Source organism: Bufo bufo, chromosome 1 (genome assembly GCF_905171765.1).
Source record: "Bufo bufo chromosome 1, aBufBuf1.1, whole genome shotgun sequence".
In the NCBI taxonomy this organism is placed as follows: domain Eukaryota; kingdom Metazoa; phylum Chordata; class Amphibia; order Anura; family Bufonidae; genus Bufo; species Bufo bufo.
This window is the reverse complement of record NC_053389.1, coordinates 583,706,605-583,778,693: the sequence shown is the minus strand read 5'-3', so window position 1 is coordinate 583,778,693 and position 72,089 is coordinate 583,706,605. Positions and strand designations below refer to the sequence as shown.

Sequence of the window (72,089 nt, the reverse complement as noted above, 5' to 3'; positions counted from 1 at the left end):
GGGTGAACAGCCTGTCAGATCCGTCCTGCCCCTAGTGTGAAAGTACCCTAAGGAGGAATCAGATGAGAGAAATTCGTCAGCGCGGTCTTATACAAGATTTACAGTGAATTACATGGCGACTTTGACCCACGTCACTTCCTAGGATCAGCAGCGACAAGAATCCAGGCAACGTATCAGACTTTTGCTTTGGGAGCCCCTATATAACTTTAGCGATCCACCACCCGCTATAGGGTTTATTAAGACCAGCATCTAAAACGCCAGTCCATAACTGTGCCCTAAGGTTTGTATATATGCAAACATATACCAGTGTGCCATAACATGAAACCACTGACAGGTGGCCTGAATAACAGTGAGTATCTCATGACAATGTTACCTGTCAAAGGGTAGGATATATTAGGCAGCAAGTGAACAGTCAACTCTTGATGTGTTAGTGGCAGAAAAAGATGGGCAAGAGCAAAGGGCCAAGTTGTGATGGCTTGACGACTGGGTCAGAGGATCTCCAAAACAGCAGGTCTTGTAGGGTGTTACCAATATGTGCAGCTCTGAGTGCATTCCATAAATTCAGTGCTATTGTGAAAGACTTGACCTGCTTTCTAGTGTTGCACCCATGTATTTACGTTGGGTGGGCTTATATAGTTTTATTTCTCCAGTTTTCATTGTTCTCAGTATGCAGTGGCTAGAATTTACAGCAGGGTAATGAGGGCCTAAGGGTAATTGATGCGTGAGTGGAGGCTAGCCATCTGGTCCTAACCAATAAAACTACTGTAGCACATATTGCTGATAAAGTCAATGATGAAAAAGTGTGAAAGAGCACCTTGCTGGATATGGGGCTATGTTGACCCCTTTTCACCAGCCTACAATGGGCACGTAAGCATCACAACTAGACCATGGAGCAATAGAAGGTGGTGGCTTACTTGGGAAACCTTGAGTTCTTGCCTACATGTAGATTTTTACTTTGAACTGTATCACCTACATAAACATTGTACAGACCAAGTACACACATGCCAGGCATGGTATTCCCTAATGGCAGTGGCCCCTTTGAACAGGATAATGCCACCAACCGCACTGAAAAAAAATACTTTAAGAATGTCTCTCAATCCAATCAGGCATTTATGGGATGTGCTGGAAAATAAGTCCCACCTTAAAGGAGCAGGACTTAAAGGAGTACAGCACTCAGCTATTTCAATAGAGAGCAATTTAGGGGCAGAGCACATGCTCAACCTTCCGCTCTGTTCATTTTGGGTGGTCCTGCAGGGTGTGGGGCCCTAGTTAGGGATGAGCGAATAGACTTTGGATGAAACATCCAAAGTCGATTCTCATAAAACTTAATTAGCATACTGTATGGAGCGAGCGCTCCGCACAGTATTAGAATGTATTGGCTCCTATGAACCGAAGTTATTACCAGAGTTCAGTAAAAGTTTTTTTACAGTAGAAATTAATTTCTGAAGTTATTACCCGAAGTCCTGTGAGACTTCGCGAAGTAATAACTTTGGCTCATAGGAGCCAATACATTCTAATACTATAAGAGTGCTCGCTCCGTACAGTATTCAAAGTATTATGCGAATAGACTTTGGGTGTTTTATCCGAAGTCGATTCGCTCATCCCTAGCACTAGTTCTTATGATTGGTGGGGGTCCCAGCAGTAGGACCCCCACCAATCTAATTGTTATCCCAGATAACCTTAAATTACAGGAAAGCCCCTTTAAAATGATGTACTTCTAACGTATTAGTGTCAGACAGTATAATATGAAGCACTTCAGTCACCTGTAGCAAATACAAGTCCACACCGGGAGCCCTGCTTAACCCAGCACTAACAGTCTTTCAAACGTGTAGACTTGTATGTTCTTTTTACCTCATTTTGCCAATATTGTATGTGAGAGAGCAATAGAAGTCATACTCACAAGTCGCTGGTACAAAACCTTTTGTTTCTTTCATTTCTTTACTTCATTCCAATATAAAATGGTACATCATGAGGGACGCTGAGACAGACATCGTTCACACCTCCTCCCCTCCACACGATGTTTCGGGAACACGCCCCCTTACTCATGCGTGCAGGTAGAGGGGGAGGTGGGGAATTTATAGCACCAACAGCTGATACATATATACAAACCATATCCTTTATACAAAATACATAGCCATAAATAACCCTAAAACATGAAAGTGATCAATCATAAATGCACTAAAGCTACAAATTTCATTTAACCCTTTAGGTATTAAAAACTGCAGTTTCACTATCCAAAAAGTCTCCCTTTGTAACCATCTCCTACTTTTCTCCTCCTCATTGTCTCCACTTTTTACTACCTCCAGAACATGCCACCTGAAATCTGACACCTGATGCCCGCTCATAAAAATGTCAGGCAACCGTAGTTTCACCTTGTTTTTTCACCTCCCCTGTATCCATCTTACTCTCCCTTCGGAGTTCCTTCCTAATGCTGGACTTATGCTCATTGATTCTGATCCTTATAGCCCGAGATGTCTGCTCAACATATATCATACCACATGGGCATTTCAAGCAGTATATGACGTTGTGTCTCGCACGTTGAAAAATCTATAATTTGTCCTGTCTCCCTGTGTGGGGTGCAGTACAGTGTCACCTTTAATTATAGCACTACAATTCCCACAGCTCAGGCAGGGGAAGTACCACTCTTCTGGGTTGCAAGGAAACTCAGTTTTTCCATTTTTTAGTTTGTATGTCACATCTAATCAGCATGTTATTCAGAGAAGCACCTTTTTTTTTTTATACGCAAAAAGGGGGTTATCAACAAACATTCTCCCAAATTTTTGATCATGTCTAAGCACCTCTCAATATTTGAGAATTACCTGTTTTAGGGTTATTTATGGCTATGTATTTTGTATAAAAGGATATGTTTGTATATATCAGCTGTTGGTGCTATAAATACCCCACCTCCCCCTCTACCTGCACGCATGAGTAAGGGGTCATGTTCTCTCAAAACGTAGCATGGAGGGGAGGAGGTGTGAACGATGTCTCTCAGCGTCCCTCATGATGTATCATTTTATATTGGAAGTAAAGAAATAAAAAGAAAATGATAATTACATTTTGGATTTTCCAGAACCCATGACAGCACCATAGGACAGGAAGCCTCAGAGCAATCAAAAAGGCAACACCCACTTCCTCCCTCAGTGTTGATTCCAGAGTAGATTAATAGGAGCCGTACAAATAGAATTCCTATTACCAGGCCCCGAAGCCATGAGGCAGCCAACCGGGCCCCGAAGCCATGAGGCAGCCAACCAGATTCATACCAACCACATAACACAAATATTTGCTGTATAACCTAAGTTCAATCAATCATAAGGCGTTCCTTGTTTCACAGCCCTGGAGGCTGCATGCTCCAGGCTTCGCTGTCCAGAGGACAGGAAACCGCAATGAGGGAGGAAGTGGGTATTCCCTTTTTGATTTCTCTGAGGCTTCCTGTCCAATTGTGGGAGTGGATCCATCTCTCTATGGTGCTGTCATGGGTGAAGGGAAAACAAAAGGTTTTGTACCAGCAGCTTGTGAGTAGGACCTCTGTTGCTCACTCATATACAATATTGGCACAAGGAGGTAAAAAGCACACAAGTCTGCAAGTTTGAAAGACTGTTAGGCCTCTTTCACACCGGCGTCGCGTGTGAGGGCCGGATAGGATGCGTGTGCGTCGCGGGAAAATGCATGATTTTTCCATGAGAGTGCAAAGCGTTTTAATGCGTTTTGCACGCACGTGAGAAAAATAGGCATGTTTGGTACCCAGACCCGAACCCCGACTTCACAGAAGTTCGGGCTTGGGTTAGGTGTTCTGGAGATTATTTTCCCTTATAAGGCTACTTTCACACTGCCGTTCAGAGCAGATGTTTCCTCAGACGGATCCGCTCCTATAATGCAGACGTTTGTATCCGTTCAGAACGGATCCGTCTGCATTATAACTTAGAAAAATTTCTAAGTGTGAAAGTAGCCTGAACGGATCCGTCCAGACTTTACATTGAAAGTCAATGGGGGACGTATCCGTTTGAAGATTGAGCCATATAGTGTCATCTTCGAACGGATCCGTCCCCATTGACTTACATCAAAGAAGAAGAAAGAAGACAAGTTGGGCTGCGTGAACAAGTGGATGAGGTGAATTTATTTTTTTTTTTTTTTTTAACCCCTCCATCCCCAATTTCCTTAGCATTCTGATAAGGGAAAATAATAATGATCGGGTCCCCATCCCGATCGTCACCTAGAAACCATGCATGAAAATCGCACGCATCCGCACTTGCTTGCAGATGCTTGCGATTTTCACGCAGCTCCATTCACTTCTATGGGACCTGCATTACGTGAAAAACGCACAATATAGAGCATGCTACGATTTTCACGCAATGCACAAGTGATCCGTGAAAATCACCGCTCATGTGCACAGCCCCATAGAAATGAACGGGTGCGGATTCAGTGCGGGTGCAATGCGTTCACCTCACTCATTGCACCCGCGCAGAAAACTCGCCCGTGTGAAAGAGGCCTTAGTGTCAGACAGGACACCTTCAGAGTTCTTATGGACGCAATGACTCATGGAACACCCATAGCTTTAAACCCACCTCTCTAAAATTGCGTAGGTTTCCCTTGTACACTTGTTACATGCATACTTTTCCGTGTCCCACTGCATACAATTCTGCAAATACACTAAAATCTGTCAACAGCATGCTATGGATTGTGAAAGCAAATTTTGTAGATTCATATAGTCTAAACATACATTTGCATTTTTCTCTATTCCTTTGCTTATTAGGAGACTCTGTAACACACATAAGATATATCTTTTTATATATTTAGGCCGGTGTATTTAACTGCAAAATTAACAATTATTTACTTTGATCGAGAAAATGCTAATGTTCTATTGCGTATTTTCTTCTAGATTTGTTACTGAAGATACATATAAGAAACTTAGAGGGGAATTTTCTAAATGCTTCAGAGAAAGAAAAAGTGAAGGCAGCTGCAATCCATCTAGACACATTCAACTGCCCAGTATAAATGTTAATGAACACAGTAAGTATGTATGTAAAAAAAAAAAATCTATAACACCAATATCAATTTAATTAGAAGCAACCCTGTCACAAACAGATCATATATGATACTTACTTTGGATTCCCTGAGGGTGCTGGCACATAGTGCAGTTCTGACATGCATTCAGGATGCAGTTTTAAATTTGGCCAGTTTAGCAGCCTCATTACACCCTGGTGTTCTGCATAGTGGAAATGATTTAAGCAATTTCAGCTTGCTACAATAAAAAACTGCATCCTGAATGCATGTCAGAACTGCACCCTGCGTCTTCAACTCCTTGCACACAGGATTTGCAGTAGGTCGCTTTCAGACGAACGAGTGTCACGCTCCGGACTCACAGCGCAGCACCAGTCCTGAACTTCCAGCACTGCTGAGGTTGCACAGTATGATATTGATTTATGATCCTATGTAACCCTTACAGTTCTGGAGTGTATTGGATAACACTGACAGCACTATGTCAGTGTTATACAATACATTCCAGACCTCTAAGAGTTACATAGCATTATAAATCAATATAATGCTATGTGACCCCAGCAGTGCTGGAAGTTCAGGACGGTGCTGCGCTGCGAGTCTGGAGCGTGACACTTGCGCGTCTGAAAGGGGCCTAAAACTCAGGCTGCAAAGGTCTATAGTGGGGTTGATTTAGGGCTCATGCACACAAACGTATTTTCTTTCAGTGTCCGTTTCAGTTTTTCTTTTATGGACCGTATGCGGAAACATTCATTTCAATGGGTCCGCAAAAAAAACTGAAGTTACTAAGTGTGCATTCCATTTCCGTATGTCCATTCCGCATAAAAATAGAACATGTCCCATTATTGTCCACATTAAGGACAAGGATAGGACTGTTCTATTAGGGACCAGCTGTTCCATTCTGCAAAATACAGAATTCAAACGGAGGTCATCCGTATTTATTGCGGATCAGTGCTTTGCAGACTGCAAAATACATACGTTCGTGTGCATGAGCCCTTAAACTGGGGTAGGACAGCTCAAAGAGGACATAACAGCAGGGACATAACTACCATAGTGGCAGACAATGCGACTGCTATGGGGCCCAGGGCAAGAGGGGGCCCAGTCTTAGTTGGGATCATCCCCTCTTCTACTGGAGGTGAAAACTTGGTCAGGACTCTACCCTCTAAAGGAACAACTTTTAGCAAATTAAGCAGTGTAAAAATATCCCAAAGGTCATTGAAAAGGGTTTAGGCAGAAACCCTTCTGTCCTGTATGGGGGGGGGGGGGGGGGGGCTGGCTTGATCCTTGCTATGGGGCCCTTACTTCTCTAAGTAAGCCGCTGCATAACAGACCACTCATTAGCAACATGTCCCAGTCTCACTACTTGCATAGGTTTGTACTGAAGATAGAAGTGGTAAAGCACAGCATCCTATTGCAGCAGACCGGACACCCTAGGGGTATACTGGTGAGTGAGTGTACTGTTGATGATGAGCCGAGGATAGTAGTACTCACAGTTAAGTTGTCCACTGGGCTGGAGTGCAGTGGATAGGAAGACAGCACTAAATCCTCCGGGACACTATTGCATGGAACACCAGCCAGATGTTGGTTGAGGTGCCCTTGATGGTAATTGGGTAACGCTTAGGGTGCTTTGGCAGCTGGGCCCCTGTGTTCGTGACGCCAGCACCGTGAGGTGCAATGAAGAGATTAAATGGAATGATAAGGGAGGCAGTAGTTGAACCAAACAGGAACTTTACTTAGCAGTTGAAATCAGTACTGTGTGTTAAAGAGGACCTTGCACTAGTTTAAAAACTAAAAACTTACTATATCAGTGGGCAGAGCGGCGCCCAGGGGTCCCCCTGCACTTACTAGTATGTCTGGGCGCCGCTCAGTTCGCCCGGTATAGGCTCCGGTGTCTCAGCTCCCTCTGTTGTACTGGGTGGAGTTTTTGTATTAGGGTTGTCCCTTGCTGCAGCGCTGGCCAATCGTAGCGCACAGCTCATAGCCTGGGACTCTCAGGCTATGAGCTGTGCCCTACGATTGGCCAGCGCTGCAGCAAGGGACAACCCTAATACAAAAACTCCACCCAGTACAACAGAGGGAGCTGAGACACCGGAGCCTATACCGGGCGAACTGAGCGGCGCCCAGACATACTATTAAGTGCAGGGGGACCCCTGGGCGCCGCTCTGCCCACTGATATAGTAAGTTTTTAGTTTTTAAACTAGTGAAAGGTCCTCTTTAAATTAAGTTGACAAAGATGATAAAAGGTGCAAATCCCAATCAGCAGGCTTTGTGAGGTGTAGTATGTAGGTTCCAGCTCAACTTATGCAGGAGTGGTAATAATACTCTACTTAGTTCCTGATCTTGCTCAGGCTTTTTAGTCTTGCAATAATATAGATCCTCTAGTACTAATAGTATACAACCCAAGGGCAGTCTCCCTCATAGCAGGCATCTGCTCCATTCTTTGAAAAGATTGTCTGAACTATAGTCCATAAAGAAAATGATAACTCCCAACTTGGTACTTAGTTGTCAGGCTGTGTCCAGGCGCTGGAAGCTTCTCCCGGTCACTTGGTGCTGTGGAGTCCATAAGCTAAACTGGCTATTATCTCCACAAATTCAAGTAGATTAACTCCTGGGGCAAGGCCCAGGAGGACAGATACAGAATCTGTCTCCTAGACTCCTCTCCTTTTCCCCTCACCAAATTCCTGTGGCTGGCCTATTTATATGATGTTATTGTGACCTCTAGTGTTGGTAGTGTGTAATGCATGTTAACAGCCTGTGATAGGAATTTAGCAGCATTTACAAAGGAAATGACAGTGATTTATGCATTATGACATGAAAGGGCATATAGCAATTTGGAGTGGCCTTTACACACACAAGCGGGACACTACACTATCCAGTACTGAACTGTTATTTATTTTTTGTAATGTGTAGGGGAAGTGACCAGGAATATTTTTGTAATCTACTTTATTATGTGAACGTGTATAGTTTTATTTAAAAAAATAGTATCACGTAGCAGCACTAAACAGTGAATATGCTGGACTCACTGCTGCCTCATTATATATATATATATATATATACACACATACACACACACATACATACATACATACATACACACACACACACACGGCATATTTCTGCCTTGTCTCCACGCTTGCCATTGTCAGTAAGTATAGAAGGCAGTGGGACACTGTTCTACAATATACAGGAAGAGCTATATATACTCTACTTTTATAACTGTCCCTATATATTGCAGCTTCTCCCTGTTTCTATACTTACTGACAATAGTTAGCGCTGACTGCCCACTCTGCTGCATCTCCTGCCAGCTGGTTAGTCAAAATAAGCGGACCCATTCATTTCAACACTGCATGCTGTTTGCATCCGTACTTCCGTTCCATGTCCCACAAAAAAGATAGAGCATGTCCTATTCTTGTCCACAATTGCGGACAAGAATAGGCATTTGTATCATAGGGCTGGCCGTCCCGCAAAATGCAGAACGCACACTACTAGTATCAATGTTTTTGCAGATCCGCAATTTGGACAAACAGATACGGTCATCTGAATAAGCCCTTAGTGATATATGAGGGAGCAGTGAGCCTAGTGTCTAGTCTTCACTGTTCAGTACTATGCTGAACAGTGCAGATGGGTTTTTCTTAGCAATGGTCATTTACAGAGCACTGCTACGGGACACTTCAGAACCAGCTTTTTTCATAGAAATATACAAATTCACTTAAAGGGGTTGTCCGAGTTCAGAGCTAAACCTGGGCATACCCATATGTGATAAAAAGAAAAAGAAAACAAAACGAGCGGCACTCACCGTTGATAGGCAGGTAACTTTATTCCATGGCAGGAGGGGGGTGCAAGGGTTGCAGATACAGCAGTAAGTAAGCAACAGCCGTTTCGCGCGTGTATGCGCTTCTTCTGGCTTTAAAGCCAGAAGAAGCGCATACACGCGCGAAACGGCTGTTGCTTACTTGCTGCTGTATCTGCAACCCTTGCACCCCCCTCCTGCCATGGAATAAAGTTACCTGCCTATCAACGGTGAGTGCCGCTCGTTTTGTTTTCTTTTTCTTTTTATCACATATGCTCACTGCAGCTACAAGCTGAGCACCTCCGTGAGGCACCACTCCTCGGCAGTCGCATCCTGACAATTTTAGGTTTGGTGTAGTGCCACTGGTTATCTGCTCTACATTTTACACACATATACACATACCTGGGCATACCCATAGTTTTACCCAGGCAGCCCCCCTGATGTTAGCATCGGAGCATGCTCCGATGCTCTCCCTTGCCCTGCGCTTGTTCGCGCAGGGCAAGGGATCTTATTTACAATAACACACTGCCGAGCGGAGGTGACGTCACTGGCTCTGATGGGCGGGCCTGGGTAAAAATGCGGATATGTCGGGATTCAGTTATAAAAACATTCCTTGTCACTACAAAAAAAAATAAAAAAAATTAATAAGTTACATTTTTACCCAGGCAGCCCCCCTGACTTGAGCATCGGAGTTTGCCCTACACTAAATCGCGCAAGGCTAAGGCATTTTCAGGAGTTGAAACAAACCGGGATTTCCATGGGGCTGCCAGGAAGCCCAGTGAATTCACTGGCACTGATGGGTGGGCTTTAGCACAGCCCTAGCCAGTAAAATGGCTAGGGCAGCGCTAAAGCACGCCCATCAGAGCCGGTGACTTCGCCAAACACACTGCCGGGCGGAAGCCTCCACCCGGCAGTGTGTTATTGTAAACAAAAGAGCCCTTGCCCTGAGCGATCTTGCGCAGGGCAAGGGAGCGCATTGGAGCATGAGATGCTCAATGCTAACATCAGGGGGGCTGCCTGGGCAAAAATATGGGTATGTCCGGGTTCAGCTCTGAACCCGGACAAGCCCTTTAAGGTACTTGGAAGAAATTTAACATGGTCTTCGTACCCATTTTCAGAAAGCATAATTTGAAAAGTTTGCGACTTATTTGGTTTAAAGCCACTTAATCTTTTATTAAAAATTATATGGCTGGAGCTTAAAAACAGGTTCTCCGGGAACAAATTTAAAATTGCTGCTAGAATGTGAGCAGTACTGGTAGTCTCCACTTGCAGAGCTGCCTGGGGCTGGAGGTGACTTGGCGTCCCTATACACTACACTCTGGCACTTGCATATACTACATATGGATGCGTTTTCCTGTAAGGCTGCTCAGCCATGATGGCATATCATAGGCAGGATCCCATCAGAGCAGTGCAATGTGTAGTGAAGCCCCGATCCCTCACCCACCTCGGCAGCTCTGCAAGTGGAGGCAAACCAGTCCTACTCACATTCTTGGATAGGTTGCTGGCAGCCATTTTATATAATTACAGGAGAGCCCCTTCACACATTATCACATACATGTATGTGATAATGTGTGAGGGAATGTATGGAGTGGGCTGCTGGGGTAAACACGCTCCATATTCGCCAGGAGCTGCAATGAAAGGGAACAGTGATCATGCCAAACCCTGTAATTTAACCCCTAAGATGCCACAATCAACATCGATCGCTGCATCTGTGAGGTAAGGCAGAGGAATGAGTCTCCCTCTGCCTTCTGATTGGAGCCCTCCGCAGTGAAATTGAAGGCCTGTGATCGGTTACCATGACAGCCTGGGGCCTGCTGAGGCTTCCCAGGGCTGTCATAGTACTCTGCCTGCTGAGCTACACACAAGGCATAGTGCAATAGTGCACTAAATAGAGCAGCAGAACGCTGCATGGGATAAGGGATCAAAAGATTACAGGCTCTAGCACCCAAAGGGGGTTCAATGTTTTTATGTAAAAAGTAAAAAAATAAAATAATGAAAAAAATATATATACATATGTTGAAGGCTGCTTGCAGCCTGTAATTGTGGGAGGAGCGCACTTAGCCTATTTAAACCCCCTCCTACAAGCAGGAGGGCGCCCGGTTCTTGCCTTACCAGCACCTGACGTCACTTCCGGTCGCGTCTTCGGTCGTCATCTCGGGTCCTGACCACCGCCTGGCTTCCAGAGGAAAAGGGGGGCCCGTTCTTAGGCCGGCAGCATGCACCGCTCCTCGATCCCTGCGGGTCGGCGGCGGGTTGGTCTGCCTGGTGGCAGCTGCTCCAGAGGCCCTTCAGTGTTGGCGCAACTTCTCCGGTCCGGGGCGCCGCCGGGGACGCCACTAATTGAGGCCCTGGCTTCTGCGGCCTCCTCCCGCATTGCTCCCGGCTGTTTGTATCTCCCGGCCGGCGTCCCTGTGCGGCTGGGGGCTGTAGCGCTATGTTTTTTCCAATATGTCGACGGATGCCAGCAGGGCCTGTGAAGTTCCGCCCGTCTGTGACGCCACTTCCGGTTTCGATACCTTCCGTGACGTCACTTCCGGTTTCGCGTCCTCGTGGAATCCAGACCGCGGCGCCTCCGGTAAGTGGTCCCGGCTGGGTAGCCGAGCCCTGTTGGCAGTGCGGACGCACCCCGCTTCTCTCCCTGCAGACTAGAGCAGGCCCAGTCGTGGGACCCGCGCGGCGTCTCCTGCATACGGCAGCACTGGGGCACTAGTCGACGCCGCAGTCCTCAAATGAGGGACAGGTTCTCTGTAAATATGGCCTAACTATCCAGTCAGGCGGCGGGGTCCCGGTCAATCCCTGTCTTCCTGGGCTTGCGCCGCTCCTGCTGGCCATGCCTGGTCCTCCCACAAGCACCTCGGCTGTCCTGTCACCTGGGGCGTGGGGGGGGGCAGGCTGTTCCCGGGGAGCTTGGGGTGGCTGGCAGGCGGCACGTCGAGTCACAGTCCTCTGCCAGCCGGCCCCCGGCGGGCGCCGTTCCTCTGTCCCCCACAGATCAGGGGGTGGGTTCTGCCGGCCGGCTGCGGCCTCAACCCAAGCAGGCGGTTTCAGTCCAGGGTTCTTTCAGTCTGCGAATTCCTGGAACCACTCAGGGGCCGTACGTCCCCTGAACCGCTCAGGCACTTGTGTTTTGTGGTATTTCTTGAAGCACGCCGGTGCTCTGGCTTCCCTGAATCGCTCAGGATTTTGTTCCCTGTTTCGCTCAGATGTTTCTCCATTCACAGGTGTCATGTTCCCAAAATTGTCTGTGGCAGTCGTGCCTTCCTGCTCATGTTACCCAGTGCGGGCGCCGCTTCTCCGTGTGGGTGAGTCGCCGGCTGTTGGCATGCTGCCCGCACTGCTGAGAGAAAATAAAATAAATAAATAAATTTTCCCTGAATCAATAGTGTAATGTCTTCCCTGAATCGCTCTAGTATAATGTCTTCCCTGAATCGCTCAGGTGTAATGTCATCCCTGAATCGCTCAGGTGTAATGTCATCCCTGAATCGCTCAGGTGTAATGTCATCCCTGAATCGCTCAGGTGTAATGTCATCCCTAAAAGTCACTCAGGTGTAATGTCTTCCCTAAAGTCACTCAGGTGTAATGTCTTCCCTAAAAGTCACTCAGGTGTAATGTCCTCCCTGAATCGCTCAAGTGTAAATGTCTTCCCGGAGTCACTAGTGTAATGTCTTCCCTGAATCGCTCTAGTGTGATGTCTTCCCTGAATCGCTCAGGGGTAATGTCTTCCCTGAAAAAAAAAATTAAAAAAATCACTCAGGTGTATGTCTCCCCTAAAAGTCACTCAGGGGTAATGTCGTCCCTGAATCGCTCGGGTGTGATGTCGTCCCCGAGTCGCTCGGGGGTAATGTCGTCCCTGAATCGCTCGGGTGTGATGTCGTCCCCGAGTCGCTCGGGGGTAATGTCGTCCCCGAGTCGCTCGGGTGTCATGTTTTCCTCAGATCGCTCAGGTGTCATGTTTTCCTCAGATCGCAGGGGTCATGTTCCCGGAGTCACAAGTGTCATGTCTTCCCTGAATCATTCAGGTTTTGTCTTCCCTGGTTCGCTCAGGCGTCGTGATTTTCTCCAAATTACAGGTGTCATTTTACCCAAGAACCGCATGTGTCATGTCTTCCCGGAATCACGCAGGGTTATGTTTTCTCCAATTCACAGGTGTCATGTTCCCAAAAATCGCATGTGCCATTTCTTCCCTAAGTGACTCAGGGGTCAGGTCCCTGAGTCGCTCTGGTGTTTTGCCTCCCTTAGTCACTTAGGGGTGAGGTTCCCTGAATCGCTCAGGTCTTGCGTGTTCCCTGAATCGCTCAGGTCTTGCGTGTTCCCTGAATCGCTCAGGTCTTGCGTGTTCCCTGAATCGCTCAGGTCTTGCGTGTTCCCTGAATCGCTCGGGTGTCATGTATTTCCCTGAAATCGCTCAGGTGCCATGTTTCCCTGATTCGGGTTTTGTTTTCCTTCCTCTTCCAGGTCAGTTGTTCCCAGGTTGCATATTTTCCTGAACAGTCTGGTTATGTATTCCCCTGATTCACGCAGGTCTCTGTTTTCCCTGGTCTCCCAGGGAGTAGGTAGTGGCCAGGTCCAACCAGATTCAAGGTACTGCCCGACCCTCCCGGGTGTCCGTCATCTTCATGAAGGTGCGTGTAATTGCCTGCGTTGCTTAGGATTCCATGTCGCCTGAACCGCTCAGGAGTCAGTGCATCACCCGAATGACGCAGGTTCTATGCATCAACCTGTAACGCTCAGGGATTTGTTCAGCAGCGTCCGGTTGGTTCCTGGTTACCCGATTCGTGTCCTGTGTGTCTGGATTTCTGTTTCCGCAGGTTTGTTGCATGCGGCGCGACTTCGGGCTCTGATTCTGGCCGTCCAGGGTCACCCAGCAGTTGGCCATGACGCCCAGGTTGCATCCCGATTCTCCATCGCCTCTTTCCAGTGCCACCAGATCGCACCTCTCTCCGGGTCTCGTACCGACGCAAGCTTATTATTTCCTGTAAGCAGGGCCTCAGGCCACCGGAATGTCGATCCATCCTCAGTTATATCGCAGGGCTCCTCCATGCCCGGTCACTCCACGGTGCCGGGTTTCAGGTAAGTTCCAGCCGAGTGGCAGCATGACGCTTCTCCGCAGCTCAGAGCCTTTCTTTTATTCATCACGAACCTCCATTCCTAGGTCTCCGGTATCGCCGGGGAGTTGGCATCGCTGTCCGTTGATTCGGTCGGGTTGCGATCCTTTCTATACCATGTTCATTCCTGTTTCCTTATGATTCTCAGGTTCGGGGGTTTGGACATGGCCATGTATTTCCCAGATCAGCTCAAAATTCACGTATTACCCTTTCACCCAGGTCTGATTCCCCGGAGTCGCGCGGGTTGCGTGTTTCCTGGATCGCTCGGGTCCATGTTTTACCTGGATCTCTCGGTTTCATGTTCCAGAGTCGCCCAGGTTCATGTTCTGGATCGTTCGGGTTGTGTATGTGCCCAAGTCACTCAGGTTACGTTTTCCCCGATTCACTCAGGTCAGGTGTTTTCCCTGAAATCGCTCAGGTCAGGTATTTTCCTGAATCGCTCAGGTTTAGGTTTCCCTGAATCGCTCAGGTTTTGTATTTTTCCTGTCTCTTTCATGTTGCCGGTATTTCCAGGTCGTATGATTTCCTGATTTCCCCAGGTTACGTATTCCCGGAATCACTCAGGTTCTGTATTTTCCTGTCTCTTTCAGGTTGGCGGTATTTCCAGGTCGTATGTTTTCCTGATTCACCCAGGTTACGTATTCCCTGAATCGCTCAGGTCTTTTTGCCCACAGGCTGTTCGCATCTGCATGATTCTCTCAGCTCTTTTTCCCGCAGGTGGTTCGCATTTGCCTGAAATCACTCAGGTCTCTTCCCGCTGCTGGTACACATTTGCCTGAATCGTTCGGGATCCGATACATTGGCCTGAGATGCTCTGGGTTTTCCAGCAGTATCCAGTGGTTTCTGTTATCCGGTTCGGGTTCCGCATTTTGAATCCCTGATTGCATTGGATCCGGGTCATCACGGGGGTTTGGGCATGGTCATCCATTATCTCGACAACTATGGTTACATCAGGTGTTGTACTCTGCTCCCACTCAAACGGCATTCTTGTGTTCTTTGCTACATCATGGTTTGCTCAATCTCACCTGGGGGTCTGCACCCTGATTCCTGATCAGGGGACTTCAGGGCGTCCCCTCGGGCTGGGCTAGTTGCTCCAGCTTTTCGCCAGGCTTGAGGCCCAAGCCCTCAGCGTTAACACGGCGGTCCGGGTGCGTAGGCAACCAGTGTCAGGCGAGTTTCCACAGATTGTCTGTAGGCCTAGACGGTCTCCCTTTTGGCCAATCAGCAAGCATCATTACAACCGGCCATGTACCTCGGGTTCTATGGGTTCCTCCGACCCGGGAAGTTCACCTGCAGCGCCATCTCCCGGGCAACCTTGCTCAGGCGACATCTCGCCTGGCACTCCGACCACTTCATCCTGTCCCTTCCATCCTCCAAGGCCAATCAAGCCGGTCCTCCCATGGAGGTGGAATTTTACCCTACGGCCAACTGTTGGTGTCCTATCAAGGTGCTCCAGGAGCTCCTGGCCTCCCTCCATCTCCCGCTTTAGACGACCCGTTGCTCCCGGTTAACGGAAGCCCCTGTCTTCAACCCTGTTCATCTCCAACATCCGCACCCTGGCCGCAGGGTTGGGTTCCAACCCTAGCACAATATCCGGGCTCTCCTTTCGTATAGGGGCCGCGTCCGCAGCTTCTAGTCACCAGGTACCGGCGCACATCATCCGCAAGATGGGCCATTGGAGGTTGTCCTGCTTCGCAAGGTACATACCGAATCCACGGGCTGAGCTATCCAGAGCCTTTTGTTCCTTGGCATTGTAGGCACAATGCTTCAATAAATATTCCATACCCAGCAATGTGCCAGTTCTCTTTTGCCCACTTATTCAGGCCTTACCTCATCACTGGCGTCAGGCACACTCCAGCCAGTTAGGTCAGGACGGTATGTAGGCATGCCTATTCTGTTCCTCGCTCAGCTCCTCCCACAAATATAAAATACATATAAAAAAATTATTAGGTTTTACAGCGTATAAACGGTCTGAACTAATAAAATATAAAAATAATGTGTGTGGTTTACATCATGATGGAAAATAAATGAACACACGATTCGCCATTTTTGTCACCTTTTTCCCTAAGAAAATTAAATCGTACATACCACAAAAAAATGGTACCAATAAAAACTACAGTTCTTACGCCAAAAACGTGCCCTCAGACTACTACTTTTAAAAGTCATGGATGTCAAAAAAATGGCATTAAAAAAATTATAATTTCTTTGCAAACTAGTAAAACAAAATAAAAACTATACAAGTTTAGCATTGCCGTAATATTGACCCACACAATAAGGATGTCATGTTATTTTTAGCGCACAGTGAATGCTGTAATGTCAAAACCCCCAAAACCTTGGCAGAATTTTGTTTTGTTCTTTTGTTTCACCCCACAAATAATTTTTCTCCCGTTTTCCAGTACAAGACATGATAAATTAAATGGTGCCATTGTGGCTCTAGGAATATGGGGAGGAAAAAAATAAAATGCAAACATGCAAATGGTCTTGGTCTTGGTCTTGAAGGGATTAATGAGAGAGGGCTTTGTCTCATGAGCCAAACAGATTCACTGTAATTTATGGGAGAAACTTCAGAAATGTAATTTTTTTTCTCTACAGTACATATAGAGCTAAATAATTTTCTCTAAAACAAAAACTCTTAAAATAGTATGGACAAACTAGAGTGCATGTTTAAAAGAAAACACTAGGTGGTGCCATAATCTTACAATGGGAAATTTTTAACTTTCGTCTTACCTCTTATGCAATCATGCAAGTTAATACTTCAATATAACCTGGATTTTTTTAATTTTTTTTTTTTATTGCCAGTGTAGCAAAAACACAGAAATCTAGCCTAGAGGACCATTTTGTGCAGTCTAAGTAATGGAAAACTGAGAGCTCTTATTTGACACATGGGGGAGACATGAAACGGAGAATGACCTGTATGCATTTTCTGCTTTAAACACAAAATATTGTATTAGAATTTATTTTTATATATTTTTTTTAACATCTCAACCGAACCAAGGACATAGAGTAATGATGTTAGGCATGGTAATTTCTTTAAATTCCATAATAGGGGCCCTAATAGGCTCTATTCCCATTCGCGTCAGAAGTCCTGGTAGGGTAGGTTCACATCCGTTTTTTGGAAGAGGTTTTGAGGCAGATTCTCTGCCAAAGCCAGAAGTGGATGCAGTAAGAAGGAGAACTATAATTCCTTCCTTTGTATTTCCGATTCCTTTCAAAGCCACTTCTTGCTTTGGCTGAAAAACCTGCCAAAAAAAAAAATCTGCCTCAAGGCTAAAAAAAAAAAAAAAAAGTGAACTTACCCTGATGGCTTTCTCACCCGATACTCTTATACATATCCATATGGAAGTGGGTTATCTCCTCAGGAACAAAAGGATTGAGCAGATGAAATGGAACTTGCCCGATCTGTATATCTCCCCAACATCAGCCATTTGGGGAGTCAGGAGCCTCCATACCCATTATGGTCAGCAGAACCAGTGAACATAAAACTATTGTTGAAAGCATTAAAAGTCTCCATGACAGGTTGCATTATTTTAGTTGTAGCAAATGCTTAATAAGTAACTTATTCCAAATACACTATACATTTAGCAAAACAAGATTCCCCTCATTACTGCAAATTGAGGTCCAAATCTCATGATTAAGGTACATTCACACGACCGCAAGAGTTTTGTGGTCCACAAAATGTGGATCCACAAGACACAGGTACCGGCAGTGAGAGTTTCGTATTTTGTGGAACGCATACGGTCAGCCTTATGATAGAGATGCCTATTCTTGTCCATGATCGTGGACAAGAACAGGACATGCTCTATCTTTTTTGCGGGGGCGCAGAATGGAACTATGGATGTGGACAGCACACTGTCCATGTTTTGCAGATCCGCAATAACGGCTGTGCATAACCCTTAAGACAGTTTTCCTTTGTACCAGTTTTGATAAATCTCTCCTATCTACTCACCCTGGTTGCTCAGTGGTTAGCACTCTTGCCTTACAGTGCACTGTTCTTGGTTTGAATCCAAAGGACAAAACCTCCATGGAGATCCCGCGCCTGCACACTGCCGCATGCGCACTAGTTGAAGCGATGCAATACATATATACATATACACACACACATACACTGCTCAAAAAAATAAAAAGGGAACACAAAAATAACATCCTAGATCTGAATTAATTAAATATTCTTGTGAAATACTTTGTTCTTTACATAGTTGAATGTGCTGACAACAAAATCACACAAAAATGGAAATCAAATTTTTCAACCCATGGAGGTCTGGATTTGGAGTCACACTCAAAATTAAAGTGGAAAAACACACTACAGGCTGATCCAACTTTGATGTAATGTCCTTAAAACAAGTCAAAATGAGGCTCAGTAGTGTGTGTGGCCTCCACGTGCCTGTATGACCTCCCTACAACGCCTGTGCATGCTCCTGATGAGGTGGCGGACGGTCTCCTGAGGGATCTCCTCCCAGACCTGGACTAAAGCATCTGCCAACTCCTGGACAGTCTGTGGTGCAACGTGACGTTGGTGGATAGAGCGAGACATGATGTCCCAGATGTGCTCAATTGGATTCAGGTCTGAGGGACAGGCGGGCCAGTCCATAGCATCAATGCCTTAGTCTTGCAGGAACTGCTGACACACTCCAGCCACACGAGGTCTAGCATTGTCTTGCATTAGGAGGAACCCAGGGCCAACCGCACCAGCATATGGTCTCACAAGGGGTCTGAGGATCTCATCTCGGTACCTAATGGCAGTCAGGCTACCTCTGGCGAGCGGCCCTCCAAAGAAATGCCACCCCACACCATTACTGACCCAATGCCAAACCGGTCATGCTGGAAGATGTTGCAGGCAGCAGAACGTTCTCCACGGCGTCTCCAGACTCTGTCACGTCTGTCACATGTGCTCAGTGTGAACCTGCTTTCATCTGTGAAGAGCACAGGGCGCCAGTGGCGAATTTGCCAATCTTGGTGTTCTCTGGCAAATGCCAAACGTCCTGCACGGTGTTGGGCTGTAAGCACAACCCCCACCCGTGGACGTCGGGCCCTCATATCACCCTCATGGAGTCTGTTTCTGACCGTTTGAGCAGACACATGCACCTTTGTGGCCTGCTGGAGGTCATTTTGCAGGGCTCTGGCAGTGCTCCTCCTGTTCCTCCTTGCACAAAGGCGGAGGTAGCGGTCCTGCTGCTGGGTTGTTGCCCTCCTACGGACTCCTCCACGTCTCCTGATGTACTGGCCTGTCTCCCAGTAGCGCCTCCATGCTCTGGACACTACGCTGACAGACACAGCAAACCTTCTTGCCACAGCTCGCATTGATGTGCCATCCTGGATAAGCTGCACTACCTGAGCCACTTATGTGGGTTGTAGACTCAGTCTCATGCTACCACTAGAGTGAAAGCATCGCCAGCATTCAAAAGTGACCAAAACATCAGCCAGGAAGCATAGGAACTGAGAAGTGGTCTGTGGTCACCACCTGCAGAACCACTCCTTTATTGGGGGTGTCTTGCTAATTGCCTATAATTTCCACCTGTTGTCTATCCCATTTGCACAACAGCATGTGAAATTGATTGTCACTCAGTGTTGCTTCCTAAGTGGACAGTTTGATTTCACAGAAGTGTAATTGACTTGGAGTTACATTGTGTTGTTTGGACACACCTCATTCAAAGAGTTTTATTTTCATGACTATGAAGGCATCAAAACTATGAATTAACACATGTGGAATTATATACATAAACAAGTGTGAAACTGAAAATATGTCATGTTCTAGGTTCTTCAAAGTAGCCACCTTTTGCTTTGATTACTGCTTTGCACATTCTTGGCATTCTCTTGATGAGCTTCAAGAGGTAGTCCCCTGAAATGGTCTTCCAACAGTCTTGAAGGAGGTCCCAGAGATGCTTAGCACTTGTTGGCCCTTTTGCCTTCACTCTGCGGTCCAGCTCACCCCAAACCATCTCGATTGGGTTCAGGTCCGGTGACTGTGGAGGCCAGGTCATCTGGCGCAGCACCCCATCACTCTCCTTCATGGTCAAATAGCCCTTACTTTCAAAGTTTTCCCAATTTTTTGGCTGACTGACTGACCTTAATTTCTTAAAGTAATGATGGCCACTCGTTTTTCTTTACTTAGCTGCTTTTTTCTTGCCATAATACAAATTCTAACAGTCTATTCAGTAGGACTATCAGCTGTGTATCCACCTGACTTCTCCTCAACGCCACTGATGGTCCCAACCCCATTTATAAGGCAAGAAATCCCACTTATTAAACCTGACAGGGCACACCTGTGAAGTGAAAACCATTTCAGGGGACTACCTCTTGAAGCTCATCAAGAGAATGCCAAGAGGGTGCAAAGCAGTAATCAAAGCAAAAGGTGGCTACTTTGAAGAACCTAGCATATGACATATTTTCAGTTGTTTCACACTTGTTTGTTATGTATATAATTCCACATGTGTTAATTCATAGTTTTGATGCCTTCATAGTAATGAAAATAAAGAAAACTCTTTGAATGAGAAGGTGTGTCCAAACTTGGTCTATACTGTATATATAATCTCCCAATACAACAGTTTATGTACAGCAATGGTTGCTACGTTATGCAAGTGTGTGTATATGTCTATACATACATTGAATGTAGTACAGTCCTGATCAAAAGTTTAAGACCACTTAAAATGGCAAAAAATCATATTTAGCATGGCTGTATCTTAGCAAGGTTCCAAGTAGAGCTTCAACATGCAACAAGAAGAAATGGGTGGGAGACTAAACATTTTTTGAGCATTCAATTTAAAGAAAACAACGAATAAACTGAAACTGGCTGTTTTTCAGCTGGTCAAAAGTTTAGGACCACACCTCCAAAAAAAAAACTAAACCCCCCCCAAAACAGAAATCCAACTTCTAAAATTCTCCGCCGTTATTGTTGATCACTTCTAAAATTCGTTTCGGCATGCTTGATGCAAGCGTTTCCATGAGGTGAGTGGGAACATTTCTCCAAGTGGTGAAGACGGCCGCACGAAGGCCATCTACTGTCTGGAACTGTTGTCCATTTTTGTAAACTTCCCTTGCCATCCATCCCCAAAGGTTCTCAATTGGACTTAGATCAGGGGAACACGCAGGATGGGCCAAAAGAGTGATGTTATTCTCCTGGAAGAAGTCCCTTGTCCTGCGGGCATTGTGTAGTGTTGTCCTGTTTAAAAACCCAGTCGTTAACACACAGACGAGGGCCCTCAGTCATGAGGAATAAAACTTTCTTCCACCTTTGAATGTCCCATGTTTGGTGCTCTCTTGCAAAGTCCAAACGAGCAGTTCTGTGGCGTTCAAGGAGACGAGGTCTTTGAAGACGTTTTTTTGTTTTTGAAGCCCTTCAGTCTCAGATGCCGTCTGATGTTATGGGGCTGCAGTCAGCACCAGTAAGGGCCTTAATTTGGTTTGAGGATCATCCAGTGTCTTGACGGACAGCCAATTGGATCCTCCGGCTCAGTGCTGGTAAAAAAAAAAAAATTTGGTCTTCCACTTGACTTTTTTGTTCCATAACCCTCAGGATCATTTAAGAAATTCCAAATGACTGTCTTACTGCGTCCCACCTCAGCAGCGATGGCGAGCTGTGAGAGACCCTGCTTCTGCAGTTCAACAACCCAACCACGTTCAAAAATAGTTTTTTTTGCCTTTGCCATCACAATGATTTGGCCTTTTAAATGCATGTGGTCCTAAAATTTGGATCAGCTGAAAAACAGCCTGTTTCAGTTTGTTATTTTCAATTAATTGAATGCTCAAAAAATGTTTTGTCTCACTCATTTCTTCTTGTTGCATGTTGAAGCTCTACTTTGAACCTTGTTAAGATCCAACAATGTAAAATATGATTTTTTGGCATTTTTCAAGTGGTCTTAAACTTTTGATCAGGACTGTATCTTGTTAATCCATTGTTTGTCCTCCATATTTATAAAAGATTGCTATTGCCCAACTTCCATGCACAGAAAAAGCAGGCCTCTTTTTGGCCTGGATACATGTGGTCTTAAAGGGAACCTGTCAAGTTGAATGTGGTGTCTGAGCTAAAGTCAAGGCAGCAGAAGGAGCTGAGCAGATTGATATATAGTCTTCTAGGAAAAGATTTAGTAAAACTTGTACTTTATATCTGTGCTCATTCTGGTCTTTAAAGTTAGGGAGATGGTCCTATCAGTGAATGACAGCCATCTCTGTACACATTTATATTTTTAATTAATTTCACTATTTTTATTTTTATTTATCCTATACATTTTTTTGTTTCATATTATCTTATCTCACTATTTATACATACTATCATCCCCATCCTTCCCTACCATCCCTGACTCCTTCCCTCATACAACCCATCAAACTCGATCACATCATACACCCCCTGTATACCAACATCATTCCACAAGCCCCTGGCGCCCTCAAAATTCTGGTCACCACCATCATACAGCCCCAACATCATTATACTATCCCAGCTGTTCTAGCCACGATCATACCCTTTCCATCACAACACCAGCAACCCCTGTGTTAATACCTCCCCTGCCATACTAGCCCCAACAACAGCGAAACACATTGTTTACATCAGCCGGGCTCCCCAGTGGCCGGCCCCTTCACAGACACACCCCTGCCACGCCCCCTCCCAGCTCCGCCTTAAAACTCTGAAAAAAGCGCGCTCTCTCACACTGCACATCGCACGTGCAGCCAGCACAGCAGCGCCGCTACAACAGGACACTCTCCAGCATCAATTACCAGGTAAGCATTGATCCTCCTGCGATGCCAGCAGCCACAACAACGCAAGGTCACTAGCCACAAACACTACCCAGACGGCCCAATACCACTTTAACTCTACTATATATCACTATAATCAAACCCCAATACCACTGCGGACCACAATATATACCTGCAAATAAGAACATTTCATGTCAACGGGCCAGTAATAACGCCATTATATTAGAACATACTCAGACCATTATGTGCTGTTGTGTATAATATATATATACTTTCGACTGATTGCCCAACAACGTGAGACATACACCACCTCTTAACACACCAGCCAATAAACAGACAACAAAAACTCAACACAGAATAAAACACACGACCAAAAACATCTCATTCTATCAACCAAACCTCACCAAAAATCCTTTTTATTATCCCCGCCACCCCGTTCATTGACCACACTAGCGCTGACTAGTATTCCTTCTGAAAGGGACCCTCCAGCAGAGTGCACCAGCGGGCTCACGGTGCCGAGGACACAGGTACTGCAAGTTTACTCTCATTACAAAACACCTATGTATGGTACAACAACATGGTATGGTAAACAAAAAAATAGCAAGGTCTAGTACTCCTGTCCAGTTGATAGCATTCTACTTTGGGTATAAAGTCTCAATGAATCGTTCCGTTATGAGGGAGAATTATTATTATCATCATTCTCCATGTAAGGGACTCCCTTTTTTGCACCCCAGACCTATCTGTATATTCACACCTGTATACAATCACGAAACCGTTCGATGCGATTATATATACCCCCAACAGGGCTTTTTAGTTGTCTTCCTTAGTTTTTACCTTTTTAGATATATAATTACTTTTATCTACATCCTCCAGCCATTTTATCTCTTTTTTACTTCCACCCTCTATTTAAAACATTTGTCTAATCAATCATCCAGCTAAAATACTGAAGCAACCAACTACTTATGGTTATATATTATGGTTATAAATTATGTTCATGTTTTTGTCTTTATTCATTGATCTATCCATGCATCCAATAAGTTTTTATATATACAAATATAAATGCGTGCATGTGTGTATGTGTACATGTATGCACATATGTATACACACTATTTTAACTACTGTCTTCCAGCTACTATGAACTTTTGATCATTTACACTGCCCAGACTACTGTAATAACTATGTTTTTTCAGACTTGATAAAGGGGTCCTGAGTACCCCGAAACGCGTCTTTTCAAAATAAAAAAATCTCGTAGCCAAGCTCGGGTTGTGATTTGCGCCTAAGTCCATCGGCTCGCCGCATGAATCCAGTGCAGACGAGACTTTTCTTTATATATCTGTACACCATGGGTGTCAAACATGCAGCCCGCAATGAATATCTTTGCGGCCCGGCAGTCTAGTATCTCTGAACATGAGCGCGCTGCTATCGGCGCGCTCATGTTCTCTCAGCAGCACGGGGAGAAGGAAGCTGTCCTCCCTCCCCCTGTGCTGCTGCCGCTGCCACCAATGAGAAGAGATGGGGGGGGAGGAGGGGCGGGCGCACTGCGCCACCAATGAGGAGAGAGGGGCGGGCGCACTGAGCCACCAATGATAGGACTATTCCCATTTCCCACACAGAGCGGCGCCCAGCGATGTCTCAGCACTCACCATTAGTCCTGGGCGCCGCTCCGTTCGCCTGCAGTGCCCCATTACTGTCTCCTCTCCTGCTCCACATGCTGCTGATTACTATCGGAGCGATGGGAGGAGACATCAGCTTCACTAGTGGGCGTTCCTTCTCCCTGCGCTGCGATTGGACAGCGCTACAGCCAGGAAGAAGGAACGCCCACTAGTGAAGCTGATGTCTCCTCCCATCGCTCCGATAGTAATCAGCAGCATGTGGAGCAGGAGAGGAGACAGTAATGGAGCACTGCAGGCGAACGGAGCGGCGCCCAGGACTAATGGTGAGTGCTGAGACATCGCTGGGCGCCGCTCTGTGTGGCCTGATAGTGAAAGTCAGTCTTTAACACAATACAGGAGGCGGGTGCCGGCAGCAGAATCGCATTGCCGGCACCCTGCCGCTGACAGGGAGCTGCGATCAGAGGCAGTTAACCCCTTAGGTGCCGCACCTGAGGGGTTAACTGCTGATCTGCCAGTACCAGCCTCCTGTATAAAGGGGTAATTTATCATTGGTGGTGCAGTGTGCCCCCCCCCCCCCCCCCAACCCCCCATCCCATTAAAATCATTGGTGGCACAGTGCGCCAGCCCCTCTCAACCCCCCCAGTATTAAAATTATTGGTGGCAGTGGCCACAGGGACCTCTCCCCTCCCCCTCATTGGTGGTGCAGTGGCAGCTTCTGATCAGAGCCCCAGCTGTGTAAGCCTGGGGCTCCGATCAGTTACCATGGCAGCCAGGACGCTACAGAAGCCCTGGTTGCCATGGTAACATCCCTGATGCTGTGTGCACAGAGCAGCAGGGACAGTGTGAAGTCCTATTCACCCTGATAGAGCTGAATAGGACAAGGGATGAAAGATCCCAGGTTCTCGCCCCTAAGGCTACTTTCACACTTGCGTTCAGAGCGGATCCGTCTGAGACGGATCCGTTTGCATTATATTGTAAAAAAAATTATTATTATTTTTTTTGATGCGGCCCACAAACTAAAATTTAGTTTTTTTGGCCCATGTTAGCCTTTGAGTTTGACATGCTTGCTGTACACAGTCAGAGGGATGGCTGTCAATCACTGATAGGACCGCCTCACTGACTTCACAGTCCAGAATGGGCAAAATAAATTACAAGTTATACCTAATCTTTTCCCATAAAAATTAGCCATCAATCTGCTCAGCTGATCCAGCTTTATAACATGCTGCCTTCAGCTCAAATACCATGTTCAACATGACAGGTTCCTTTAACACAAAGCATGGCCATTTAACCCTTTCACTACCAGTGTAGTACATATACAGCATTGGAGCGATGGGTAAACATGGCACCCACTCGCACAGGCAGCGGGTGCCATGACCCATGGCTAATGACCGCGACCAGCAATAATGCAGCCAGTGAGTAATTCGTTTCAGTACGCTGGGTCTCTCTGAAGAGACCCAGGGTATTGGAGCTACAATTCTTATTTTGTCCAGCAGGTGGCAGGCCTATATAACAAATGAGTAATTCTTTAGTTATCATCATGGGTCTTTATGAAATAGAATAAAAAGAAAATAAAAAAACATTGAGAGTCTTGTAGCCTCAAACCCTGGCTACAAAAACAGTAAAAAAAAAATATGTATATATAAAAATATAAACTTACCCCTTTTCCATAGAATGAAATATACAGAAATAAATATAATCATGGGCATCACCACGTCTGAAAATGCTCTATTAAAAAATAAAAATATTTTTCTAATACAGTGAATGGTGTTACGCTTCTCTTACCCCAAAAAAGTCAATGTGAACAAAAAGTCACACTCCAAAATCGTATCAATAAATACAGCTCAGTAGATATATATATATATAAAAAAAAAAAAAAAGTTAGTTATGGGGTCAGAATATGGTCAAGTAAAAAAAGTTTTAATTTACTTTTACACATAAACCTATACATATGTTATATCGTTGTAATCACACTGAGACACTGAAGGGCACAGGTCACTTGCTACAAAAGGGAATGCCATAGGGACAAAACCCGTAAAGTGTGCGATTTTTTATTCCCCCAATTTCATCCCATTTGGAATTTTTTCCCCGCTTTACCCTACATTGTATGCCATATTAAATGGTGGCATTAGAAAGTACAACTTCTCCCGCAAAAAAATCCCTCATATGGCTACGTGAACTGAAATAAAAAAATAAATAAAAAAAGTCCAGTATCCAAGAAGTTAATATATACCAGCTAGCCCTTCCTATAAAATATGTTGCAGCAATAAGCAGATATGAATACAGTAGCCATGATTGCATTTGTGACCATAGAAGCTCAGTAAGCTTGTTTTCTTCCAATAAACAATTTTTAAATTTTTTTTATTTTACAGAAACCGCTTGCAGTAGTGATATCACAGAACATGCAGCCACAGGTTGCACTTGGGAGCCCCTGACATACACAGCATTGATGGATTCCAGGCCTTCCATAACAGTGCCAGGAAAAGGAGCCTTTAAGCACGGACAGCCAACAAAATGGACTAATTACTCTTTAGCATAGATTAATTTTAGACTAGCATATAGCAAGCGAGCAAATATGCATTAATAAAGTTTGAAAAGGTTTTGTATGTTTGGATACACACAACCAAGGCACTTCAACTCCAGGGCTGTATCTCCCATTAGGCACCAAAGGGCAGGTGCCTAGGGAGGAGCCCAGTAGTAAGGAGGAGGGGGAGGTGGTGCCAGCAGAGAGAGTTATTTCCCACTACCCCTGCCAACAGGGTAATCTGATCACTTTGGGGTGTTGGCTGTGGCAAAATCAGTGCAGTATGGACTGGTGCTCAGAAGTGAAGAGCAAAAAATGGTGGTGAAAAACCAGTTAAGACATGGACGCAAGTGAAAAAATGGATTCAATGTAAGAGCCAGAGAAATGCTGGGAGTTTTAGTTCTTTCCTCATATCTCCCTCCCTTTCTGGAGGAAGGGATGTCATTTACATGGAACCGTATGGTGGAGAGGGCTGGAGGGAGTGATATTTACATAGGACTGTACAGTGGAGGGGCTGAAGGAAAGGTGGCGATGGTATTCAGGATACATGCACACAGACTTGAAAAATACAAGTAATGGTCATCACACAGCCATTTTTACAAAAAAATTAAAGTCTATGGGGCTATTCACATGGCAGTTAAACAGCCAATGAATGGTGGCCGTAAAAAATAGCCAATGTCCTTTGTTTGGTTTTGAAATCAATGTGACCCTTTTTAACAGTCTTTTAGACAGGAGCGCAACCATCTAACAACCAATAAAATATGTACACTGGAAAAACCACATTTCAGATGTAAAAAGATAAAACTCACCTCAACCACTTGCACATGTGGGGACACTCACGCCTCACTGGATGCAGCAGGTCCTGCACTTCCAGTGAGATGAAGTCACATGATCCTGCTGGGAGTACAGGTCCTTCTGCCTCCAGTGAGGAGCAAGTGTTGCATGTGCAAGTGGTTGAGATGAGTTTGTCGGCAGTATAAAAACCAAAATGAATTGCCAGGGCCACTGAGGGGATTAGATAAAATTCATCCATTTTTAATGGCCATTAAATGGATGCAAAACCGCAGTTCTAAACAGCCAGAAAATGGTTGAAGAATGGCCATGAATAACTGTAGCTGGCCAGCTAAGACCTGTCCTAGGTTGCTAATCTAGCTTGTGTGTTTACACAGCTAGACCTGCCAATAACCTTAAAGGGGTTCTGCACTTTGTTTTAACTGATCTATCCTCTGGATAGATCATCAGCTTCTGATCAGCGGGGGTCCGACACCCGGGACCCCGCCGATCAGCTGTTTGAGAAGGCAACGACGCTCTAGTAGCGCCGCAGCCTTCTCACTGTTTACCGCTGGCCCACTGACGTCACGACTAGTATCAACTAGCGTGGGCGGGGCTAAGCTCTGTTCACTTGAATGGAGCTTAGCCGCACCCACGCTAGTTGATACTAGTCGTGACGTCAGTGGGCCGGCGGTAAACAGTGAGAAGGCCGTGGCGCTACTGGAGCGCTGCCGCCTTCTCAAACAGCTGATTGGCGGGGGTCCCGGGTGTCGGACCCCCGCTGATCAGAAGCTGATGATCTATCCAGAGGATAGATCAGTTAAAACAAAGTGCAGAACCCCTTTAATACAGTTCCTATGTTTGTGTGTTAAAGACAAAAGCAGAGTTATTTACAGTGACTTCATGTTTGGATATGATAACTTCTATTTTGTGTTCACAGAAGCAGAAAAGATGATATGCCTTTAAGATTCATTATATGAATGTTAGGTAAGCTCAATGACACAGCAGAAACAAAGCATAGAGTTAAACTGTTGTTGCTGGGCAGGAGTCTAGACCAATCACAGCCAGCCTCACACAGTGCCTGTGTGTGAAATTCCATAGTCAACAATAGAGACGCTCACCAGACCTCACATATACTATATACTGGAGCATTGCCTAAGCTCTACCATAAAGCCCAAAAATCTATGTAAAATCAATAAAAAATGTCTGGCTCACAGTATTATATATTAAATAAATGCAATAAAATAAAATTATCAGAAAATTAATGCAATACAAACAAACCACATATATAAAAATCAGAAAATTCGATATGGTCACGGTCCCTTTAAAACATTTTATGTGCGGAGCTCACGCACGTAATATTGGAACAATAATCTCACAAATCTATATCTCCTTCTTGGATGTTATTATACTCTTGTTCTATAATTACTGTTTATGCCACTATATGTCTGTGGCCATCTCTTTGAATAGATATATACTAATATTATACAAAATTGTAAAAGTAAGTTTGGGTAATATCTCCTGCTATCGGAGGAGCGCTGTTGGCATAGATATGCTGGTTGGCTTGGATATACCAGTTCGCTTAAATAGATCGCTCGCCACTCAGTTTGTAAAGTCAATCTCCCCAATTGCGTTGTTTAAATCACAGGGTGATTCCTTCATATTGTAATGTTACAGGGCCAGAGCGGATATGGTCTTACCACGCTTCCACGAGCTTCGCATGTAAAATCCACTACCTCCGCTACAGCTAAATTTTCAAGTATTCTCTGTATTTCCTACAATCAAAAAATTGTGTAGGTAGAAAAGATAAATAAAATGAATATCCCTTATATGGGCTGCCATTTCTGCGATTATTTTCGTGAATACTGGAAATGTTCTAACCGACCCCCTAAACGGACAGCGACTCTTAAGAGCTTTTGATGATCTACAAAAATTGGGACGTGATAGTACACGTCCTTGAAGCAGTGAGGAGAAAGAAGGTTTATGGCTGATTTGATAGTTTCCATTTAGAATTTTTTGAGCTGAAGGAACTGATTTTACCTTTTTAGTTTTAGAATAGTTCTTAAAGACCAGTCTGTTTTTTTCACCAGAAATAGGGACGGGGGGGGGGGAAATAAAACCCTTCGCCTTTTTCTTCCTCCATTACCGGGATTAAAACAGATTTTTTTATTAAAATTTTGTACCTCTTTCCATGGCAGATTTTTCTAGACTTGAAGCTTGATTTTTTGTAATAAAGAATCTTGCTGGAGGGGCCAGACAGAATTCTAACTTTAAACCGCTGCGGATTGAGTCTAGAATCCAGGAACTTGATGAAATCTGGGTCCATTCTATGAAAAAAATAAATTTTTGTCTGCCCCCCACTGGACATCTGGCGTCATTGTTGGTCTCTCTTTTTATCCCCAAAAGGACTGGTTGAATAAGTAGTTTCTACACTTACTTTGGTTCCTAAACTTGTCATCCCTGGATTTTTTTGTCTGAGTCTCAATTTCCTCTGAAAGTACGAAAAGGACCGGTTAAACCTATTTCCAGAAAAAGAAGAACTCTGGAACCCCGGAAACTTCCTCTTTATCTGTCGCCTTATCTAATAAATTGTCTAAAGTGGGACCGAACAAGTGTTCTCCTTCAAATGGGACACCACGCCAATTTTTTAACCACAGCTCTCTTCTGATAATGCTGCAGATTTGGCCGCCAGTCTGACTGAATCAGCGGAGGCATCAGCCAGGAAGTCCACTCCTTTATTGTTGAAAGAGAAGTTATAATTTGTTCCCTGGGACATTTTTAAGTTGGTTTTCTAACACAGAAAGCTAGACTATAAGGGACCAGGCTGTACAGGTAGAGGCTATACTTGGCCTAAAGGAGAAAGTGGATGCCTCCCAAGCGCCCTTTAAAAAGGTATCAGCCTTTTTATCTAAAGGACCTTTAATATTCCCATATCGTCGAATGGAAGGGCTGTTTTCCTAGAGACTTGAGATTGCTAAATCCATCTTTGGAGCCTTATCCCATGTAGCAGAATCTTCTTTGAATTGGCAGTTACTCTTTAGATTTTTTCATATATAAACACTCTTGTTAGGCTTTTTCCATTCCCCCTTGATTAAGGCCTCATGCACACGACCGTTGTGTGCATCCGTGGCCGTTGTGCAGTTTTGGTGGCAGCGGAGAGTACCGATCGGAGTCCCAGTTTAATCGCTGGGGCTCCGATCGGTAACCATGGCAACCAGGACGCTACTGCTGTCCCGGTTGCCATGGTTACTTAGCAATTTGTAGAAGCATTATACTTGCCTGCGAGCTGCGATGTCTGCGTCCGGCCGGGAGCTCCTCCTACTGGTAAGTGACAGGTCATTAAGCAATGCGCCGCACAGACCTGTCACTTACCAGTAGGAGGAGCTCCCGGTCGGACGCAGACATCGCAGCTCGCAGGCAAGTATAATGCTTCTACAAATTGCTAAGTAACCATGGCAACCGGGACTGCAGTAGCGTCCTGGTTGCCATGGTTACCGATCGGAGCCCCAGCGATTAAACTGGGACTCCGATCGGTACTCTCCGCTGCCACCAATGATAGGGGGGGGGAGATTTTAATTAGGAGGGGGAGAGAGGGGAGAGGGCCCACTGGCCACCAATGAGTTAACTACAGGGGACGGAGGGGGGCCGGCCGCACTGGCCACCAATGTGTTAACTACAGGGGGCAGTCATGTACAAAGTTCTTTTAGTATATTCTAACCTGAAGCGTCCCCATCACCATGGGAACGCCTCTGTGTTAGAATATACTGTCGGATTTGAGTTTCACGATGTAACTCAAATCCGACGGTATATTCTAACAGAGGCGTTCCCATGGTGATGGGGACGCTTCAAGTTAAAATATACCATCGGATTGGAGAAAACTCCGATCCGATGGTATATTAACTCCTGACTTTACATTGAAAGTCAATGGGGGACGGATCCGTTTGAAATTGCACCATATTGTGTCAACGTCAAACGGATCCGTCCCCATTGACTTGCATTGTAATTCAGGACGGATCCGTTTGGCTCCGCACGGCCAGGCGGACACCAAAATGACTTTCATGTCCGTGGATCCTCCAAAAATCAAGGAAGACCCACGGACGAAAAAACGGTCATGGATCACGGAAAAACGGAACCCGTTTTTGCGGACCGCAAAAAAATACGGTCGTGTGCATGAGGCCTAAGGCTGAAACATTTCTGTGGACTGGAAACGTGTTATGGTGTCTGGATTCTAGGCTTTCAAAACATGATGTCCTGAATAGATCGGGGCTCTCTCGTCTCCTCAATGCCCATGGTTGAGCAAATCGCTTTCAGGAGTTTCTCCGTGTTCTCTAAAGGAAAACCGGGTCTGCCACTAACCTCCCCATCCTCAGAGGAGGACTGTGAAGAATTGTGTGTTCAAACAGAGGACTGTATCTCCTCTTCCTTAGGGGCAGAGGACATCTGCTCCTGCACAGACTCCGACGTCTTGCTCTAGGGTCCTTCTCCCCCAGGACCTTCTTATATTACAGTGTAGAGTTGACCTCAGATCTAACCAAGGCCTGGAGAGACATTTTATAAAATATGGAGACTCCTCAGCTACTGTATCTATACAAGTTTGACACATCTTCTCCCAATCTGAGGACAACCCGGTTTTACATATAGAAACATAGAAACATAGAATGTGTCGGCAGATAAGAACCATTTGGCCCATCTAGTCTGCCCAATATACTGAATACTATGGATAGCCCCCGGCCCTATCTTATATGAAGGATGGCCTTATGCCTATCCCATGCATGCTTAAACCCCTTCACTGTATTTGCAGCTACCACTTCTGCAGGAAGGCTATTCCATGCATCCACTACTCTCTCAGTAAAGTAATACTTCCTTATATTACTTTTAAACCTTTGCCCCTCTAATTTAAAACTGTGTCCTCTTGTGGTAGTTTTTCTTCTTTTAAATATGCTCTCCTCCTTTACCGAGTTGATTCCCTTTATGTATTTAAAAGTTTCTATCATATCCCCTCTGTCTCTTCTTTCTTCCAAGCTATACATATTAAGGTCCTTTAACCTTTCCTGGTAAGTTTTATCCTGCAATCCATGGTACATTCCTTATTTTTAGTAAACACTTTGTCTTGTCTGAAAATTAAAGGGAACCTGTCACCGGGATTTTGTGTATAGAGCTGAGGACATGGGTTGCTAGATGGCCGCTAGCACATCCGCAATACCCAGTCCCCATAGCTCTGTGCTTTTTTGTAAAAAAAACTGATTTCATACATATGCAAATTAACCTGAGATGAGTCAGGGACAGGACTCTTTACATTTAGTCCTAGACTACTGATTGCCTCATCTTGACATGTGTATTTTTCCTTTTATTATTAAAACTTAACTTTTATTGTGCTTTTTTGTCTTATTCTTATCTAACCTACGGACTAACTATCAGGTGTTCCCTTGGTGCTATACTAAATGGTTTTCTTTTGGTCTCTATTCTGGTAGCTGCGTGCTTGCTCCAGTTTCTACCTATTGTCTATTAGTGCTTATTTATCATTGCACTCCGTTGGCAGAGCATAAGATTTTAAGCATTAGGAGATCCCAACGGAGTGCAATGATCAATAAGCACTAATAGACAATAGGTAGAAACTGGAGCAAGCGCGCAGCTACCAGAATAGAGACCAAAAGAAAACCATTTAGTATAGCACCAAGGGAACACCTGATACAGTTTTCAAAATTATTCAACCCCCACTGAAATTGAGTGTTTTGGCCAGTTTGACATTGATTTTGATCATTTCAGTCATCTTGTTTACAATTAAATCAAAGAGGCACTTGTAAGTCAGACAAATATAACATAACATTTATAGTGAAATAACCACAAATGTCTTTTCTGTGCTCACATCATTATCAGTTTTATTCAACGCCCAAGTGACATTCAATCTTAGTACTTAGTACAACATCCTTTTCCAGTTATAACAGCTTTTAAACGTGAAGCATAGCTTGACACAAGTGTCTTACAGCGATCTACGGGTATCTTCGCCCATTCTTCATGGGCAAAAGCCTCCAGTTCAGTCACATTCTTAGGCTTGCGTGCTGCAACCGCTTTCTTTAAGTCCCACCAGAGGTTCTCAAATCGGATTTAAGTCTGGTGACTGCGATGGCCACTTCAAAATGTTCCAGCCTTTAATCTGCAACCATGCTCTAGTGGACTTGGAGGTATGCTTGGGATCATTGTCCTGTTGAAAGGTCCAACGTCTCCCAAGCCTCAGGTTTGTGACGGACTGCATCACATTTTCATCCAATCTCTCCTGGTACTGAAGAGAATTCATGGTACCTTGCACACGCTGAAGCTTCCCTGTACCTGTAAAAGCAAAACAGCCCGAAAGCATGATTGACCCCCCACCATGCTTTGCAGTAGGCAAGGTGTTCTTTTCTTCATAGGCCTTGTTCTTCCTCCTCCAAACATAGCGTTGATCCATGGGCCCAAACAGTTCTAATTTTGTTTCATCAGTCCACAGAACACTATCCCAAAACTTTTATGGTTTGTCCACATGACTTTTGGCATACTGCAGTCGACTCTTCTTATTCTTTGGAGACAGCAAGGGGGTGCGCCTGGGAGTTCTGGCATGGAGGCCTTCATTACGCAGTGTGCGCCTTATTGTCCGAGCTGAAACTTCAGTACCCACATCTGACAAATCTTTTTTCAGTTCCTCAGCAGTCACACGGGGACTTTTCTCCACTTTGCGCTTCAGGTAGCACACAGCAGTCAAAGTCAGCATCTTCTTTCTGCCACAACCAGGTAGCGTTTCAACAGTGCCCTTTGCCTTGAATTTGCGAATGATGCTTCCTATGGTGTCTCTTGGTATGTTTAACATCTTTGCAATCTTCTTATAGCCATTGCCCTTCCTGTGAAGAGAAATCACCTCTTCTCTTGTCTTCCTGGACCATTCTCTTGACTTCACCATGTTTGTGAACACACCAGTAAATGTCTAGAAGGAGCTGAGTATCAGTCCTTTTAAATCTGCCTAATTGGTGCTTCTTATGCTTGATTGCTGCTCCTTCACATCCACAGGTGTTTTCAATACCTGATCGAAAACACTTGAATGAACCTCTGTTCTTAAGAGTGGTAGTCTTTAAGGGGTTGAATAATTGTGTCAATGAAGAAATCACAAAAAAAAACATTTAATACTGTATTACAAAAACAATTGGTCATTTTAGTTGCATTTGGTTCTTTATAAAGTCCTTGTAAGATTTCATTCTGAACACAATTACAAATGTACACTAAATTCCCTAACACCCTTTACAGCATTGGGGGTTGAATAATTTGGAACACAACTGTAGTTTTAAGTCAGTAGGTTAGATAAGAATAAGACAAAAAAAGCACAATAAAAGTTAAGTTTTAATAAAAGGAAAAATACACATGTCAAGATGAGGCAATCAGTAGTCTAGGACTAAATGTAAAAAGTATATTTAAGCCTCTACATGTGTAGGGTATATATGTAAAGAGGGACAGGACTCATCTCAGGTTAATTTGCATTTGTATCAAATAGGTTTTTTTACACAATAAAGGCACACAGAGCTATGGAGGACTGGGTATTGCGGATGTGCTAGCGGCCATCTAGCAACCCATGTCCTCAGCTCTATGCACAAAATCCCCGTGACTGGTTCCCTTTAACATAAATACATCAGTATAAGGAAGCATAACAGAGACCCAGACACTCACCCCCCAGAGGTACCAAGACTGGAGGGACTGCAGACTCCTCAGTAAGCTTGTCCTCCTCCATGCTTCCCCTTGCTGGCCACCAGGAACGCTTGGGACACCAGGCTAAACAGGAAGTGCACTCTTCTCATAGGAGCACCTGAATTAAGTCACTCCTGATGCAGCACGCCGATCATGTGACCGCTCTCCCTGGCCTTCTCACTACTCCTGCCCCCCCCCCTGGGGTTCGGCGTCCGTACGTCTAGCGCATCCAGTGATGTCGCCAGGGACTTCCAGCTCCAGCACACTATCACCCCCTCTGGAGTTCAGCTGTGCCTCTGCTAGCCTTTGTGCGCACCAACTGATGCCGCCTTACTTCGGGACCGCAGGTATGAAGAGAGCACCACCAGAGGGAAGGACCTGAAAAGAACAACTGCAGGCTTCCCCAGAGACAGGAAACCACACTGAATAGGGAGGAGAGTGTCCGCCCTTTTATTTCTGCAGATTTTTTGTCTCTGGGGGCGGATCCTCTCACTCGTGGTGCTGTCATGGGTTAAGGGAAAATATATCCACCATTTTATGTTGAATGAAAAGATTGAACAGTTGAACCACCATCTTATGCATACTACCATTTTCTGATATATTTTCAACAAGTGTTATGTACATGGACTATCTGCTGCGGATGCGGCAGTGATATATGAAGAAACGTTGAAGTTAAGAAATAAGATTGGCACACTAATATCTGGAGGTAGCTAAATATATAAAAAATGTTTAATGGGTATAAATAGATAAAAATGTATAATGTGGTAAAAATATGTATAATATAATTAAAAAATGTAAAGGTAAAAAGAAAGTTAAAATGAAGGTGAAAGGAATGGATCTCTGATGGTGATCGAAAATAGTCCCATGTCTTGTAGTTCCACAGATACAATATGGGTGGTTGTAATAAAGATGGCTGTAACTCAAGTTCCTCAAATATGAAAAAATGGATGGTGAGTATAGTCCCAATTTTTTTTTTATGGTATATTTAAAAAATATATATAAAGGAAAAAATTAGGATAGGTGATGGTTGATCTAAATAGCACTAACTAAGCAGTCTTTGGCCAATATGGATGACGCTGTAATGCTTATACTTGTGGTAATGTTAATGGTCAGAAATCTCATACACACGTAGGTGTGTTAGCGGGCCATACATCTACCAGCAGTGGCGTCCCACTATGGCTGGGATGTGCTCCGCTAAAGTTACCTGTCTGGAGGATGCTCCAGAGCACCAGGCAGCCAGTGAGAAGATGCCCTTCTCGCACAGCTTGGAGAGTCGGCGTCCCATGTGTTCTGTGCGCGCGCTTGAGGTCCGTCAGTTTGCGCAGCTGGGCAGGATTTGAAATGGTCACGTGTGCTGTATCTTAGACGCTGGCAGATGTACGCTGGAAGAAAATGGTCCTTGCAGCAGTAGTAATCGGGCAAAGTTGCGCTGAGCCTTGTAGTCCTTCAGTCTGTGTCAGATTTGGCAGACTGGCAGGGCAAGCCAGACGCGTTTCAAAGTAACCTTACTTCTTCCTCAGTGGTAGTCCGTATTGTCTACCAAAGTCTCTTAAAAAGTTTATCCTGGAGGTATGGAGAAGGTGGAATGGATTCCATATAAATGATGATATGGCCCCAATGACTTTCTATGTCAGAATAAATATTTAAAACAGATAAAATACCAAAAAATAACATATAGAAAGTAGGAATATGTATACAGCAATGTGTATCTATCTATCTATCTATATATAGTTAAGGGGGTCAACCATATTCTCAAACATAACTTTTTATTTTGAATCAGAACATTTCCTCCAGATTAACGGTACAGCCATGGGTACCAGGTTCGCCCCCAGTTATGCCAATCTATTTATGGCAGAATAGGAAGACAACATCACATCCAGACTGGGGATGGACCTGGTACTGTGGCACCGTTATATAGGAGACATTTATTTGGAAAGGAGGTGAGGTGGAACTCCAAAACTTCCTCGTGAAGATTAACAACAATGCCTCTAATTTACAGTTCAGTTCAAACATAAGTAAAGTCCAAATTGAATTCTTGGACATACTCATTCAGGCCAATGATAAACTAACATGCAGTACATACCGAAAACCAACAGCGAGAAAGTTACATCTTGTTTTCCAGTTGCCACCTACCCCGATGGCTACTGAACATCCCAACAGGCCAATGCAAAGGCTAAAACGTAACTGCACCAAGGAAGAACAATTTGAACGTGAGGCAGAGGCATTGAAAGAAAAGTTAGTCGCCAAACAATACCCTATAGGGAACATAGAAACTTCCCTTTCTAAAGTAAACAGATTAGACAGAAAGTCCTTCTTTAAAACGTCAGATATCACCCACCATAAAAGTGAATGAAAACAATATCAGTTGCATCATCTTACCATTCAGTGTTCATTTCTAAAAAGTAGAACAAGTCATAAAAAAAACATTGGCATCATATCTCAAAAGATACAATAGGCCCATATATAACAGATAATCCACAGATCATATACACAAAAGCCCCTAACCTTGGTCTAAAGATAGCCCCTACCATCAAACCACATAAAAACTGAAAGGCTTCTACACTGCGTGCAGAATTAGGCAAATGAGTATTTTGACCACATCATCCTCTTTATGCATGTTGTCTTACTCCAAGCTGTATAGGCTCGAAAGCCTACTACCAATTAAGCATATTAGGTGATGTGCATCTCTGTAATGAGAAGGGGTGTGGTCTAATGACATCAACACCCTATATTAGGTGTGCATAATTATTAGGCAACTTCCTTTCCTTTGGCAAAATGGGTCAAAAGAAGGACTTGACAGGCTCAGAAAAGTCAAAAATAGTGAGATATCTTGCAGAGGGATGCAGCACTCTTAAAATTGCAAAGCTTCTGAAGCGTGATCATCGAACAATCAAGCGTTTCATTCAAAATAGTCAACAGGGTCGCAAGAAGCGTGTGGAAAAACCAAGGCGCAAAATAACTGCCCATGAACTGAGAAAAGTCAAGCGTGCAGCTGCCAAGATGCCACTTGCCACCAGTTTGGCCATATTTCAGAGCTGCAACATCACTGGAGTGCCCAAAAGCACAAGGTGTGCAATACTCAGAGACATGGCCAAGGTAAGAAAGGCTGAAAGACGACCACCACTGAACAAGACACACAAGCTGAAACGTCAAGACTGGGCCAAGAAATATCTCAAGACTGATTTTTCTAAGGTTTTATGGACTGATGAAATGAGAGTGAGTCTTGATGGGCCAGATGGATGGGCACGTGGCTGGATTGGTAAAGGGCAGAGAGCTCCAGTCCGACTCAGACGCCAGCAAGGTGGAGGTGGAGTACTGGTTTGGGCTGGTATCATCAAAGATGAGCTTGTGGGGCCTTTTCGGGTTGAGGATGGAGTCAAGCTCAACTCCCAGTCCTACTGCCAGTTTCTGGAAGACACCTTCTTCAAGCAGTGGTACAGGAAGAAGTCTGCATCCTTCAAGAAAAACATGATTTTCATGCAGGACAATGCTCCATCACACGCGTCCAAGTACTCCACAGCGTGGCTGGCAAGAAAGGGTATAAAAGAAGAAAATCTAATGACATGGCCTCCTTGTTCACCTGATCTGAACCCCATTGAGAACCTGTGGTCCATCATCAAATGTGAGATTTACAAGGAGGGAAAACAGTACACCTCTCTGAACAGTGTCTGGGAGGCTGTGGTTGCTGCTGCACGCAATGTTGATGGTGAACAGATCAAAACACTGACAGAATCCATGGATGGCAGGCCTTTGAGTGTCCTTGCAAAGAAAGGTGGCTATATTGGTCACTGATTTGTTTTTGTTTTGTTTTTGAATGACCGAAATGTATATTTGTGAATGTTGAGATGTTATATTGGTTTCACTGGTAAAAATAAATAATTGAAATGGGTATATATTAGTTTTTGTTAAGTTGCCTAATAATTATGCACAGTAATAGTCACCTGCACACACAGATATCCCCCTAAAATAGCTAAAACTAAAAACAAACTAAAAACTACTTCCAAAAATATTCAGCTTTGATATTAATGAGTTTTTTGGGTTCATTGAGAACATGGTTGTTCAATAATAAAATTAATCCTCAAAAATACAACTTGCCTAATAATTCTGCACTCCCTGTATAGGTGTGATAAATGTTGTAATTGTAAAACTACAACGTTCCCAAAATAAAAACTGAAAAGTATCTCATCCACAACCAATACATTCTCACACGAAATAAGGAACTTTATGACCTGCAACAGCACGGACGTTGTGTATATTATACAATGTCCGTGCAAAAAACAATATAATTGGGAGGACCAAGAGGACTTTGAAAAGACGAATATCAGAACACATCAATAACATAAGAAAAGGCTATGAAAAACACTTTCAAAAATATTCCACAACAAGGACCCTAGTGGTATGATGTTTGCAGCATTAGAGAAAGTAGAAAGACACTAGAGAGGAGGGAACCACATTATGAAGATAACTCGCCTGGAATCAAAATATATATTTGAATTTAACACTCTCCTACCTGAAGGCCTAAATGCTGAACTGGAACTTTTTGGTTTTCTATGAACCTCCTGGGGTGGGGGCCCTGCGTCCGATGGCGGATCAGAGTCTGGCTGTCTACCAGCACTCTGATCCCCCTCGGCTATGGGCCCTCCCCCCTTCCCACTATCAACTACTGAATCACCACTAAACCATGAAACATACCTAGGATATTGAACTAATACTACACTATTTTTACATATGAGCCATTTTACATATGAGCTACATATTTTTAAAACAAACAAACCCACTCCTCTATACACATTGTTGTATACATATTCCTACTTTCTATACATTATTTTTTGGTATTTTATCTATTTCAAATATTTATTCTGACATAGAAAGTCATTGGCAGACTGGGGGCCATATCATGTATATGGAATTCATTCCACCTTTTCCATACCTCCAGGATAAACTATTTAAGAGACTTTGGCAGACAATACAGGCTACCACTGAGGAAGAAGTCAGGTTACTTCAAAACGTGTCTGGCTTGCCCTGGCAGTCTGCCAAATCTGACAGACAGAAGGACTACAAGGCTCAGTGCAACTTTGCCCGATTACTACTGCTGCAAGGACCATTTTCTTCCAGCGTACATCTGCCAGCGTCTAAGATACGGCACACGTGACCATTTCAAATCCTGCCCAGCCGCGCGAACTGACGGACCTCAAGCGCGCGCACAGAACATGTGGAACGCCGACTCTCCAAGCTGCGCGAGAAGGGCATCTTCGCACAGGCCGCCTGGAGCTCCGGAGCATCCTCCAGACAGGTAACTTTAGCGGAGCACATCCCAGCCATAGTGGGACGCCACTGCTGGTAGATGTATGGCCCGCTAACACACCTACGTGTGTATGAGATTTCTGACCATTAACATTATCACCAGTATAAGCATTACAGAGTCATCCATATTGGCCAAAGACTGCTTAGTTATTGCTATTTATATCAACCATCACCTACCCTCATTTTTTCCTCATATATTTTTCATATATACCATTACATTTGTTTGGGACTATACTCACCATCCATTTTTTCATATTTGAGGAACTTTAATTACAGCCATCTTTATTGCAACCACCTTTATTGTACCTGTGGAACTACAAGACATCGGACTATTTTCGATCACTATCAGAGATCCATTCCTTTCACCTTCATTTTACCTTTCTTTTTACCTTCACATTTTTTATTATATTATACATATTTTTACCACATCACACATTTTTATCTATCTATACCCATTAAACATTTTTTATATATTTAGCTACCTCCAGATATTAGTGTGCCAATCTTATTTCTTTATCCGGTTTCTCCATTTGATTGAGGGTGTCAGTCTAAGATTAGAGCACCTAACTCCCCAGATTTAGTCAGGTGAGCTACCATTCCTTCTAGTGTCTACTTAATAAAGTAGTTATTTTAAGCAGTTGGTGTGCTCTTTAAACCTACTGTTTCCATAGAATGGTGCTAGAGGAATTACAGAGTAATACAGTCTGGTTAGACAAAGTCAGATATCAAAATTCTTCTAATGCCACAGCGCAAAAGGCACTTCATAGTGCTGCGCCGGCCACAAAAACTATGCTAGTTTTTAATGGCTTTTTGACATTTGTGTGCATGTAGCCTTACAAGGGAATATGTTGGAAAGGGCTGAAGAGAGGGGATTTAGGTTATATACATGGGACTATCTTATAGGCACTGGCACATTCATTTGGGCGCTGCATGGAGGATTATAATTACAGGGTCATTATAAATACGGGGAGCTACTACAAGGAGCATTATAAATACTGGGGACATTATGGGATGCCTTTTTGTAACTGTCAGAAGAGGAAGAGACTGCAAAACAGGATTCAAGTAAAGTACAGCAGACAGACTGAAGCATAAACCGGCTTTATTAAAGGGGTTGTACGAGTTATGCAAAAAAATAATATAGCACTGAAAATCTGATGGGCAGCAATATATAACTAAGCTAAGCAAGTTTTATGCAAAAGAAAATATATATATTTCCTCATTTCCCTGGCTCTTTGTTTACATGCCCCTCCCCCTGCACTGCTAAGGGAGTGGATACAAGAGCTGCCCTGAGTGACATGTCTGCCTGCTGGGAGAGACTGCAGCATGTTGTATGTGTAGGACTACAAGTCCAAGCTGTATAATGACACTGCTAAGGGAGTGGATACAAGAGCTGCCCTGAGTGCTGGGAGAATAAACAGCAACTTGTAAGTGTAGAACTACAAGTCCCACTTGTATGACACTGCTAATACACACAGGATCTTCCCCCTACCTTCTTGTGCAATGCTCTCTCTAGTCTGTCAGATCCTGTGCCCAGAATGGTCACTGCTGCAGCTAGCCAGTATGTGCAGCTGAAGGGGTTAAGAATCTTAGGGGAGAGAGCAGGCGGCAGTGAAGGGGGGGGGGGGGCATCACAGTGATGTCTCGTTTACAGGCTTGTAAACAACCTTTATCAGAGCAGGGAGAGAAGCTGACATCACAGGTCATGTGACCCTCAGTGAAATCTGAGAAACCAGCCACTGGAGATAAAGTGAGTTAATTGGAAAGCTGTTACATTTGCTTAGTTAGGAACATAGAAAGAACAAAAAAATAACTCTGATAACCCCTTTAAGGAACAAAATGGAACTGCCAGAAAATCGGATTAACAGTACAGTACCACAGCACCAGAGGCGCAATGGGTTAATGACAGCAATGGTATGAACAGGTGTACATAAATCAGCAACAATGGTCATGGAATTTTGCACAGACACGTAGCTAAACAGCAAACAGACAGCTTACAAACTACTCTAACTACTAATTTCCCATCTAGCCCTGCTACCCAGGGGACGCTTCTACAGCGCACTGACTAAATTCCCTTACTCTATAACCTATCGCAGATTACCACCGGTGCCACTCACAGTTCTGCAGATTCTCCTTGGTCCGGTGCGTGACGGAAGGCGCAGTCTGGCTCCAGGTCCGGTCGCTTGCTTGTCCCAGCGTGGTCCGTCTTTCTCTCTTTGGCTGGATTACAGCAGATGCAGGTCTTCACCTAGTTTCAGCTCTGGCAGGAAGAATCCGGCTTGTTACTGGTCTCTGAATGACACAGTCTCACTCCTCTGGAACACACTGTGCAGTCTCTGTATTCTGCTCCACAGCTGTCAGGAAGAAATCACCTCTTCTAGTCTCTTGCGGTTATATCTCCCAACAGCCAGTCTCTCCAGAAAGACTCGGCAACTTCTAGCACAGCCCAGGAAAAACTTCTTAACTCCTTCTTAGACTCAAACAGCACAACTCATGTTCCTACTCAGTGACAGTGGCCTCTGGTGGCCGGAGGGAAACATGACAGTCTGCATAGATATAAGTGCTGGAAATGCTGCTTGATGATTCAGGGCTGCCTCTTACATTTTAGAGGGGCCTCATTACTTTTGAGCATGCTATAGAGAGCCTTATTACAACTGGGGGCACTATAGGAGGGCCTTATTTCTACTTGTGGCGACATTACTAGAGTTGAGTGAAGCGAGCTTCAGATGCTTAATTCGAAATCACTTCATTCAAAACTTTGGAATGCTGTACAGAGATTCCTCTCCGTACAGTATTAGAATGTATGGGCTTTGATGAGGCGAAGTTAGTTATTCATGAAGTAGTGTGCGACTTTGTTGAATAAGTTTGATAATTGATTTTTAAAGTGGAAACCACTTTAAAAACTTGAACCCAAACTCTGCTTTGTTTCAGAAGTACTAGCACGACTGAATAAATGGCTCATCAGAGCCCATACATTCCAATACTGTACAGAGAACGAAGCTACTTTGGATTAAGAATCCGAAGCTCGCTTCAATGAACTCTTTTACTAATGGGCATAATATGGAGGCACTGTTGGGGAGGATTATCACTATTGGGAGCACTATTACTAATGATGGCACTCTGGGAGGAAATTACTAATGGTGGTACCATAGTTTGCCATTTATTTCTTCAGTGTAGTATTTGGGGGCATTCGTGAGCACACTATTGGAACAGCAGGACAACACTGTTCGAACACCAGGTTGGAGAGAATGAGACATCTTAGGTTCCTCACCATTCTATGTGGCTGAAAATAGTCAAGGAGGTCAGGGTCAAATGGAGAAGATAAACCTCTATACCAGAGGAGGAGACCTTACTGGATGCAAGAGGTATTTAGGGCTGAAGTTTCCTGGCTGAGGAGGTAAGGGTTGGATTCAGAGTTTGGAATATAAAGGAGGAGCACCATTCAAGTTTTCACCTCTGGCAGCAGAAAACCTGGCTGCAGCATCAATAAGGCAGAGGAGGAGAGAAGAGCAATACTATTCCCTCTCCACTGCTATGCAGAGTGTTAAGCTGATTGGTGGAGGAGGAGTGACCCAAAATGGTTGCTCCAACAATCAGCTCAGTCAGTCTGAGACACCAGCACCACCAAATAGGAAGTAGGAGCCACTGTGTGACAGGACACCATCACCAACATGCCACCCATGAGCAGACCGTTCCATGGACAGCAGAAAGGCACCTAATTTAAGAAAGAAGGGCAGTCTTAGTATAATCTGCCCCATGTGTTTTATTTTTCCCAGCATGGCTTTCAGTTTAGCATGCATCTGTATGGAGGATTTGTGAGGGAAAGCCAACAGCCTAGGGAGCATTTAGCTGTCATTCATCTACAGTAGGTTGTATGATCATCAATTTGGGGGCAGCACTAACAGTGCCTAGGGCAGCATGAACTCTAAATATGGCCCTGCTTACCACAACATGAACCATAATGCAAAAGCATGGCCTAAACCAAAGATGCTCATACACCTCCAACCAAAGGTATAGTGGGTCAGCACTTACGCTTGTTCCCCCCAACTGCCTCATACACATGCATTCTCAATGGTGAGAGTAATCTGCTGCCAGGCAGTGGTTCAGCTGCTATGAGAACAAAGTATCAGGAATGATAAAATATGGCACCCCCTCCCATACAGAATTCAGTGGGTTCAGCAAAAGACTTTGTTCATGTGTATGGGCATCTCTTAACCCTTTGCATATCATAGCCTGGAGGGCTATTCTCCAGTACATCTTTAGATCAAAATGAGGATTGGAGCACAACTGAAAGAAGTTTTTACCCTCACCACAGATTCACCTTTGTAGGACCTTTTACATCCCGTTCTAGATCAAAGGTTTTAAAAGATGAGCAATGTATTTGCACATGTAGCACAAGGTTTCACTTAGTGTCTTAAAGCTTACCAGACAGTGCCTCAGTATAATGTTTTTTTTTATTAGCAATATCTTTTAACATTACAAGGCGTTAAATACAGAACATCTATAGGTAAACTGGTTACAAACCTCAAATATTACTTTTTATGACCTTAAAACATTGGAATGCCTAGCCAGTGATTCAGTTGCATCCACAGTTTTGCTACATACTGTGCAAGTTCTCATAGCATATTAAACCTTTAGTATTCATCATCTTCCTCATCCCCACCATTTCCAGATGCTGTCCCCACCTCTTCATAATCCTTTTCCAGAGCGGCCATATCCTCTCTGGCTTCAGAAAACTCCCCTTCCTCCATCCCCTCTCCCACATACCAGTGTACAAAAGCCCTCTTAGAATACATGAGGTCAAATTTATGGTCCAGCCTAGCCCAGGCCTCTGCAATTGCTGTGGTATTACTCAGCATACAGACTGCACGTTGCACTTTGGCCAAGTCCCCTCCTGGGACTGCAGTGGGAGGCTGGTAGTTTATTCCCACCTTAAATCCAGTAGGACACCAGTCAACAAACTGGATGGACCTCCTGGTTTTAATAGCAGCTATTGCAGCATTTACATCTTTGGGCATCACATCACCCCTATATAACAGGCAGCAAGCCATGTATTTACCACGTCTGGGGTCACATTTAACCATCTGATTTGAATATTCAAAGCAAGCATTTGTAATCTCTGGCACACTCAGTTGCTCGTGGTAAGCCTTCTCTGCCGAAATTATTGGGGAGTAGGTCACCAGCGGGAAATGTATTCTGGGATAGGGCACCAAGTTAGTCTGGAACTCTGTTAAGTCAACATTCAATGCACCGTCAAACCTCAAAGAGGCCGTAATAGAAGAAACTATCTGCCCTATTAGTCGGTTCAGGTTGGTATAAGACGGACGCTCAACGTCCAGATTACGCTTACATATATCATAAATTGCCTCGTTGTCTACCATGAAGGCACAGTCCGAGTGCTCCAGAGTTGTGTGGGTTGTCAGAATTGAATTGTAAGGTTCCACCACTGCAGTGGAAATTTGTGGAGCAGGATAAACTGAGAACTCTAGCTTTGACTTCTTTCCATAATCTACAGAAAGACGCTCCATCAGCAGGGAAGTAAAACCAGACCCAGTACCACCTCCGAAACTGTGAAAGATTAGAAACCCTTGAAGTCCACTGCACTGGTCAGACTGCACAAAAAGAAAGAACGTAATTAGTTTAAAAGGCATGAAATATATTTACTTAGTAGTTTTCTAGTCCAATTGGTTTATCAAACTACATAAAAAGAAAATGTGCTGAGAAGGGGGCAACCCCTTTAAAGATTAGAAAAAGCATGGCTGCCTCCTACCAAAAACAATACCATACTTGTCCACAGTGTGTGGTATTCCATCTGTCTCATTCAATTGTCAAACCCACTGGGATAATAGAATATATAATATATAATATATCATACACACATCTATATCTTACCATTTTACGTAACCTGTCCATAACAGTATCAATAATCTCCTTGCCAATGGTATAGTGACCTCTGGCATAATTATTAGCAGCATCTTCCTTGCCACTAATAAGCTGCTCTGGATGGAATAGTGTGCGGTATAGCCCAGTTCTGATTTCACCTAAAATAATTTTTTAAGAAGACAAAGATAAGTTAGATTATACATTTTCTTACATCCCATTTATGTCCATCTCAAACTGAAACTTACCATATAGTAAAAAAAAAAATAATAAAAAATAAATAAAAAATTGGAGCGTTAAATATGGCACCCACCTGTGCCTGCTGTTTTCAGTGTCAATGATCAGAGAATGCCAGTTATGGACATTTAACCTCTCAGATCCCATATCAATTGTGAACATGGCATCCAAGTGATCATTTAGAGGTGAGGACTCCCTACATAGGAGCAGTGCAGTTGCTATGATAACCTTTAAGATGGCCCCAGGGTATTTTATTTTTATTTTTTAAAGTTTCAGCATCAATTGACAGGAAACACATCATCACTTAATGGTGATTGTTTATCTGTAATGCCCCATTTTCCTTTACTCCATTCTGGTCAAGTGACCTTATCTACCGCATTGACCCTCTACAGATGACATCGCAACTACATCTGAGGTGTGGCAAGACTTGTAAGACTGTGCCCTGTCGACACATCAATGACCATGCTTCTGAGGGTGGCGTTTTGTTCAACCTCTTGGACTCTGCCCTGTAGATGTGATGTCAGCAATGATGCTGTGTCTTAGGGCCCATGCACACAGCCGTATGCCCTCCGAGACATACGATCCGTGAGTGGGCCATATGTCCCGGAGCTGCATTGATCGTGCACACGGGAGCACACAGCATCAGATTACAATGATGCTGTGCACGTTGGCAGGGCTGTCTTTAATATTGATTGGACCCTGGGCAAGAATTTACTTGGGCCCCCTGGATCCCGCCTTCGCACACTTTAGCATGCAATCAAGCCCTCCACCATAACGCAAAAAATCCACACACCTCAGAGTAGTAAACTTTAATAATGAGTGGCCACTAGAGGTGTTCCTTGGCAGTAATGCAAATCCTGCTTTTATCCTGAAAAGGCAGTGTTTACATTAAAAAGCTTGCAGGGACATGCTATAGACACCAGAACTACTGCGTTTAGCTTTTGCGGTTCTGGTGACTATAGGTGTCCCTTCATATAGAGAAAAAAAAAAAAAAAGAATCAGCACAAACGTATCAAATAAAATGGCTGCATCATTCTAAAAATTAAAAAAGCACAACTTCTGACACAAATATATAGTATTCTGCAGATTACTTTTTTTTACAATGTGCAGATAGTACTGTACTACTAACCCCCTCCATACAGGGTAATACAGCACCACATACCTCTTACATCCAGTGACGTCTCTTTGATGTAGATGTTCTCTTTCCTCATCTTCTCCTTTCAGACCAGACCACCATTTTTCAGCCATTTCTCATCTCTGCAGTTTGACAAACAAAATCTTAGCTTACTACTTTTCCATCATCCTCCCATCTTCTGGACAAATCCTACCACCCCCAATACTGTTCAGCTGTGCTCCCCCAATACTATACTGCAGAAACAGATAAACCCCCTGATAGTAGTACCATGCAGATAGTGCCCATCAATAATTATTGGCACACAGGGTCCTAAAATAACTGCGCCCAGCAAATAGTGCCCCTGACACTAATAGTCTAAACATTCTCCTTCTAATGTACCAGTGCAAAAAATACCCCCTTTTAATGCCCCCAGTTGAGCTAATGTCCCCATAATGTGCCAGAATAAAACACCACTATATAGCACCCCCAGTAAATGTCCCCATAGTGCTCCTCTCCCCCCTTCTTCCTAGTGCCCCCCATAATGTACCAGTATAAAATGACCCATATATAGTGCCCCAGTAGATTCCATCAGTGTCTCCTATAATATTCAAGTATAAGATACCTTCTTAGTGCCCCCCCATAGATGAGCCCATAGTACTCCTCTCCTTCCCCATAGTACCCAGCATGTGCCCCAGTATAAAATGCCCCTATACAGAGCCCCCCCATATAAAATACTTCGTGGCCTCAGTAGATGCCCCCAATAATGTGCCAGTAAGATGTGCCCCCCAATCATGTGCCAGTAAGTGCCCCCATAGATGCCCCTAATCACGTGCCAGTAGTAGTACCATATAAAAACAAAACACTTATACTTACCCCCATGAGGACGTCAGCGATGCAGGCCTCTTCCAGCCTGTGTCCCGCGCTGTACGGCTCAGGCGGTGCAATGACGTCATCGCACTGGCCTCTGACAGGCACTAGACACGCAGCCTATCAGAGGAACGGGGAAGGGAGACGCCTCTCCCTCCCCTGCCCCGCCGCAACACTTCCATCTGTATCACGGTCCTGAGGTTGGCGATACAGATGACTATAGAGATGAGCGCTTCCACAATGGAAGTGCTCATCTCCCTGTGCCCTGCCGCCGTCCCCAATGTCACCAGTGGCCAGCGGGGCTCATGAGGCAGCTGCCTTGGGCCCCCCAGGTGCAACTGGGCCTGGGGTAGCTGCCCTTTTTCCCCCCATGCTAAAGACGGCCCAGCACGTCAGGCCGCCCGACGGGCTATTGTCCCGCACTCATAAGATCATACGAGTGCGGGACAATAGTCACGTGGGAGGCCGGATGTGCACAGCATCATTGTAATCTATGATGCTGTGTGCTCCCGATCAATGCCGCTCCGGGACATATGGCCCACTCATGGACTGTATGTCGGAGGGCATACGGTCATGTGCAAGGGCCCTTAGAGTGGGGTTTATCCAGCAGGGCTTCAAGTAGGATTGGATCTGTGACGATGGAGCTGGGAGGGTAAGGAGAGGAAAAAGACCTGGTGCTACAGACTCTCCCGTGAATCTTGTTCTGGAATGTAATGTAAACACAGGGTGCAGGTCACAGATCGCAATTACACTGGAGGAGTCAAAATGTACTCAGAACTGGCCTATACAATGCAGTAAGGTTGAAAGAGTATTTTTGTGTGACCGAAAAACCCCTGTAAGGATCCAAGATCTGCCACAGTAAAGTTTCTTCTATTTATCCTGTATGGTGTACATTAGGCTTGAGCAAATCGACCTTCAGATCATAGATCCGAAGTCTATTTGTTCAAATACTTAGATTTTAATGCCGTTTCCATACAGCATTAACCACCTCAGCCCCCAGTGCTTAAACACCCTGAAAGACCAGGCCACTTTTTACACTTCTGACCTACACTACTTTCACCGTTTATTGCTCGGTCATGCAACTTACCACCCAAATGAATTTTACCTCCTTTTCTTCCCACTAATAGAGCTTTCATTTGGTGGTATTTCATTGCTGCTGACATTTTTACTTTTTTTGTTATTAATCGAAATTTAATGATTTTTTGCAAAAAAATGAAATTTTTCACTTTCAGTTGTAAAATTTTGCAAAAAAAAACAACATCCATATATAAATTTTGCTCTAAATTTATTGTTCTACATGTCTGATAAAAAAAAAATGTTTGGGTAAAAAAAAAATGGTTTGGGTAAAAGTTATAGCGTTTACAAACTATGGTACAAAAATGTGAATTTCCGCTTTTTGAAGCAGCTCTGACTTTCTGAGCACCTGTCATGTTTCCTGAGGTTCTACAATGCCCAGACAGTACAAACACCCCACAAATGACCCCATTTCAGAAAGTACACACCCTAAGGTATTCGCTGATGGGCAGAGTGAGTTCATAGAACTTTTTATTTTTTGTCACAAGTTAGCGGAAAATGATGATTTTTTTTTTTTTTTTTTTTCTTACAAAGTCTCATATTCCACTAACTTGTGACAAAAAATAAAAACTTCCATGAACTCACTATGCCCATCAGCGAATACCTTGGGGTGTCTTCTTTCCAAAATGGGGTCACTTGTGGGGTAGTTATACTGCCCTGGCATTCTAGGGGCCCAAATGTGTGGTAAGGAGTTTGAAATCAAATTCTGTAAAAAATGACCAGTGAAATCCGAAAGGTGCTCTTTGGAATATGGGCCCCTTTGCCCACCTAGGCTGCAAAAAAGTGTCACACATCTGGTATCTCTGTATTCAGGAGAAGTTGAGGAATGTGTTTTGGGGTGTCTTTACATATACCCATGCTGGGTGAGATAAATATCTTGGTCAAATGCCAACTTTGTATAAAAAAATGGGAAAAGTTGTCTTTTGCCAAGATATTGACCCCATTTTGGAAAGAAGACACCCCAAGGTATTCAATGAGGGGCATGGCGAGTTCATAGAATTTTTTTTTTTTTTGGCACAAGTTAGTGGAAATTGATATATATATTTTTTTCTCACAAAGTCTCCCCTTCCGCTAACTTGGGACAAAAATTTCAATCTTTCATGGACTCAATATGCCCCTCACGGAATACCTGGGGGTGTCTTCTTTCCGAAATGGGGTCACATGTGGGGTATTTATACTGCCCTGGCATTCTAGGGGCCCTAAAGCGTGAGAAGAAGTCTGGAATATAAAGGTCTAAAAAATTTTACGCATTTGGATTCCGTGAGGGGTATGGTGAGTTCATGTGAGATTTTATTTTTTGACACAAGTTAGTCGAATATGAGACTTTGTAAGAAAAAAAAAAATAATTCCGCTAACTTGGGCCAAAAAAATGTCTGAATGGAGCCTTACAGAGGGTGATCAATGACAGGGGGGGTGATCAATGACAGGGGGGGTGATCAGAGAGTCTATATGGGGTGATCACCCCCCTGTCATTGATCACCCCCCTGTAAGGCTCCATTCAGATGTCCGTATGTGTTTTGCGGATCCGATCCATGTATCCGTGGATCCGTAAAAATCATACGGACATCTGAATGCAGCATGACAGGGGGGGGGGGGGTGATCAATGACAGGGGGGTGATCAGGGAGTCTATATGGGGTGATCACCCCCCCTGGAAGGCTCCAGGGAGACGCCTGTATGTGTTTTGCGGATCCGATCCATCTATCAGTGGATCCGTAAAAATCATGCGGACATCTGAATGGAGCTTTACAGGGGGTTGATCAATGACAGGGGTGTAATCAATGACAGGGGGTTGATCAGGGAGTCTATATGGGGTGATCACCACAGTCATTGATCACGCCCCTGTAAGGCTTCATTCAGACGTCCGTATGCGTTTTGCGGATCCGATCCATCTATCAGTGGATCCGTAAAAATCATGCGGACATCTGAATGGAGCTTTACAGGGGGTTGATCAATGACAGGGGGGTAATCAATGACAGGGGGGTAATCAATGACAGGGGGGTAATCAATGACAGGGGGGTAATCAATGACAGGGGGGTAATCAATGACAGGGGGGTAATCAATGACAGGGGGGTAATCAATGACAGGGGGGTAATCAATGACAGGGGGGTAATCAATGACAGGGGGGTAATCAATGACAGGGGGGTAATCAGGGAGTCTATATGGGGTGATCAAGGGTGAATAAGGGGTTAATAAGTGACGGGGGGGGGGGGGGGGGTGTAGTGTAGTGGTGCTTGGTGCAACATATTACTGAGCTACCTGTGTCCTCTGGTGGTCGATCCAAACAAAGGGGACCACCAGAGGACCAGGTAGCAGGTATATTAGACGCGGTTATCAAAACAGCGTCTAATATACCTGTTAGGGGTTAAAAAAAAAAAACACATCTCCAGCCTGCCAGCGAACGATCGCCGCTGGCAGGCTGGAGATCAACTCTCTTACCTTCCGTTCACAGGAAATCTCGCGTCTCGCGAGATGACGCACGGATGCGTCCAGGAGGAATGAATCAACCACCTTCCGGACGCATCCGTGCGTTAGGCGGTCGGGAGGTGGTTAAAAAGTATTGGCTTTGAGGAGCCAAAGTTTGTCTTACCCAAAGTCACGCTAGATAGAAATCCGAAGTGGGCTTTGGTACTGGCTGTTACTTTGGTACCAAAGCCCACTTCGGATTCACATTTTAGACACAGATATGAAAACAGTAGTAGGGTTGCGTGAACCCGAACTGTAAAGTTCAGGTTCGTACAGAACTTTAGGATTTTTGGAACCGGACATTTCAGTAAAAAGTTAAGGTTCGGTGCTCGGCTCTTTCTTGGCGCTTTTTGAAAGGCTGCAGAGCAGGCAATCAACAAGTGTTTAACTCTGTGCCCTTAGAAGCCATGCCTACTAATGGCATGGCTGTGATTGGCCAGTGTAGCATGTGACCCAGCCTCTATATAAGCTGGAGTCACGTAGCGCTGCTGTGCTTAGTGTAGGGAGAGGATGCTGCTGGTGATTTCAGGGAGAGAATAGGAGAGAACCTTTGCTCAAAACGTGAATCTAACTCAGCGATCTACATACATTGTGTTGTGTGTGTGCAGGGCACAATTGTTTTATCCTGCCCTGAGCCCAGTGACCAAAAAAAAGTCAGTTAGGTGGGCGGCAGACATTTTATGCAAGCTCAGTGCACCAGCACTTGCAGGCTTAGTCAGTGTGCAATTTAAGCTAGAAATACATCCATAATTTTCTGGTTTTTTAAAAACACACTTTGCCAGATTCCACTATTTTTCTGGCCTTGCAGCATCAGCACGTGGGAAATCCCAGGGTTATATACTGCTGTCAAATTCAGTTATTAAACCAACACCCATTTGGGCAAAAAAAAAATTGTTGGCAGCCTTTGCTGCAGAGGTCATTGTGAGATACCGCCTTTACATACTGTCTTTCTATTCAGTTATTTGAAATAAAGCCATTTTGGGCACAATTCTTTGATAGCGTCCTAGTGTGGATCAGGGCATGTGAGATACACCCTTTAAATACAGGGCTTCTATTCAGGTATTTGAAATACAGCCATTTTGTGCAAACAAAATTAAAAGGCCTAGTCTGGTTCAGGGCGTGTGAGATACACCCTTTAAAGGGGTTGTCCGGGATCAAACTTTTTTTTTAAAACTGCTTACTCACTGTTAGTAGCTAAATCTATCTTCCCAAGATGTTTTTAGGTAGCTTTTGCACTGCTGCATGGCTCCTACAGTCCCCAGCAGACTGTGTACATACATGTGTTTATGTGCCATCACTTCCTGCTGCAGTGCATTGTGGCTCCCAGTGCAGATCAGCAGCTCCTGGTTTCTACAGTGTAAGATCACCACCCTGCACCCGCCCCCCTCATACATATTCAGCCTCCTCCATAGATCCGCCCCCCTCTTACATATTCCTCCCCCATAAACTCCTCCTTGCTCTGTCTCTTGCACATGTCATGTGCTCAGTGTTTGCAGACAGTGAACGAACACACAGGGAGCAGCTCCATCTTTCCACAATGGTAGATCATTTTTAGTTTTATGCTTGTGCTAGTTACTCATGGTATACAACCTTAGGGATAGCAGACTGCAACAAACTATAAGGGCCACGCTCCCACATCTATCCATAAACATCGCTGACAGCGTCACACTAAGGGCCACGCTCCCATATAGATCCCTAAACATGACAGAGCTTTACACAATTATAGCAGCTTTGAAACAAAAAAATATTGTTTTAGTGTGTCCATAGTCTGAGAGCCACAGTTTTTTTATTTTTTGACCGATTGTCTTAGTTAGGGATTCATTTTTTGCGGGTTGAGGTGACGGTTTGATTAGTACTATTTTGGGGGACATGCGCCTTTTTGAACGCTTGTTGTTGCACTTTGTGATGTTAGGTAAAAAAAAAAGGCATTTTTTTAAACAGTTATGATATTTTTTAAGGTGTTTTTCGGAGCCGAACTGGAGGGGCGGAGCTTATCGCAATCTTAGCCAGGAGAGTTACTGCCCCTCCTAGACTTTTGAATAATTAATTAGGCTGTCAGTGACGTCACCGGGCTCCCGAAGCAGCGGAAGAGGAAGCTTTCCTCCTCTGCAAGGGACCCGGTACGTCACTGACTGAAAGGAATCAGTTACTTCCTGCCATAAAGGTTTTGGGTAAAAAGGGTACTTAGAAACATGCTGAAAAAGGTAGGACATGGGTGTATGTAAAGTGTGTGTATGTGCAATGCTATTAAACAATGGTCCCTAATCCTGGACAACCCCTTTAAATACAGGGGTTTGATTCTTTTATTAATAAAACACTTTTTTTGTGCAAAATACACAATTTTTTAGGCCTTGCAGCATCAGCACGTTTGAAATTCCAGGGTTATATACTGCTGTCATATTCAGTTATTAAACTAACACCCGTTTGGGCAAAAAAAAAATAAAGTTTTACAGCCTTTGCTGCATATGTCATTGTGAGATACAGCCTTTACACAGTGTTTCTATTCAGGTATTTGAAATACCGCCATTTTGTGCACAAATCTTTAATTGCGGCCTAGTGTAGGTCAGGCCGTGTGAGATACCCTGTATATACAGGGCTTATATTCTTCTATTAATAAAACACCGTTTTTGGGGCAAAATACACAATTGTTGCGCCCTTACATCATCAAGACATTTGAAATTCCCTTTAAATACAGGGATTTTATTCAGGTATTTAAAAATAGACATTTTTGGCAAACAAATTTAATTGAGGCCTAGTCTGGTTCAGGGCGTGTGATATACACCCTGTACATACTGTCGTTCTATTCTACTATTAATTAAAAACACCCATTTAGGGCAAAATCCTAAATTTGAGAAATATGAGGAGAGCGTCAAATAAGGGACATAGCCCAGGTCGTGGTGCTGCTGGTGGAGCTCCTGTTGCAGGGAGAGGACGTGGTCGATCTGGGCCAGCTACACGCACAAGTGAAACCCCTTCCTTAGGTGCGAATAGGCGACAGAACCTGCAGCGGTATTTGGTCGGGCCTAATGCAGCTCTACGAATGGAGAGGCCTGAACAAGTACAGGCGATAGTAGATTGGGTTGCTGACAGTGCCTCCAGTTCCTTCACATTGTCTCCCACCCAGTCTAATGCTGAAAGACCACAGTTGGCACCTGCAGCTGATGTCCATCAGTCTTTCACCTCACCCCCTTGCAAATCAGCCAAGCAGTCTGAGCCCCAAGTCATGCAGCAGTCTCTTCTGCTTTTTGATGACTGTTAGAGTTTCCCAGGGCCATCCACCTAGCCCTGCCCCAGAAGTGGAAGAGATTGAGTGCACCGATGCGGAGGAGGACCATCGCAGCATGTCTCAGATGATGACGAAACAGGTGCCAACTGCTGGGGCTTTTAAAAGTGTGCAGACCGACAAGGAGGGCAGGGGTGAAGACTGGGTGGAAGATGATGTGGAGGATGATAAGGTCCTCGACCCCACATGGAATCAAGGTCATGCGAGTGACCTATGTAGTTCGGAGGAAGAGGCGGTGGTCGCACAGAGCCACTAGCACAGCAGATGGGGGGGCAGGGTGCAAAAGCGGAGCGGCCGTCCCCTAGACAGTACGCCTGCTACTGCCCACCGCAGCAAGGGCACCGAGCACACCAAAGCTAGCTCCAAGGAGTTCCCTGGCATGGCAGTTCTTCATACAATGTGCAGACGACAAGACACGAGTGGTTTGCACACTGTGCAATCAGAGCCTGAAGCGAGGCATAAACGTTCTAAATCTGAGCACAACCTGCATGACCAGGCATTTAAGTGCAATGTACGAGCTGCAGTGGAGTAGACACCTCAAAAACCAAGAAAGGTCTCTGGCTCCTCCTGCTTCCTCTTCTGCTGCAGTCTCTGCCTCTTCATCCACCTCTGGAGTGACAGCGCCACCTGCCACCCCGCAAACAGAGGATCTGCCAGCAACACCACCACCTGGGTCACCAAGCATCTCCACAACGTCCCACGGAAGCGTTCAGCTCTCCATCTCCCAAACGCTGGAGAGGAAGAGGAAGTACCCCCCACCCACCCACGATCCCTAGCCCTGAATGCCAGCATTTCAAAATTACTGGCCTTTGAAATGCTGTCATTCCGTCTGATGGAGACTGATAGTTTTAAAGGCCTTATGGCGGTAGCTTTCCCACAGTACGTCGTGCCCAGCCACCACTACTTTTCAAGGTGAGCCATCCCTTCCCTGCACAACCAAGTAGGGGACAAAATCAGGTGTGCACTGCGCAACGCCATCTGTGGCAAGGTGCACCTGACTACCGATACGTGGACCAGTAAGCACGGTCAGGGCAGTTATATCTCCATAACAGCACACTGGGTAAATGCAGTGGCGGCTGGGCCTGAGGCAGATAGCAGTTTGGCGCATGTCCTTCCACCACCAAGGATTGCAGGGCGCTTCAGTTTGCCTCCTGTTGCTTCCTCCTCTTCCTCTACCAGCTCCTCATCCGGTCAGCCTAACACCTTCACCACCAACTTCAGCACAGCTAGGGGTAAACGACAGCAGGCAGTTTTAAAACTTATCTGTTTGGGGGACAAATCCCACACCGTGCAGGAACTGTGGACGGGCCTTGAACAATTGACTGATGAGTTGTTGGTGCCAGCAAGCCTCAAGCCCGGCCTGGTGGTGTGCAATAATGGGCGAAATCTCGTAGCAGCTCTGGGACTAGCCAGTTTGACGCACATCCCTTGCCTGGCGCATGTGCTGAATTTGGTGGTGCAGAGATTCCTTAAAAATTACCCCGATATGTCAGAGCTGCTGCATAAAGTGCGGGCCGTCTGTGTGCGCTTTCGGCATTATCACCCTGCTGCTGCTCGCCTGTCAGCGCTGCAGTGTAACTTCGGGACTTCCCGCTCACCGCCTCATATGCGGCGTGCCCAGAAAGTGGAACTCCACCTTACACATGCTGGCCAGACTGTGCAAGCAGCAGGTGATAGTGGAGTTTCAGTTGCAGCACGCACGGGTGAATCGCTCGGCGGAACAGCACCACTTCACCACCAATGACTGGGCCTCCATGCGAGACCAGTGTTCCTTGTTGCGCTGTTTCGAGTAATCCACCAACATGGCCAGTGCCGATAACGCCATTCTCAGCGTTACTATCCCACTTCTATGCCTCCTTGAAAAAAACGCTGCCGGTGATGGAGGAGGATGTGGAAGAGGGATCATTTCGTAGGGTTTCCGGGGAGGAGGGAGGAACCATGTTCACAGCAGGGTGGCACCCAGACAAGCTCATGGCCATCACTGGTGCGTGGCTGGGGGGATACAGAGGACACAGACAATACACCTCCCACAGAGGACAGCTTTTTGCTGCCTCTGAGCGATTACATGCTGCAGTGTCTCCGCAACGACCGCCGAGTTGCCCACATTCTAACTTGTGCCGATTACTGGGTGGCCACGCTACTGGATCCCTGTTACAAGGGCAACGTACCGTCCTTAATTCCGTCACTGGAGCGTGATCATAAGATGCGCGAGTACAAGCGCACGCTGGTAGATGCGCTGCTGGTGGCATTCCCATCTGACAGCGGGGGCACAGTGGAATCACAAGGCGAAGGCCGAGGACGAGGTCGCCAACGCAGCTGGGGCACCGCCAGCACCTCAGAAGGCAGGGTTAGCATGGCCGAAATGTGAAAAGCTTTGTCAGCACGCCACAACAACCAGCACCACCAGCTGATATGGAACGTCTTAGCAGGAGGCAGCATTTCACCAACATGGTGGAGCAGTATGTGTGCACACGCCTACACGTACTGAATGACAAGTCTGCCCCTTCAACTTCTGGGTCTCCAAATTGGGCACATGGCCTGAGCTTGCCTACCTTGGAGGTGCTGGGCTGCCCTGCAGCCAGTGTATTATCTGAACGTGTGTTTAGCACGGCAGGGGGTGTCCTCACAGACAAGCGCAGCCGCCTGTCCACAGCCAATGTGAACAAGCTCAAGTTCATTAAAATTAACCAGGCATGGATCCCACAGGACTTGTCTGTACCTTGTGCAGAATAGACATGTATACCGGCACTAACCAGCCATTGTTAGTTATACTGCGGCGCAATTGCTCATTGTTGTATTTTTGATATTTCTTTTTGAGTGTACCCCAATTTTAAAAAATTAAATTAAAACCAAAAACCTGTGTTGGCTACCGCGTCGTCCTCCACCACCGCTTCCACCTACACCGCTACGTCCACCGCCTCCTCAAACTCCTAATCCATATGGAACTCCACCTCAAATCAAATTTTTTATTTTTTTATTTGTATGCATTTTATTTTATATGTCATTTTACTACTTTGTCAGTTACCGTATTTTTCGCCCTATAAGACGCACCTGCCCATAAGACGCACCTAGATTTTTGAGAAGGAAAATAATAAAAAAAATATTTTGAACTAATAAGGGATCCGTGGGTGACACCGTTATGGGGGATCCGTGGGTGACACCGTTATGGGGGATCCGTGGGTTATCTATAATCGTAGGCATTGTTAATATATACAAATTCAGGGTAATCAGCGCCTGTATTACTTACAAGCAGCGCTCGGTAGCAGAGAGGAGGGAGGAGGCAGGCCGGTAGGATGGGCGCTGGCAGCGTGAGTCACTACGTCATGCGCCCACGCCGTCTGCTTCATTCATAAAGTGGGCGGCGCAGGCGCGTGACGTAGTGAAATTCACCAATTTTTGGGTGTGATGTACCACTGCTATACCTAGTTGACAGCTTAATAAATTTCATTATTTTTTCTTTTACATTTTCGGGTGACATTTTTTTCTGTCATAGACCACTGCTCTACCAAGTACACAGGTTAATACATTTCACAAATTTTTCTGTTATATTCTTTGTTTGACATTATACAATTTTAGACGTGAATAAACCCCTGCTCTGCATAGGTGACGGAATAAAATTTCAGAAATTCTTCTTTAACCGCCTCCGGACCGCCTAACGCAGGATCGCGTTCCGGAGGCGGCAGCCCTGCGCACAGTAACGCATATATGCGTCATCTCGCGAGACGCGAGATTTCGCTCAAAGTTAAAGTATTTCGTCACCAGCCTGCCAGCCAATGATCATGGCTGGCAGGCTGGCGATTTTCAAAAAAATCAAATCACAAGCCAGATAACACATTATATTTGTAAATATGATGTGTTAAATGGCTTGTCTGCTCCTCTGCTGGTCCTTTTCGTCGGTTGGTTCCAGCAGAGGAGCAGACATCACAGTGAGTAGCACCAAACACTTCACTTAGCCCCAGATCACCCCCCATCACCCCAATTAACCCCTTGATCGCCCCTGTCAATCACCTAGTGAAAGGAAAAAAGTGATCAGTGTAAACTGTAACTTTTTTTTCACTGGTATTGACTGATAGGTTTTAGGATAGTTTAGGCCCCTTGGTTAGGTAGTTTAGCGTCAGTTAGCGCCCAGCCCACCGCAGTCACTGATTCGCTGATTAGCGTATCGCTAATCAGCATTTGTACTTTTATAGTATCTGTAAGTGATCAAAACTGATCACAGTCCGATCTATAATTGTATTAGTGTCACCTTAGCTCGCCCTCCACCCAAAACGCAGTGTTTGCCCGATCAGGCCTGATCGGTCGCCCACACGTGCGTTCACCCACGCCCGCCCCAGTGACAAAAAAATATATATTTTTTTGATCACTGCACAATCACTTTCCAAGCGCTGCGGCGATTAAAAAAAAATAAAAAAATCTGTTTTGATATTTTTTTAATCAATCGCAGCGGCCTCCGTTACTTCGCTAGCCTCCCCTTTGTAAGACAGGCTTGCTTTTTTTCTTGGGTAGTCTCAGGGAATACCCCTAAATTTAGTAGTCCAAATGTCAAACAGGGGGTATTCTTCTGAAGAGGCCTACAGGATTCTGACCCAGTCGGATGAGGAATGGGAACCCTCATCTGACGAATCTAGCGGGTCAGAATATGAACCTGTAGAAAGCAGTGGCAGTCTGACCCAAAGTTCGGACGAGGAGGTTGAGGTCCCTGATAGCACCAGGCGTACCCGGCCCCGTGTCGCTAGACCACAGGTTGTGCAGGATCCGCTTCAAGAGCAGCAGAGTGGGGCTGGTGCTGTCGGATCACGTGGTGAGGCATACACCAGCAGCGCAGCCCTCCCTGGACCTAGTACCAGCACTGCCGTACAACATGGTGAAGTGGCGAGCACCAGAAGGGCAGTTGAAGCTGGTACGGTGGCACGTGCAGTAGTTACCCCGTCGCAGCCACCGCACAGACAGGCCTGTAGACCCCCTAGAGTCCCTGAGGTGCTGGCAAATCCTGATTGGCAGTCACCAACTTCAGCCGCACCATTAGTTCCCCCTTTCACCGCCCAGTCTGGAGTTCGGGTTGAGACAGCTCAGATCGGTTCGGCCCTGGGATTTTTTGAGCTGTTCTTGACTGCGGAGCTCTTGGACTTAGTCGTGGCAAAGACAAACCGGTATGCCACTCAATTTATATCCGCCAACCCGGGAAGCTTTTATACCCAGCCTTTCCGGTGGAAACCAGTCCAAGTTTCCGAAATTAAAATTTTTCTGGGCCTTCTCCTCAACATGGGTCTAACCAAAAAGCATGAATTGCGGTCATATTGGTCCACGAACCCGATTCATCACATGCCCATGTTCTCTGCTGCCATGTCCAGGGCACGATTTGAGGCCATCCTGCGTTTCCTGCACTACCTCCCGTCCCAGAGGCCACCCAGCTTTTGACCGGCTCCACAAAATTCGGCCCCTCATAGACCACTTCAACCAGAAATTTGCAGATTTGTATACCCCAGAGCAAAACATCTGCGTAGACGAGTCCCTAATACATTTTACCGGGCGCCTTGGCTTCAAACAATACATCCCAAGCAAGCGCGCCCGGTATGGGGTCAAATTGTATAAGCTCTGTGAAAGGGCCACAGGCTATACCCACAAATTTCGGATCTATGAGGTAAAAGATCAGACCCTGGAGCCGGTCGGTTGCCCTGACTACCTGGGGAGCAGTGGGAAGACAGTCTGGGACTTGGTGTCACCCTTATTTGGCAAGGGGTACCATCTTTATGTGGACAATTTCTACACAAGTGTGCCCCTCTTCAGGCATTTGTTCCTAGAACAGATTGGCTGCTGTGGCACCGCGCGAACTAGTCGCGTGGGCTTCCCCCAATGGCTCGTTACCACCCGTCTTGCAAGGGGGGAGAGGGCTGCCTTGTGTAACGAAGAACTGCTCGCGGTGAAATGGAGACACATGCGTGATGTTTACATGCTCTCCTCCATTCACGCAGACACGACAATACAAATTGAGCGAGCAACCCGTGTCAATGAAAAGCCCCTCTGTGTCCACGACTATAATTTGCTCATGGGAGGGGTGGACTTCAATGACCAGATGTTGTCTCCGTATTTAGTTTCCCGACGCACCAGACGCTGGTATAAGAAGGTGTCTGTATATTTAATTCAATTGGCTGCAAATAATAGTTTTGTTCTCTACAGTAAGGCTGGGAGAACACGATCCTTCCTCAAATTTCAGGAAGAGATCATCGAGAACCTCCTGTATCCAGAAGGTTCCGTGGACCCATCCACCAGTGTAGTTAGCCGTCTACACGAGCGACATTTCCCCAGTGTCGTTCCTGGTACCTCAACCCAACCGTCACCCCGAAAAAGATGTCGTGTCTGTAGCAGGAGTGGAATAAGGCATGACACCTGCTATTTCTGTCCTGACTGCCCTGACCACCCTGCCCTATGCTTTGGAGAGTGTTTCCGGAAGTACCACACACAGGTACACTTAGCATAGGGATCAGGACAGGCACACAGGGCCATTAGGGCCCTCTCTCACAGCTGCTGCAAACCTCTCCTTTCACCTGGGATAAAGTGCATAATGTACTTCGCCACATCTTTGGGCGATTTGCACATTGTCCCATGGGGAAGGAGAGGTTTTTTTTTTTTTTTTTTTTTTTTTTATAGGAAAAACACACACCAGTAAGCAAAAAAAAAGGTAAATTTCAGTTAAAAAAGTAAAAAAAAAAAAAAAAAAAAAAAAAAAAAAAGTTTATATGTTCTGTTCAAAAGTTATTATAAAGTTAATAAAATTTATTGCTTTGCGGCCTGGTTTTCTCTTTTTGGTTTAGTTTTTTTTACCCTCCAGGTGGACCAATCGATCGACTAGCTGCAGCACTGATGTGCATTCTGACAGAAGCATTGCGCTGCTGTCAGATTACACACAAGTCGGTGTATGCGGCGCTGCAAGACGAGATTTCTCCTCTGCAGTAAAAGATACGTTTGCCGAGGCATATGAGCTGAGGAGGCGGCGGTGTTCATATGCTTTGGCAAACACTTTGTATATATAAAAAAAAAAAAAATCCCTGCAATGATTTATTCATCCACATCGATTGGAGAAATCTGGTTTGCCAGGGCATACAGGCGAAGTGGGTATGGATGTTGGGCGGAGCTCCTATGTCCTGGCAGACGCCTTTCCCCTCTTTTTTGGCAGAGATTTTTTCATCCACATTGATCGATGCGAATGAAGAAATCTGTGCCATTCATTTTTTATTTCAGCCCAGAGGCTGAACGAAAAAAAAAAAATCTCATTACCCGTATGCTCAATATAAGGAGAATAGCAGAAACTCCTAATGCTGGCCATACATGTAATGATTGTGGAGACCCTCAAATGCCAGGGCAGTACAAACACCCCACAAATAAACACCATTTTGGAAAGAAGACACCCCAAGGTATTCGCTGAGGGGCATATTGAGTCCATGAAAGATTGAAATTTTTGTCTCAAGTTAGCTGAAAGGGAGACTGAGAATATAAACAAAAAAAATAAAAAAAATCAATTTCCACTAACTTGTGCCCCAAAATTTTTTTTTCTATGAACTCGTCATGCCCCTCATTGAATACCTTGGGGTGTCTTCTTTCCAAAATGGGGTCACATGTGGGGTATTTATACTGCCCTGGCTTTTTAGGGGCCCTAAAGCGTGAGAAGAAGTCTGGGATCCAAATGTCTAAAAATGCCCTCCTAAAAGGAATTTGGGCACCTTTGTGCATCTAGGCTGCAAAAAAGTGTCACACATGTGGCATCGCCGTACTCAGGAGAAGTTGGGCAATGTGTTTTGTGGTGTCATTTTACATATACCCATGCTGGGTGAGATAAATATCTTGGTCAAATGCCAACTTTGCATAAAAAAAAAAAAAAAAGGGAAAAGTTGTCTTTTGCCGAGATATTTCTCTCACCCAGCATGGGTATATGTAAAATGACACCCCAAAACACATTGCCCAACTTCTCCTGAGTACGGAGATACCACATGTGTGACACTTTTTTGCAGCCTAGGTGGGCAAAGGGGCCCACATTCCAAAGAGCACCTTTAGGATTTCACCGGCCATTTTTTACAGATTCTGATTTTAAACTACTTACCACGCATTAGGGCCCCTAGAATGCCAGGGCAGTATAACTACCCCACAAGTGACCCCATTTTGGAAAGAAGACATCCCAAGGTATTTCGTGATCGGCATAGTGAGTTCATGGAACTTTATTTTTTGTCAAAAGTTAGTGGAATATGAGACTTTGTAAGAAAAAAAAAAATAAAAAATCATTTTCCGCTAACTTGTGACAAAAAATAAAGTTCTATGAACTCACTATGCCCATCAGCGAATACCTTAGGGTGTCTACTTTCCGAAATGGGGTCATTTGTGGGGTGTTTGTACTGTCTGGCCATTGTAGAACCTCAGGAAACATGACAGGTGCTCAGAAAGTCAGAGCTGCTTCAAAAAGCAGAAATTCACATTTTTGTACCATAGTTTGTAAACGCTCTAACTTTTACCCAAACCATTTTTTTTTTTATCAAAGACATGTAGAACAATAAATTTAGAGAAAAATTTATATATGGATGTCGGTTTTTGCAAAAAAATTGTTAAATTTCGATTAATAACAAAAAAAGTAAAAATGTCAGCAGCAATGAAATACCACCAAATGAAAGCTCTATTAGTGAGAAGAAAAGGAGGTAAAATTCATTTGGGTGGTAATAGTGACCGAGCAATAAACGGTGAAAGTAGTGTAGTGCAGAAGTGTAAAAAGTGGCCTGGTCATTAAGGGTGTTTAAGCTATGGGGGCTGAGGTGGTTAATTGATGCACACCACCTCCTTTGATTCAATGCTTAAACTAACAATTTTTATTTATTTATTTCCGCTCGATCCCCAAAAATTTTAAATATATCTCTTAAATTTGGTCTCTTTCTCATGCTCCCTCTCCGGCGTGGAACCCTGATTCGCCGATAATCGTGATCAACATGGTAGGCACAAAAAAGAACATCGAAAGTTGATAGAGCAGACATTAAATTGGATCGTAAACATCAAGGGGACATTCGACATGGTGGGGCAGTAAGTTTGCACACACCTACACGAACTGACTGACAGGGGTCAGCCCCTGCAACTTCTGGGTCTCCAAATTGGGCACATGGCCTGAGCTTGCCCTTTACGCCTTGGAGGTGCTGGCCTGCCCTGCAGCCAGTGTATTGTCTGAACGTGTGTTTAGCACGACTGCAGGGGGTTATCACAGGTTATATTTCCCAATGTTTTGGGGTGTACCCCAATTTAAAAAAATACATTTTAAACCAAAATGCAGTGTAGGCTACCTCCTCCACAGCCGCTTCCACCTACACCGCCTCCTCAACCTCCTACTCCTAGATCAAGATTATTATTTTTAATTTTTACGTATTTTATGTTATTTAAAGTCATTTCTCTATCCACAACTAAGCTGCAAAAACCAGTGTCAGGCAGCTGCTGCCAAGGCCAATAAGATAATGGGTTGCATCAGAAGGGGCATAGATGCCCGTGATAAGAACATAGTCCTACCACTTTACAAATCGCTAGTCAGACCACACATGGAGTACTGTGTACAGTTCTGGGCTCCTGTAAACAAGGCAGAGATAGAGCTGGAGAAGGTCCAGAGGAGGGCAACTAAAGTAATAACTGGAATGGGGAAACTACAGTAGGGTGAAAGATTATCAAAATTAGGGTTATTCACTTTAGAAAAAAAGACGACTGAGGGGAGATCTAATTACTATGTATAAATATATCAGGGGTCAGTACAGAGATCTATCCCATCATCTATTTATCCCCAGGACTGTGACTGACGAGGGGACATCCTCTGCGTCTGGAGGAAAGAAGGTTTGTACACAAACATAGAAAAGGATTCTTTACGGTAAGAGCAGTGAGACTATGGAACTCTTCCTGAGGAGGTGGTGATGGTGAGTACAATAAAGGAATTCAAGAGGGGCCCGGATGTATTTCTGGAGTGTAATAATGTTACAGGCTATAGCTACTAGAGAGGGGTCGTTGATCCAGGGAGTTATTCTGATTGCCTGATTGGAGTCGGGAAGGAATTTTTTATTCCCCTAAAGTGGGGAAAATTGGCTTCTACCTCACAGGGTTTTTTTTTGCCTTCCTCTGGATCAACTTGCAGGATAACAGGCCGAACTGGATGGACAAATGTCTTTTTTCAGCCTTATGTACTATGTTACTATGTTACATTTGTTTGCAGAGCACTTGCCATGCTCTTAACCACATTTTGATGCCATTTGCAGCCCTCTAGCCCTTTCCATGACATTTTTACAGCCATTTTAGTGCTCAAAAGTTCGGGTCCCCAGTGACTTCAATGGGGTTCGGGGTCAAGTTCAGGTCCCGAACGCGAACTTTTTTCCAAAGTTCGGCCGAACCCAAACAGCCAGGTGTCCGCTCAACTCTAAACAGTGGTAAATCAAAACAAAGTCTCGCGTGACAAACTTTGGCTCCATGGAGCCCATACACTTTAATGCCGTATGGAAACAGCATTGAAAAATCAAAGTATTTGAACAAATAGACTTCAGATCTATGATTCAGAAGTCGATTCTCTCAAGCCTAATGTACATCATAACACAATATAAAAGTCAAAGTACCCTTGAATACCTTTTATTGTGGAGGTGCTTCACATCCAAAAAAAAAAAAAATTCTAAAAACAACATGTCAGAATATGGAGATTCAAAGGTTGTTTTCAAAGTCTTAATTTAAGTAGTAAAACAAAAATTACTTAAATTTGTTACCATTGTAATTGTACTTACCCACAGAAGTAATGTGTCATTTATAGTGCAAAGCAAACACCATAAATACAAAAATAAAATACATGGCCTAATCCTTAAGGGTTTCAATGAAAAAAAAAAAGTCAATTATTCAGTTCACGCCTGTTTATGAATTTAAATAGTAACTAATGAAACTTAGTTTTAGATCCACATGACTTACCTATAACGCTTGGTTCCAAGTCAACAAGCACTGCTCGAGGCACATGTTTTCCTGCTCCAGTTTCAAAGAAGAAAGTCCCAAAAGATGAATTTGCAACGCTCTTATCACTAGGAATTATTCCATCTGGCTGGATTCCATGCTCTAGACAGTAAAGCTCCCAGCAGGCATTGCCCATCTGCACTCCTGCTTGGCCAATATGTATAGAGATGCACTCCCTCTATTATAGGAGAACACATTATTAGAGAAATGCAACATCAAGCCTTTCTTCCTATGTTAGATCGCAGGTAAGTAAAGCGACTAAACTAATACATTGTACGGCTTCCAAATCCTGGTGGATTGTTAGACCAGGGAGGAGCTCTACGATGGTCTATTGGTTCGCATTGGGCCCATATACCGTTCTTGCACATGGGCTCTCTGCTATTTGTGCCTGCCCCTGCCAACATGAATCTAGATGTAAATTAGTACATTTGTATATTCTTGCTTAAGATTTCAAAGCGTCAATGGCCGAGTTGTAGTGTATTGGCTGGGAGGTGTGGTTTATGGCCTCACATTTCTTCTGAGACTTGGCAAGGCAGTGGAGGATTATGGGATGGCTGGGCACCATATTGCTTTTCATTGAAGAGAGTGAAGATGAGCTTCAAACCCATTTAGCCCCGGTCACCAAATAGATTGGCTGGAGGACAGGACACAGATAATATTGTGTTACCCATATGATTGAGCAAAGGGACCGCAGGGTGTGTTTACCCAGCCAAAGTTTAAAAAACCCACCTAGTCATGTCTGGCGAGTGTGTGTGGAGCCGCAAGATATCAGGACACAGCATCTTGGATGAAAGGGCTATGAGAATGCCGAGCTCCAGAGGCAGGAATACATGAACCACGTCTTTAGGGACGTTTTTTATGTAATCCCTTTTTCTATATTCTCTGTAACTGTACCTTGTATGTCCTTTGGTTAAATCATATTAAACCGTTCTGTTTAATAGCCGCTGTGTTCTCCCGTTGGTGGAATAGGTTATATTTAGTATTATAATCTACTGTGTGTACAGCAGTGTACTGGCCTGGCTGCAGCTGCTGCACAGGGGGCGGGATAGTCCTAATGTAAGCAGGAGTCCCATAGGATAGAATACTAGGTCTGGCTCTGTATAGTCTGGGTTATTCTGGGGACAGCCCTCTATGTCAACCCACAGGGAAGCGAACATAGACTTAGCCAAGATGTGAGTGGTGAAAGGTGGTTTTGGACAGTGTGCCGTGGCACCATGGTTTAAGTCAGGAATGCCAAACCTGCAGCCCTCCAGCTATTGCAAGACTACAACTCCCAGTATGCCTCGACAGCCTACAGCAGGTCATGGTGGTAATTGTAGTTTTACAACAGCTGGAGAGCCGCAGGTTGAGCATCCCTGGTTTAAGAAAACACCACATCAGACTTTTGGCACAAACAAAAGGAACTTTTTTTTTTTTTTGGGGGGGGGGGGGGGGATAAAATTGCAGACCAAGTGCAATACATATCTGGGATAAACTGACACATGAGACAATAAAAGAAATTCTCACTAATCCTTAGGCCTCATTCAGCCTGCCCAAACACAGGTCTAGTAAGCTGTTCGTTCGGCACATTAGACCCTCACTGAAGCAGGGGTATGACGCCACATTTCAACTGCCTGAATCAAGCCCTACCTCGAAATATGCGTCTATGCAACTCGGCATTGCCCCATGCATTCTACTGAGCTTCAGTTCTCATAGAACCAAGGGATTCAGCAGAACCATAGGGGGTCTGGGTGTTACAGGAATAGATGTCTCAGGGCATCCTTATTGTACAATTCTGAACGATTTGCAATAGGGCACCCACAGAGGTCCAGAGCATACCTCCACATGCTTTCATACAGTTCATCTTAGATTTTTACACAAAAATCTATAGAAGGTGTCGTGTTAAGTCAGGCACTGTATTATAAAAGTATTCTCCCTTGGGTTCACAAGTAACTGATTTACTGTTGCAGATTTTAGTGCGGCAAATCCACAAAGTTGTACAGTACCAGCAAAGGGTTTCAGCAATTCTCCGTCACTTGCGGCAGATGAAACATGCAGCAGAAACTGAACTGTGGAGCAGATTTTAAATGTCAATTTATCCTGGATCAACTTTCAGGATAACAGGCCGAACCGAACGGACAGATGTCTTTTTAGGACTTATGTTACTATGTTATATTTGATGGTTTCATGGTTTGCATTTGGGTGAAATCCACAATGAAATCTCTAATCTGCAGCTCTTCTAAAAACAAATCCACAGTGTGGATACACCCGTCGGTGTGTTTTCTGATGCAGATTTTCTGCAGTTAGTCTCTTGTCAAACCAGCCTTACAGTACAGAACCCTGAAGGGGTATTCCAGTCGGTACAAGTTGGTCCTGTGGATACCCATCAGATCGGTGGGGATCGTATTGCTGGGATCCCCACTGATCACAAAAAAAAATAAAAAATGCAGCCAGGCACACATGTGCGCAGACACTTCATTTGTATGGGAGTTCCGGAGATTGCCGAGCCGCTCTACTCTGTTATTTGGGGAACTCATAGAAATAAACGGAGCAGCCGCGATTATGTGTGACTGGCTGCTCTGATGATTTTAGGGGAGAAGCATGAGGCCCTTGTGATCGGTGGGTGGTCCCAGTGGTAGGACCACCACCGATCTGATAGGGGATAACCATCACTTACCCCTTTAAGGCCACCTGCACACAATCCAGGTAACTGCACAAGATGCCGTGCGGATTTATGTGCATTTCTGCAACATATCCGCACCATAATCCATAATGTCTAATTGCAGTTGTAGATTTGATGCAGTTTTGCCACAGATCTCACTCTGCATTGGAAAAAGGTGAAATCCACAGCTAAAGCTACTTTCACACTCGCGTTGGGTGCAGATCCGTCATGGATCTGCACAAATGCATCCGTTCAGATAATACAACCGCATACATCCGTTCAGAACGGAGCCGTTTGTATTATCTTTTAAAAATAGCCAAAACGGATCCGTCTTGACCACCATTGAAAGTCAATGGGGGGGGGGGGGGGGGGCGGATCTGTTTTCTATTGTGCCAGATTGTGTCAGTGAAAACTGATCCGTCCCCATTGACTTACATTGTGTCAGGATGGATTAGTTTGCCTCCGCATCGTCAGGCGGACACCAAAACGCTGCAGGCAGTGTTTTGGTGTTCGCCTCCAGAGCGGAATGGAGGCAGGACGGAGCCAAACTGATGCATTCTGAGCGGATCCTTATCCATTCAGAATGCATTAGGGCCAAACTGATCCATTTTGGACCGCTTGTGAGAGCCCATTACGGATCTCACAAACGGAAAGCCAAAACGCCAGTGTGAAAGTAGCCTAAAACCGCAAACATAATTAACATGCTGCAGGTTTGGTTATCCACACTGCAGGTCCATTTCCGAGTAGAAAAAAAAAAAAAAAGTTTAAAAAATCTGCAAAGTTTACATGAGGTTTGTATTCTCTCAAACTTTTTTGGTACAGTACTATGCTGCATTTTTTCCTCATGGGAATCTGCGTGGAACAACCATGTGTATTCTGCAACTTGTGCAGGTGGCCTAAGAGGTCTACATACTACCATGCAAATTGCAACCTCTTGCATATGGCTCTATATGCATTAGGTCTTCACCTGCAAATACCGTACACATGATCAATAACCAAGTAGTTAAAAACATGCCAGAAAGCTTTGGCTGAAGCCATGAGTTTTAGGCTAAGGCTACATGGCGACATTTGCGACTGGTCACAGAAAAGTTGCACAACATTTTATCATAGTCAATGGTGCTGCACTACAACTGCAACACAACAGTCACAAAAAACCTGTCCAAGTTAGATTTTTGTGCAAATGCTGTGTTGCAGTTGCAACATGTCGCAGTGCAACACCATTGACTATCATTACAAAAAATGTGGCACTACATGAACGTCACAATGTAGTTATACCCTTTTTGTCACACATCACCGTGTAGCCCTAGCCTTATTTCCACAACAGCAATAGGGGGCAGAACACAAACACTACTTTCACCCCTAGAGAGCCCAGGCCATAAACAGTTGGCAGTTCCACCCTTGACTTTTAATGATTGCCCTCCATGCTACTGGTCTGAAACTGAACCCTGTGGTGAAGGACACAGCTACCAAAATTTTTATGAGAAACATGAGGGAATGGAGGAGCATTAGCCATGGCAGCTCACATATGATCAGAAGCCAAAGTTTATCAGATTGGTTGATGCAATATAAAACAAACTAGGCACTACACAGATAAAGTCATATTAATCCACTCTATTCCCTGCCAAAATTAAGCAAACAATTCCAACTCACCATGTTTTAAAACTTTAGGCTAAACCAGTGCACAGCTGATAAATAAGGAGACCTCTAACTGCCTCCTCCAAGATAAACTGCTCAGCGCTTGCCCAAAATTAAAGCCTCCCAGGCGTGGCAAGTAGGCGGGATCAAGAGCTTAAAGGGACCTGGACCATAACTATTTATTCCGAATGGTTTGGGCTACTTGGTAGTGGAAATGCTGGTTGTAATCTGATGTCAGTTAGGACCCTGCACATGTGAATTTGGGACTGGTATTTTCTTAGTCACTTTCAGTATCTGCTCTGTTTTTGTTATGTTTTTTTTTTTTGCAAACAGCAGAGGTCATGTATGATCAGTATTTTGCCATTAAAATTGTTCACACGACCCCTTTTTTGTGACTTTTTAAACACTCATGCTGCAATATATATATATATATTTTTTTTTACACCGTGTTCATTACAAAGGAGCACTGGGGGCTGTGATTCTGGCCCCAGCAAATTTACTAATTTTACTCCAGGAAAAAGGTGTAGAAATTGCAGACTTTCCAGCAGGTGTAAGGACTACCAAAGATGCGCCAAATTTATGAAGAGGCAATGCTAGTGTCAAATGTAAAAAAAAACAACTTCAAAATATGATGGTCTTAATAAAGGACCCCCAGTGTATCTTACCGCTAATGTTTTCATTAGGGTTGAGCAAATTGGGTTTGGATTGCTGTAGCCGAACCCAATCCTTTTAAAAAGTTTAAGATTATGAGCTCTGTCTTACTGTAAAATGTATGGCCTCTGCGGAGGTCTTTCTGAAGTTTCAGCAAATGTTGCGAGACTTACTTAGTCTCACCTCCACCACATGTCAGTTCGTTTATTCTCATAAATTACTCAGCCAAACTCAGAATTTTCTTATCCCAATACTAAACTGAACTCTGCTTCATGCCTCATTAACAAATCCGAGATCAGCTTTGCATTTTGATACAGTAATTTATGCGAATAATAAATGAAGTGTCACATGATAGAGGCGAGACTAAGTAAGTCTCACTATATTTGCTGAAACTTCAGAAAGACCTCTGCGGAGGCCATACATTTTACAGGACAGAGCACATATTCTTAACATAGTTTTAAAAAAAATCAAGTTTGGATACAGCAATGCGAACCCAATTCGCTCAGCCCTAGTTTTCTTCATAGCCTTTTTCTCTATAGAGAAGGTGATGTCAATATGCCTGGAAAAATGCACCAAGAAACCAGAAAGATTAAAAATAAAAAACACCACCTGGGCTTTCCAGGAGTAAAATACTGTTGTCCTGCCCTCAGGATAGATAATAAAATTCGGATAGGTGGGGGTCCTACTCCAGGCACTGCCAGCGATCTGCTGTTTAAAGAGTGCTGAGTCCTCCTGACAGCATACCAAGCACAACGCCATTTATTGT

At 44.6% G+C, this 72,089-nt stretch overlaps 1 protein-coding gene across 1 annotated transcript; it reads right to left on the bottom strand.

Annotated features, from left to right (window-relative positions):
• Window positions 1-45,003: 45,003 nt before the first annotated feature.
• Window positions 45,004-70,740, bottom strand: LOC120984547 (tubulin alpha-8 chain-like). Its single transcript, XM_040413388.1, has 4 exons — window positions 70,688-70,740; window positions 66,358-66,574; window positions 46,378-46,526; window positions 45,004-46,097 (listed from the first exon to the last, which is right to left on the bottom strand). Exons 1-4 carry the CDS (start codon window positions 70,688-70,690, stop codon window positions 45,120-45,122), a joined length of 1,347 nt encoding a protein of 448 aa, XP_040269322.1. The 5' UTR covers window positions 70,691-70,740; the 3' UTR covers window positions 45,004-45,119.
• Window positions 70,741-72,089: the final 1,349 nt, after the last annotated feature.

Bases quoted from the DNA above. Each gene is read 5' to 3' on its own strand.
- LOC120984547 (XM_040413388.1), bottom strand. The intron at 46,527-66,357 runs GTAAGTCATGTG...AAATTATTTTAG, and splicing joins CTTGGAACCAAGCGTTATAG to GTGAAATCAGAACTGGGCTA. The intron at 46,098-46,377 runs GTAAGATATAGA...CTTTTTGTGCAG, and splicing joins TGGACAGGTTACGTAAAATG to TCTGACCAGTGCAGTGGACT.